This window comes from Tenrec ecaudatus, chromosome Y (assembly GCF_050624435.1).
Source record: "Tenrec ecaudatus isolate mTenEca1 chromosome Y, mTenEca1.hap1, whole genome shotgun sequence".
NCBI lineage: Eukaryota > Metazoa > Chordata > Mammalia > Afrosoricida > Tenrecidae > Tenrec > Tenrec ecaudatus.
The window spans coordinates 18,063,732-18,135,820 of NC_134549.1; the positions used below are offsets into that span (position 1 = coordinate 18,063,732).

General features: G+C 45.0%; 2 pseudogenes; both read right to left on the reverse strand.

The window, feature by feature from the left end:
• Nucleotides 1–17,293: 17,293 nt before the first annotated feature.
• LOC142435672 (melanoma antigen preferentially expressed in tumors pseudogene) lies at nt 17,294–18,769 on the reverse strand (annotated as a pseudogene).
• Nucleotides 18,770–25,713: 6,944 nt separating this feature from the next.
• Nucleotides 25,714–26,642, reverse strand: LOC142435673 (snurportin-1 pseudogene; annotated as a pseudogene).
• Nucleotides 26,643–72,089: the final 45,447 nt, after the last annotated feature.

The window sequence follows — 72,089 nt, forward strand, 5'->3', positions numbered from 1 at the left end:
TGACAACCAGGTCCCTCTCCCATATATGCTTCAGAACCATTTACGAGTACTGAGCTTTCATGTAAATAATTTGTTTCAACTCACACTGGCAGCGACTCAGAAGGCTCAGATTTCATACCTGACTCTTACCCTAGATATCCAGTGGCTGATGGATCCAAGCTGGACAAGTCAGATGACAGGCTTCTTCCTCAAAGGACGTTGAGACTGACAACTCCCAGAGAAGCAGGAAGGATGGCAAGATTCTGTCCCAAGTTCCAAAACCTTACAGGTCTGAAGACTGGGCTAGGAGAGAACAAAGATCATTAGCTTTCAGAGAGTCCTTTAAGTCATATAACCACCCCCATAAAGATGCTGTCTTCTGCCTCCCTGGTTGATCGCAGTAGTTCTCATCATGGAATTGATGGCATTTTTTGGAAATCTGATCAACCAGGTTGATGCCATCAGAACTGACCAACCCCTGAGAATCCAGACCCAGCCCTGTTTACACAAGCCCTCAGCCATCTCTGTGCACACTGTGCGTGAGTGAACATGGAAAACTTTGAAGAGTGTGTTAGTAGATTAGAGTGGATTTAGCAATTGTTTCCAGAAAAGGCTGAATCACCCAGATTCTCATATGTGCAGTATAGTGTTTCCTTTACATTTTCATCAGGGTAGCTAATTTCCCAAAGCGCAAACTTATACCCACTGACCCTCTTCTGACTTAGAGTAAACTTATGGAAGCGAGAAATGCCTCTTTGGGTTCCTAAGGATTGTCAATCATTGCAGGAGAGGCTGGGCTCATCCATCCTCACAGTTCAGATTTGAACCGCTGACCTGACAGTGAGCAACCCAAAGCCTAACAAAATATGCCACCGAGATTGCATCCCTCTCGAACACAATAGGGATTCGTGGACCCCACTGGGTGTCTATGCAGCATTGCTCTCTGGAGAAGAGTCCAGCACGTTCTCTCAGATTTCAAGTGAGATTATGAGAGAGGCGTCACCAGCTGTGTGTCTTAAAACCCCCAAGATGTGCTGTCTTATTGTTCAGTTGTATTGAATCCAAATCCAGGACCTCCGCTCATGGATATGTTCTCTCCCTGTGTGTTCTGGCCCAGTTCCTTGTCTTCTTGCAAAATATATGCCCTTGACTTGCCTAGGGATCACTGAATCTCTGAACTTCAGCCTTAATGAGCTCAGAGCTTCACCAAGCAAGGGCTGCAGGTCTACAGAGGCACCCAGATCCAAGTCACCTGTCTTGCTGCAGACAGATCCTGCTTCTCTCTGCCAACTTTTCTCCAATCCCTAGCTGGGTGAAAGGTTCTGAATTCACACCCCAGGAACCTCTGCTTATATCAATCTGGTAAAGATTAAGAAAGGATTAAGGATTGCTATCCTACACAGAATCCTTTCAACTTGGACCAGCTTCCTAAAGGATCCCATCATAGCAGATCAAATCAAAGATAACACAGTTTAACTTAATAAAGGAAATAAACTGAATCCAGTGTCATTTCATCCTATACCCCTCATGGCTATACTGTAGAACAGGTTACAACTGCTCTCTAGTCCACTCAAGGTTACATATCACAAGCTTGTACACTTATTAGCCCTCGTGTGAGCCGTCTTCTTAGGAAAACAAAAAAGTTACTCATACACTTGCTAGTCATTGAAACCTTATGTGGTAAAGCTGAAATAAAGTATCAAAACCTTACTGTCACTGTCCCTGTCCATGAATGGCAGCCACATAGAACAGAGTAAACTGCTCCTACGTTTTTCCAATGCTGTAATTGGAATTCTGAATGGGAGCAGAAAGCCCCATGTATCTCCCATATGTAAAGTACAGGCATCTCTTTTGCAATGAATGGGCATTCCCATTTAACCTCAGTGGGAAGAATGACCTACTTTGGTTAACGCTGCTCTCTGTCTTTATGGGAGCACACTGTCATCGGTGTGCACTGCAGAGTCTGGTGGTTTTGAAGCCTCCAACCCTTGATTGATGGAGGAATAAGCCCACACTGGAGTCCAGCTCCCAAACTGACATCCTTACATACCTGCCATGCTACGGAGCACCTCTACCCAACAAGTTGATAACATAATGGACCATTGCACAAAGACAAGATATTAAGACACATCAAGTCTCTGAATAGGTTCTGAAGTGTGAAGGGGATTGAGGGTGAGCAGGACACAATAATCTGTTTACCCTGCTTATATGGAGTAGAGGAAACACATCCATATATTCAAAAGACAATATCGAAACACTTACTTCATATAGGCCTCCAAGAGGGCAAAGATAGGAACCGCGTTTTCGAACCCCTAGTTACCTCCCCACTTCATTCCTCAGAAGCACTTAGAGAATTTTCTTCTTACTCTCTATTGCAATGCTCATTTCCAGAGGCTGACAAGCACACATTTCAGTCTTGGACTCTTACCGGTAATCAAGCAGATACAGTGGATGATGAATCCAAGATGGAAGGTCCAATGGCAGCCTTCTTCCTCAAGTGTGTTGAGATTGACAACTTCCAGAGAAGCAGGAACGATGAAACGATTCTCTCCCAGGTCCCCAAACCTTCAGGTCAGTGGAAGGGTCCAGGTCCAGAACAAAGCTACAGAGCTCTCACGGAGACCTTTTAAATCATGAGACCACACCCACACGGTAGCTCTCTTCCCCGTCATTGGCTGTTCACAGCAAGTCTCTGCTTGGAATTGATGGAATTTTATGAAATCCCATCAACAAGGATGATGCCATCGTAAAGAACCAACACCTTAGAATCAAGACCCGGCCCTGTTGACAGAAACTCTCAGCATCACACCTTCCCCACCGAGATTGAGACAACATAGAAAACTTTGAGGAGTGGGTTAGCTGCTGAGAGTGGATTAAGCAATTGGATTAAGCAGAAATGGCTCTAGAGCCCAGAATCTCACATTTGCGACAGGGTTTTATCCATGTGGATATCCATCTGTGTAATTAATTTCCCAAAGCACAACATTACTTGTATTCTGTGCCTCTTCCAACTAGGAATCAACTATGGGAAAGAACTAAAGTGCCTCTTTAGCTTCCTAATGACTGCCGATCTCTCCAGGAGTAGAGGCCTCATCAAGTCCCTCAGATTGGCTGAGAGGTTTGAACCAGTGACTTGGTGGCAAGCACCCCAGTGGATTACCAAACACGAGACCTCAATTGCATGTCCCTAGAGCACAGTAGGGATTATTAGGTCACACTGGCCGTGCTTCAAGGATTGACTTTTGGAAAGAGCCCTCTGCATTCTCGTTTCAAGTTCTCTGATGGGAGAAACATCACCAATTAGGGTTCTTAAAACGACCAACATTAATGGTCCCTCTGTTTAGGTAGCTGGAATCCAAATCTAGGGCATCACCTGCAGGAGAAGACTCTCCCTGTGTGCTCTGGGGTGTCTTCCTTTTCTCTTTGCAACATCTCTGTGCTGGACCTCCCTTGGCGAGCACTGTGTGTTTGGGTCTCAGACTTAACTAGGGCCTAAGAAGTTCGCCAGGCGGGAACCGCACGTCCAGAGAAGCTCCCTGGTCTAGGTCTCCTTTCTTCTGCTATTCAGTTAAACACTTATCAATAGTACTGTCCCGGCTTTCCTCTGGTTGCTCTATGCTTCATATGCTTTTGGGCAGCCTCTGGTTTTAAGTAGTTCCAGGTTTGGGTGTATGAGGTCAGAGGAAGCATGAGGTAGCATTTGATAGCTTTTGTTTTCTGACCCACCCGCTTCTCTCATTCCTTTAACTTTAGAATTAGTCCATTGACCTTGGGTGAGGTTATTGATATGTATATTACAGAAATAATGACTTATGTTTGCCCGTGTTGTGTGAGAGTGTGTAACTGTATTGTGTTAAGCTTCTTTGTTCTTCATGTATAACATTTTTGCGTGGGGTGTGGCTCTCCATGTGTGTGTTGTTGCTTGTTGGGAAATTCTGACTTCATACTTGTGTGTGGTTGTCACTGATATTTTTCTCACAGTATATCATTGAGTGCTTTTTGTGGTGGTGTTGTTGTATTTTGATTTCATTTCTTCTTGATTGTGAATTTTATTTCTCCCTCTTATTAGATCAATATGTTTTCCAGGAAACAGAATAATAATCCCATTACAGAGAAAAGTACCAATCACATATGAGGGGAAATACAAGAATTCCCAGACTAGAAGTGCAGTTCTTTGCCCCATGGCTTTGCTGGGTTGGAATGGGCTTGATGGCCAAGAGTGAGGTTGGGGACAGTGACCCATCTTTGTGTTGAGAGATCAGGCTTCCTCCATCACAATTAGCCTTTGTAATAATCACTTACGGAATAATCACTTACGGAATCCTGTCCGTAGTCCCCTCTACCTTTCCTTTCTCAGAACAGTCGTGATCCTCAGCAGTTTCTCATTAAAAACCCATGGTTCGCTGAGAGATCCCAATTAATTCACTGCAGCACATAGGATTTTAAGGGATTAAGGGTTTTGACTAAGATCTTTAATCATTTCACAGTGATAGAAGCAACACCAACCAGAAGTAATTGTCTTATTATGGTGTGTGAAGGCCAAATTCAGGGCATCTACCTGAGGAGAATGCTCTGTCTTCTTTTGGGTGTGGGACCGGTTCCCAGTATACTGATAGCATATGAGAGTGTGAACTGACTCTGAAATCTGACTGTATTTTAGCATCTGGCTTTACCTGTGTCTAGGTAGATCACTGGGAAGGGATTGCCAATCCAGAGTCACACCCTGATCCACACCCCTTTCCTGGCTGCAGACAGCTATGTATTCCATCAGCAGGGTGTTCTGTCCTTGAATCCCATGAGAGATGAAAGTTCTGTTTAGCCACACCTCAGAGAAACTCGCTTCCTTTCTATTTCCTTGGGGTTGTGAAGGGATGAGTGCTTGGATATGCCAGACACAGCTGCCTCAGGGAGCTCCTGACCTCTCCATCTTCTTTCTTTCTGCAGGGAGATCAGGCTTCTCTCTGCTCACTTGTCTAAAATCGCTTGGGAGTTGAAAGGATCAGGATCGACACCTCAGGAAACTCCCTTGACATCCACATGAAATAAATTGAGGAGGGACTAAGGAGTACTATCCCAACCTGATCCTTCTACTAAGGAATGTCATCACAGAGGATTCCATTATAACAGATCCATTCATGGAAGCCACGTTATATCACAAAACAATAACACAAACTAAACTCAGGTGCAAAGGCAATGAGGACAGAAAGATATAGGGAACAACAAGTCTCCCTGTGTCTCTATACCCTGCTTATGCTGAGTAGAGCAACTGAATGCACTCGGATGAACACATCCTGGAATGCATGCAGCTCCTGCAAAACTGAAAGACTGATGATCAAACTGTGATCTTCTGGTTTGCATCCCAAATGATAAACTATTGATACAGTGCAACATCCCATCACGTGCACCACCCCTCCATTGTTTCTGAGGGCGTAATTAGTGCCTGGAGCATGGAACTTGTTCGTCTTTGTGGAGCACCTTGTGGGAGTGCCCTGTAGAAACGTTCCAGGATCCCACTTTGTCTCATCAAAAATAAAATACACCAAACTCTGCGCAATTGCATCCCTTCCACCTCCTTGCCAACCTGCAGGAAACATTAAGACGGATCCCTAGTTTCCTCCTGGCTGAACATGACAGGTTCTCAACCTATGGGTCGCCACCCCTTTAGTGATTGAACGATCCTTTCAGAAGTGTCGCCTAAGACCATTGGAAAACACGTATTTCTGAAGGTCTTAGCAACAGAGACACTGCTCCTCTATTCATATGCAGATACGCCCACATACTACTGCCAGGTGAAGAGAGTTACCCATGCTACACCATGCTTCAAGACCAAATGTTATCTATTTGTAATTAGAAATAAATATTTCACATAGCATGATTACATATTGTTATGTGATTAATGGCTATCCTTTTTTTTTTAACAATTTATTGGGGCTGATACAATTCTTTTCACAGTTCATACATATACATACATCAATTGTATAAAGCACATCTGTACAGTCTTTGCCCTAATCATTTTTTTCTCTTTTCTTCTTTTACATTTTATTAGGGACTCCAACAACTCTTACCACAATCCATACATATACATACATCAATTGTATAAAGCACATCCATACATTCCCTGCCCCAATCATTCTCAAGGCATTTGCTCTCCACTTAAGCCCTTTGCATCAGGTCCTCTTTTTTTTTCCCCCTCCCTCCCCTTTCCCCCCTCCCTCATATGCCCTTGGTAATTTATACCTCGTTATTTTGTCATATCTTGCCCTATTCGGGGTCTCCCTTCCCCCCTTCTCTGCTGTCCCTCTCCCAGGGAAGAGGTTACATGTGGCTCCTTGTAATCAGTTCCCCCTTTCCAACCCACTCACCCTCCACTCTCCCAGCATCGTCCCTCACGCCCTTGGTCCTGAAGGTATCATCCACCCTGGATTCCCTGTACCTCCAACCCTCATATGTACCAGTGTACAGCCTCTGTCCTATCCAGCCCTGCAAGGTAGAATTCGGATCATGGTAGCTGGGGGGAGGAAGCATCCAGGATCTGGGGGAAAGCTGTGTTCTTCATCGATACTACCTCACACCCTAGTTAACCCATCTCCTCTCCTAAGCCCCTCTATGAGGGGATCTCCATTGGCCGACACTTGGGCCTTGGGTCTCCACTCTGCACTTCCCCCTTCATTTAATATAATATATATATACACATACATATATACATATACACATACATACACACACATATCTTTTTTTTTTTTGCATGATGCCTTATATCTGGTCCCTTGGGCACCTCGTGATCGCACTGGCCAGTGTGCTTCTTCCATGTGGGCTTATTTGTTTCTGAGCGAGATGGCCGCTTGTTCACCTTCAAGCCTTTAAGACCCCAGACACTATCTCTTTTGATAGCCGGGCACCATCAGCTTTCTTCACCACATTTGCTTGTGCACCCATTTGTCTTCAGCGATCCTATCATGGAGGTGTGCAGTCAATGATATGATTTTTTGTTCTTTGATGCCTGGTAACTGATCCCTTTGGGACCACTCGATCACACAGGCTGGTGTGTTCTTCCATGTGGACTTTGTTGCTTCTGAGCTAGATGGCCGCTTGTTTATCTTCAAGCCTTTAAGACCCCAGTCACTATCTCTTTTGATAGCCGGGCACCATCAGCTTTCTTCACCACATTTACTTGTTCACCCACTTTGGCTCCAGCCGTTGTGTCGGGAGAGTGAGCATCATAGAGTTCCAATTTAATAAAAGAAGGTATTCATGCATAGAGGGAGTGTTTGAGTAGAGGCCCAAGGTCCTTCCGCCACCTTAATACTTGACCTATAAATATCGACACAAAGATCTATTTCCCCAAGCTCCTATATATATTTGCATGTACATGTCTTTGTCTAGACCTCCATGAATGCCCTTTGACTCCTAGCTCTTTCCTCCAACTCCCTTGACTTTCCTCCTGCCCTACTACCATGCTTCATCGCCACCTGGGCTAGAGTATACCTCTTCTCTAAGCAACCTTACCCTTGATCATTTCCCATCAGGCCTGCCACTCCCCCTTCTCTACCCTTTTGGGTCCCATGTTTTTCCCTTGTCCCTGGGTTTGTTAACACCACTTCCTTACCCCCCCTACCCCCCACCCCAAGTCCCCCCGGAACTGTCGGTCCCGTTGTTTTTCCTCCAGATCGTTGATCCAGCCTGTCCTATTCAGACATACCTGTGGAGTCACTAACATGCACGAAAACAAGACAGAGGAACACAAAGCAACAGTATACAACCAGACAACAAAACAACCAAAACAAACCACTGAAAAAGAACAGAACAAAACAGTTCACAAGAGAAAAGCTTGTAGTTAGTTCAAGGATCGTTTGCTGGCCCTTAGGAGCGTTTTCCAGTCCAGTCTGTTGGGGCACCACGCCCTGGCCCCAAAGTCCACTTTCAGCATTCCCTGGGGACCTTGCCACTCCATTCCCTTGCTGTTCCGCTGCACTCCCCCAGTGATTTAATGGCTATCCTTTAATTATGTTCAATTTGTGAAATGAAATTCCTACGAGTCTGATATTTACATTATGATTCATACAGTAGCAAAATTACCATTATGATGTAGTAAGAAACATTATTTTATGGTTGGGGGTCATCCCAGTAGAAGGAACTGTATTAAAGGATCGCGACATTAGGAAGGTTTAGAACCAGTGCTATGCATCATAGGCTCCCGGGCTTATTGGTACCACTCCATGCCCCCTTCCCAGGAACACAGAAAGAATACGCACACTCTTGCTGACAAATGAAAACTTATTTCCTGTAGCTTATGATGCAGGTTAAAGTATCACAAAATCTTTCTCCCATTATACAAGGAATAATTGCAAACTATGTAAGGATTCATCAAGCATAAATTCATTCTTCCCTACTATCCCTTGGTAGAAAGATAAACTTAGGGGACTACCTGCAGGTCAGTGGTTCTCAGCCTTCCTGATGTTACGACCCTGTAATAGAGTTCCTCATGTTGTGGTGACCTGACCCTCCAACCATCAAATTATTTTCGTTGTTACTTCCTAAATGTAATTTGCTACTGTTCTGCATCATAATGTAAATATCTGATAGTCGGGATGTATTTTCATTGTTTCAAATTGAACAGAATTAAACACACTTAAAGCACAGTGATTAATCACAAACAATATGTAATTATGTATTGTGAAATATTTATGTCTTTTCCGAAGGTCTGAGGCCACCCCTGTGAAAGGATTGTTTGACCCCCACAGAGATTGCGCCCCACAGGTTGAGAACCGCTTCTGTAGGGGATGACTGTATCTGTCTGTTGGCATTGGATCAAAGTCTTTGTCACCATTCCACATTTGGTGTCCTGACATTTCACCTCCTGCTCCCTCAGGAAATGTGTTGAGTCCAAAATATTTCCAGAGAGTCTGAGACGTCTCACATGAACCATCAGGTCCAAATAAGAAGCAAACGAGTCCAGGCAGAGCAGTGACAGCTACAAAACACTACCACACCACGCACACAGTCTTGTTGCAACAGTTTGAAGAAATCCTCAAAAAGAGCAAGTTAAGGTCTGTAGGAAGCATCCAGCTGACCAAGGTGTTTACTAATGGGTGACTATTTAGTCCCCTGAGCCTCTGTGTCTCTGCAGACAAAAGTGTTACAAACTATTTGTGATTTTACTGCTATAAAGCATTGAGGGATAACTCAGTTAATTAGGATCCCTTTGAGGCTCTCTTGAATCTTGCATATCCCTGTGATTGTCTTTGAACCTAGTGCTTTTATTATTCTAAGGTTAAGAAACTGTGACTAGTTAAGTTACATTTGCATAGATAAGAGTTTAGGAATGTTTAAGTGCTTTGATGTTTGCTTTGTAACCAAGTCCCTGTGTAAGAAGAGTATATATACCAAGCTTCCAATATACTGGAGACTTCAGTCCATTGGATTGGAATCCTCCCTATCCCTTGCTTTAAAAATAACTCTTTCTTTTCCTTTAATCCACACGCCTCAGTTCAAACCCAGCTTGATGTGGGATAGCTGGTCTAATCCCCCGCAAAGGTCCAGCCCCAATAGAGTTCAGCTGCCTCCAACAGAGAAATGGTGTGCATCATCACCAATTAGGGATAGTGATGAGAAGAAGGGGCATTCCAAAACACTTCGTCGTTGCACGGTTACATGGATGAAAAATCGTTTGGGATCACAATAAGGAATTAGTGGATGATTTCTAATCAGCGCAGGTGTGCCAAAAGGACAGGCTTATCTATCTTGAAAGAAATGTGACCAGATTGCTGCTTACAGCCTTGGATGATGGGATTTCAATTGACATAATTTGGACAGGTTTTGGGGAGGGATCATTCCCTGGAGAAGCACAGGGAGACTAAAGAAGTCCCTTGACGTGATGGATTGATGGAGTGGCTGCAACAAGGGCCTGAAACTTACAGTCGTGAGGATGGAACAGGAGTGTGCAATCTTTCCTTCTGTCGTGCATGGGGTCCCTCTGCATCAGAGGTGACTCAGTGACACAGAACAACAGCGACGTCGGCCATCATTGAATTCACACTGTTCTCTGTGAGATAGCAGGACTGTTCGCATCCCTCCATGGTGATTACAGGGCAGTCATGGGGAGTGTAATTTACCTGTGATCAGCGCAAATGGGCTGTGTGCTTCCCCTGTCAGCTCTAGTCTACTACAAAGCAGGTGTGCACAACTGAAACTGTGATGTGATTCCATCATATAGCACAGGGTTATATTATTTACAATCAATGGATTGAATGGAAGTTGTGGAACGTCAATGGGCACTGATTTAGAAGCTTGCTTCTTCGGACGTAAAGCTTTAAGAACCCAGACATTGTTCTTTTGAGGTCCAGGCACCCACGAATTACTACGTTATACTATGCTATTGCACTTGTATCTTCAGAGATCTCTTCTCTTGAGGAAGTGGAGCATCAAGCAGGAAGATGTCCTAAAAGCTGACTGTTCTTAGAATGGGGCAAGAATTAAGTGCAAACTCACTCACCATTCATGCATCTAAATTTTATATATATATATATATATATATATATATATATATATATATATATATATATATATATATATATATATATATATATATATATATGATTCACCTTAGAAAAATCATTGTCATTTTACGTTACAGAACGTTATCAGTCATCCGCCTGGGCATCACTTCCATTACCTTAAAGACATTGTTGTCTTAGAGAGACTATATTTGGCAGTGTAGAACTGTCCCTGTGAGTCTCCAAGGGATCTACAGCATAGATATATTTAATTGTATATATACGGTAACATATATATAAAATATAACTTTATTGGTAGAGCTCTTACACCTCTTATAAGAATCCATACATCAATTGGATCAAGCACATTTGTACATATGTCACCACCAACATTTTCAAAACATTGTTACCGACTTGAGGCCGTGCTATCAACTCCTCTTTACTCCCCTCCTTCCCCAACTCTCCCACCCTCCAGAGTTAATGATAAATAATAAATGATTTAAATATCTTACACTGTCTGCTCTCTCCCTTCACCCATTTGTTTTTAGTTTGCTTCACTCGGGGGTGGGGCGGGGGTTCTACATCCATCCTTGTGATCGGTTGCCCATTCCCTCCACTTCTGCCCAGACCTCAACTCTACCCTCATGGTATCGCAACACCCATGATTGCTTCTGAAGTTTTATCAGTCCTGGATTCCTTGTGCTGAGAGCTCTCATCTCTCCCAGTGTCGTAGTAAGAGTACTCAGTCCCATATTTCTCTGGTGGAGAAAGGTGTGGATTTGAACTGTCAGCCTTCTAGATAACAGCCCACATATACGTCGTTACACCATTAGCGCTCTAAAATATATATCCTTACCTCACTACCAAACTACAGAATATCCTGTCCCGTCCAAGTAGACATAGAGAAATCCCCACCGTAAGTAGATGGGATATACACAAAAGATAAGACAGACAGCTGCTGCAAGAACCGTGAGTGCAGAAAAATACAGTCCAAATTTTATACCCCATTCATGCTGAGTACAGCAACCAAGTGCACTCTGATGAATGCACCCTGGAATGCACTCAGCCCATGCAACGTAGGAAGACATGTGTTCAAGCCGTAATCTCCTGGTTTGTATATCGATACAAGCACTGGCAACAGCCACCTCTTCCATCATAGGCGGCCACCCATCTCTGATATCTGAGGTCATAAATGTTGTTTGAAGCAGATAAATTCGTCTTTCCCTGTGGAGGACCTGGTCGGATAATTCCATAGATCTTGTGCTTATCTGCCCAGAACTTCCTTCACAGCACCACGTGCGATAAGGCACTATGCAACTATGCAATAGGACTCCCCAAATGGCATCAGGGAATAACTGAAGTATCCCTTAGGAGCACTGGGAGGGTAGAGGGTTGGAAAGGGGGAACTGATTACAAGGATCCACATGTGACCTCCTCCCTTAGGGATGGACAACAGAAAATGGGGTGAAGGGAGACGCCGGATATGGCAAGATATGAAAAAAATAATAATTTATAAACTACCAAGGGCTCATGAGGGAGGGGAGAGCGAGGTGGGAGGGGAAAAGGAGGACTTGATTCAAAGGGCTTGAGTGGAGAACAAATGCTTTGAAAATGATTAAGGCAAAGAATGTACAGATGTGCTTTATACAACTGATGCATGTATACGATGGATTGTGATAAGAGTTGTATGAGTCCCTAACAAAACGTTTAAAAATAATAAATAAATAAATACAACTGCAGTGTTTCTCTTCATTGCTAAAAAAATAAAGAAGGAAAGAGAACGAAAGAGAGGAAGAAACAAGAAACTGTGTCACATCCACACAATGGATCCTGCGCTTTCCTGAACACAGTGGATAAAAGGATGAAACCCCGCGAGACATGGGAGGACATGGAACCCGTTAGGCTGAGTGAAGTCAGTCCATCACAGAAGGATAGGTATTGTGCGAATTCACTAGTATAAAGAAAGAAACCAAGTAAACAAATCTTAGAGGCCGATTCCAAAACACGCTGGTAGAAAGTCTGCCTACGGTCCCTAATGCAGAGAGCACCGTCCTTATAAGAACTTCGTACCATCCAACTGGAAAGAGGCCTCACCTCAGCGGGGGTCACTCCTATGGGAAGGAGGAACAGGGTGAAGACCATCCACTTGATGCTGTACAGCATCGAGACAAGGCTGGGACAAAATCAGCAGGCCCTCCACAGGACTGAGAGGGGAAACTTACTGGGAAATCAGATTAAGACCAGGGCAGGGGAGCATGTACATATCAGAGGAGGCACTGACCAGTCTGCTGGTGGGTCCATGGGGAGGAGCATCCTCATAGGGGGAAGGTGTGCTAAACAGTAATTTATATGGAATTAAGGGAGGAATACACCCAGTTCTATGATCCTGAGTAGAAACGTTTGAGTAACTTTCTATGAAAAGCTCATTGATCCATGCCACGGACTAAGGACTATGATGCCCCCAGGTGCTGACCGTACAGGGAACATGGCTTCACAATAGAAGAACTCGGTGTGGAAGCCTGACTGAAGGTCGGGGAACATCTCAGTCAGAAGTTGCTGTGGCTTCTGACTTAGGACTGAGATTCCTTGATGGGAGTGCAAGCAAACAATGGCCACCCCACACGGTGGAAATGGTCGTCTTTGGACCTCGGGTGGGACCCCTGGCTTCTTGGGTGTCCAATCAAAGGGCCCCCAGAACATCCATATATTTACTACTCAGCGCTCTCCTTGCATTCTTCTGACAGGTATGAATCTGATCGACAAGGTGCCACCCTTGTAAAGAACGTTACAGAAAATGCAACCCTGACGCAATGAAAACAGAGCTCGATCATTTCAGCATCCAATGCATGCAATGAAACCACGCACAGCCTGTGGTTCGCACCTGCACTGTGCTCACATAAACTCTTCTCCACATTACCTCACTATCTAAGCCAATGGATCAATTAGTGCCTCTATCAGCAAAATTGCACTATACCCCAAGGGGATGAGGGTCAATGTTTTCATTTTGCTTTGTTTGTTCGTTTTACAGTGTGTGTTTCCTTTGTTTCTATTCTACAAACAAATCAAAACAAGACCCCCAGTAAACCGGTCTGGTTTATAATCAGTGGACAAGCTGAAAGAGTGGAAGCATCGAGATAATATCTGACGCAACGGTGTATCAGTGACAGAGGATGGAGAGGGTGAAGGGAATAGGGGATCAAGTAATGAATGTAGGAGGGGGGCATAGAGTGGATTGTGAGGATGCATATGCAACCCTTTTTAAAAGCAACCAAACTATGGAGGTGTATGATATGCGAAATAAAATCAATAAAACTATACAGGCAGGCGAGGTTTTGCAATGTCAGAATGGAAATTGTGTCAGATATGAATAGGTAGTGATGTGATACAGGCTACATTCTTCCACTGACGTCTTCTCAAATATTTGTTTGTTTTTAAAAATCATTTTATTGGGAGCTTACACAACTTACCCCATCAAATTACCTCATAACCACAGTGTGGGTGCCAACCTTTGCGTTGGTGTTTATTCCTACAATAGTGTTCTCATACAGTATTTGTGCTTTTGAGATTGACTGAGCACAAGACCAGAAGTTGTAAACGATGACTCACTTCGTGGGGTAAGTGGAGGCTGTGTCAGTCCCGAGGGGCAGTTGCTCCCTGTGGTGTAGGCTCCCTAGGTGTTGGAAGCACCCTGATTGTGGTGGCTCTGGCTTGTGCTATAGGGATTGAGATAGACAGATGTCTATCCAACAGAACAAAACTATATGTAGACCTGAGATTGAGCATGATGATTCTGTTTCATGTGACTAATGTTTAGCCTCCTCCTCCTACACTGCCTTTCACATGTTCCTTTATGTTCTTAAATGAATCCCTTGTCAACACATGCAGTCATGGAGAAGGGTTGAGGTGATGTGTCAGCATGTCTGTTCTAGCATGCTCACGGACTGGGCTGGTATAATGCACTGGTCTTGGTGGTGAGGTTGATATCACATGATGAAGTCCAGGTGGAGATGTACTGTGAGCCAGGGAACTCGGAGGTAATTTCCTCATGACCATGGTCTCCCCATGTTTAAGGATTCTATGAAACTCTATGACTTTGAACTGGATCTGGTCATGATCATCTTTGAAAAACATGGGATATATCTAAGGGCCCCAGAGCAGGGAATATACAGGCTACCAGATCTAAGAAAGGGAGCAGACACCATGGAGAACACAAAAGATGAGTGGAACCTGTTAAAAGAAAATATGTGTACATTAAAATATTTCCTCAAAAGATTAAAACAAGAATCCAGACACTGGGAAAATATATTTATTGATAAAATAATGGACAATAATGAAATCCCATGTAATAACCAAAACTGTATCTCAATTAATAAAAATAAAAATTTAAAAATAAAGAACAACAAATGTTTGAAGGGGTAGAGATAGTGGAACACTATCCATTGCTGGTGGGCATTTAAATATGTACAAACACATTTAGGAATCTGGTGATTACTAAAAGAGCTGGCAATAGAAATAGCATACAAAGCAGCAGTGCCATTTGGGGGCATACACCCCAAAAGATATAAGACCACTGAGGAACAGATGTATCTTGTCCTATGTTTGTTCCAGCAGTTAAAATCACAAAACCTAGGGATTAAAAGTCAATGTCAAAAAACCCAAAATTGTCATAACTGAACCAGTATGTCACAGCATGATCAATGGAGAAAAATTTTAAATTGTCAAGGATTCTTTTCTTGCTTGGATCCACAATCAATGGTATGGAAACAGTATTCAAAATATCAAAAGACATTTTATCCTAAGGAAATCTGTTGCACAACACCTTCTTGAGGTGCAGAACAGCAAGATAGTCCTTTGAGAATTAAGGTATTCCTGACCAAGCCATGGTATTCTCCATGGTCTTCTACACATATGGAAGTTAGACACTGAAGAAGGAAGACTATAGTAAAACCGGTGCACTAGAATTCTGGCGCTGGAGAAGATCATTAAAAGTGCCATGGACAGCTAAAATGACAAACCAAAGTGCCTTCATAAAAGTGTGGCCAGTGTGATCCTTAGATGCATGGAGCGCAAGACTTCTCCTGAACGTACTTTGAACATATTGTCAGGAAAACCAGTCCCTGCAGAAGGGCTTCCTGCTTGTCAGAGTGGAGGGTGGATAAAAAGAGGAAAGCCCTCATGGAGATAGATTGACACGGTGGCTGCATCAATGGGCTCAGGAATAGGGACAATTGTGAGGATGGAGACGACTGGTCCGTGTTGGTTCTGTTGTGAAGAGGGTTGCTACGGGTGGGGTGTGATCCTACAGTAACTCACACCGACATCAGTAGGTATGCTCAAGGTTTTTATTATCATGATCATTAAATATTTTGCGACTCTTATCACAATCCACACATCCATCCATTGTGTCAAGCACATTTGTGCATATGTTGCCAACATCATTTTCAAAACATTTTATTTCTACTTGAGCCGTTCATATCAGCTCCTTATTTTTCCCTCCCTCCTTTTTGAACCCTTTGTTATAAATTATTATTTTCATGTCTTATATCATCCGCTGTCCCCCTTCACCCACTTTTCTGTTGTTTCTCCCCCTGGGAGGGAGTTACAAGTCGATCCGAGTGATCGATTCCCTTTTCCTCCCCACACTTACACCTTACCCTCTTGGCATCCCGACTCTCATTATTGGTCCTACGTCTTTATCGATCCTGGATTCCCTGTGTTTCCAGCTCTGATCTTTATGAGTGTACATCCTCTGGTCTGGCTGGATTTCTAAGGTAGAAATGGGATCATGATAGTAAGGGGGAGTGGGCAGAAGCCTTAAAGGACTAGAGGAAAGTTGTATGTTTCATTCATACTGCACCCTGAGTGTCTCAACTTCTCCCCGACACACCTTCTGTAAAGGCATGTCCAATTGTCTACAGATGGGCTTGGGGATTCCACTCTGTGCTTCCTCCCCACCACCCGCTGCACCCCTATTGAAATTAGTATGATTTTGTTCTGGGTCTTAAATGCCTGTAACATAATCCCATTGACACCTCATGATCACACATGCTGGTGTCTTTCCATGTGGACATGTTTGCTTTTCAGCTAGATGGCTGACTGTGTATCTTCAAGCCTTTAAGTCTCCAAATGCTATATCTTTTGATAGACGTGCACCATCAGTTTTCTGCAACACATTTGCTTATGCACCCACTTTGTCTTCAGCGATCCTGTCGGGAAGGTGAGCATCACTGGGTGTTCTTAAGTTCGGCACTCTTGCAGCAGGAGAAATGAATAGAACGGGTGCATGGCTTTGGAACATGCGTTTATTTTCTACTATTGCAAGTGGTAGGAGACAGAAATGTGGGGCAGGGCTCTCGGCACTTGTTTTCTCCCTGGAAAGGAGTCAGCGGAAAGTCATGTCGCTTTTTAGCATCGGGGACACCTGCAGTCCTGAAGAACTCCATGTGCCTGGGCATCCACGTCGCCAAGGTCCTGCATATGCCCAGGGAAGGGGCCGTGGGTGACAGGGATGTATTTTGCTCCTGGCTTTGATTCGTGATGTGGGTGAGCACATCTGCTACCTGCTGCTGAATCTCCTTTTCCATCACTTTCAGAAGATGGATGTGAAGCAATTAAGGCTTGACTTCAGGAAGGCTGATCACGTTAGATGCATCCTCTGACCGATACCTCCAACCTCCTTCGTCATCATGGCAAACTCAAGCTCAAGCTCAAGAACTCAATCCAAACCGCTCTAATTTAGGAAAGACTAGTCTTTCCAAATACGACATTGGGATCCCGAGGGAGAAGTCAGGATTGAGAACAGATGGCAAAGGGTTGTGGCACTAGTTGTCCATACGGATGCAGATTGCATCGCACAGGGTGCGACAGTGCCTGTAAGCAAGGCGTATTTTTTGGGGTCCATGGAGCTGCAAGGTCAGCCTCAGCTGCTCCATCACCTCTGCAAGGGTATGCCAGGGCAGAGTTAACTTGGGGTCCATGTAGCAATTGAGGGGGACAGGAAGCTCTAGAAAGGCAAAGTTGCACCTTGGGAACATGTGAAACAGCAGGGTCTGTAGGACAGCCATGGACAACGGGTTTCCGCAGAGTTTCAAGGTTCTGAGCTGAGAGCAGTGACCCAGAGCAGGCTGCAAGTAATTGCAGTCCGAGTCCGTGATGCCACAGTCCGCCAAATCCAGGTGGACCAGGGTGGCTGAGACTCTGTTCAGCAGAGCAGGGAGGAACTCGTAATTGGAGCCAGGCCTGCGTACACCACTCAAGTCAAGGGATTTCAGGTGGCTGGTGCAGGGACATGAGGACAGGTATGTCAAGTCCTGGTCCATAAGCAAGGAACGGCGTATGTGCAGGGTCTCCAAGGGCGCCTGCAAGCATCTGAGCAGCTGGTGGAGGTGGTTACCAAAGAAGTTCACAGAGTGCAGCATGAGGGTGTGGAGCTGATGCAGCCTGAGGAGCTGAGTGGTGAATTCTTGAAGTAGCTTCTGCACCTCGTCCTCATCATTCTCCCCGGGGATGATGCAATACAGGGTGCATTCAGAGAGGAGGAGTGTATGCAGCTGGACCATCTGGGCCAGGTAAGGAGCGAACCAGTTGAGGCTTTGCAGGTCCCAACTACCAAGCAATCTAACCTCCTGGACAGAGTCTAGCTGCACTATGTTGAGGATCTCCCCAAGAATGGGAAGCGGGGCAACATTCCGAACAAGTTCGAGCTTCCTGCAGCACAGGTGTGGCAGGTCCTTCGTCTGCTTGACCCTTTCGATGAGGAAGGTGAGCATTTCATTTGGGATGTCTTCCTGAATGCACAGGTCAGTGAGCACCGTCATGCCAGCCAAGGCTGGATATTTCTCCACTGACCTACATTTGTCTTCTTTGAGGATCTGAGTCTTGGGATGGGTGGACTGTGGATCCTCTGATGACATTACAGAGGCTGTAGACTGCCCTCCAGCCCACACTTTCCAGAAGTTGGTCCCAGTGTTCATTTGTAAATCCAGCACTTTCAGTTTGCATCTCCTGTGCTTAACCTTCTGGGAAAGCAGTATAGCAAGGCCATCAAGGGCAGCCTTTAAGATTTCAGGGGGAGACTGACAATCTTCCATCAGAGCCCCCAGAGGGAGCTTGAGGAAGGGCCACACCCCAACCATGGCCTTCACTGTCTCTCTGTATTCTCCGACAACAGCTGCCACAAACAAGGGAGGGAAGAGCTCTGTGGGCAGCCACTCCAGAGAGGCAATGGCTGAGGCCTCATTCTGCAACACGCTCTGGATGGCCAGGTCCAGGAACCTGGGTGGGTTCCTGCTGCTCATGCTGATCAATCTGCTCCAAGAGCGATCCTGACCTGTGAATGAAGAGAAAGGGTCTGCTCAGTGTTCTGGGAGAGCCAATCTGGTTGTCCTAGCCCTCCACACTCTGGACTCCACTGTCATCCCCTTAGCCCCTCAGAGAGGAGCTCGCTGACCATGCTAATCTTTCCAGTAACTCACACTGGTAGAGGCTGGTCCACGTGGGCTTAGATTTCAAACTGGATTCTTCTTCTTCTTCTGACTCAAGTTGACCCAGAGGCTGTGGAATCCAAGATGGGCAGTCAGGAGTCTGATGGCAGACAGTGACCTCAGCAGCTGGGGAGGTGAATGAAGCAAAAATAAGTAGGAAATTTGGGGGACGCTACCTCAAGTTTCAAAGACTGAGAGTGAGATGAAAGGGCCCGACATTTCAGAGCTAGGGAACACTTATCCATGGGACTGGAGGTCTCATCCTTTCAGCTCAGGGGCTCTGACAACAGATGGTTTTGCCTCTCTGGATTCATCTGCATCGCTCATTCCCTAGATCATGAATGCAGAATATTCAAACATCACAACAGAGTGAAATCATCTGGAAATAGAAATTCCACTCTAATCTTACTTTCTGAGTAAGAAGCCGGATGTCCGCATTAACTTTTTAAAAATTTCTTTTAATGGAAGATAGATGTTTCTTTCCTTTTATTAAATACGTTTATTGGGGGCTCTTACATCTCTTATCGTAAGCCACACATGCATTCATTGTGTCAAGCACATTTGCAGGGATGCTAATATCATCGGTTTCAAAACATTTTCTTTATACTTGACCCTGTTTATATACAATGAGAGGGAAACCGATCCATGTACTTATATCTATATGTTAAGAATTAAGGTTGCAGATGGACATGGGGCCTAGATTCAAGTACTACCTCAACACAAGTCACTTGGTCCTAATTATCTGCATTCTGTGATGCTCACCTTCCTGATACCATAACGTAAGATGAAATGTGGGCATAAGCAAAGGTGGGGAAAGCAGCCTGTCTACGAAAAGATATAGCATTTGGGGTGTTAAGGGCTTAAAGTTAAATAAGCAGCCATCTAGCTGAAGTGGTTTTCTTGATTTGACTGTTATTGATAACTTATTGAAAATGAAATGTTCTGACTGAAGCCCTTACCTAAAAGACATTTTGTGGGAGTTCATTATCAGCAGGCAAAAGCAAAGCTGGGGCCATGAAGCTGAAGACTTGAATCAGATGCAGGAGAATGCAAATATAACCTCAGACACATTCCACTTGAATGTCAAGAGCATATCAACAACAGATGTGATCAAGTGAATACGATCGACAGAAAACTGAACCTGCTATAGCATGACATCAATAGTATCATGTATGAAAGAAAAATCCTTCACAAAACAGAAAAGAATGAATGACCTAGCTGGACGCAAAGGAGACTCTGAATCCTGACATTGGTAGAAGCATCGCTAAAGCCAATGGAAGAAACCATCAAGAGCTGAGCAGAACATGTAAAACAGAAGACAAATTACACTATTATAGTGAGATATGCTGCTCAATGTGAACATCACCAGTGATAATAGGAGGTCAAAGAGGTGGTAAGAGGAGGCCATTCCATGCATGTAACAGAGAAAGGAGTGGTGGGAAGGAGCTGAGACCCAGTTAAAGCTTTGTCTCACATAAAAGCAGGAAAAATAAAGGCAGAGCCAATTAAATACAGATTAGTTTGGGGTTTCCTCCTTTCGACAGAGAAACTAAACATAAATAGTCATTTCTGCAAAGATCTTTGTTAATAGCTTTGTAATAAAGAGGGGGCTTTTTTTATCCATCACATCATCATTGAGGAGGACAAAAGACTAAGCTTTCGCTCATTTACATGTCTTAGTCTACAGGAGACCTCCCTTAAGTCTACACTCTCATTCTTCCCCTGTGCTTCAGCATCATTTGCCTGTCTTTCCCAGAGCAATCTGTTCCACCTTGCTTCAAGGACACCGTGAGATTCCGAGCTACTGATCTTCCCCGTGTCCTTTCAAGTTCAACATGAGAATTTGGTGGTCAGAAAATGAGTGTTGGTTCTCAAGAAGGCAGTGGGACTATTCCCTGCATTAGGACAGACTCGGGAGCCTTCGCAGGCAGTGGTTATGCCTTGGGCTGCTGAGACCTGCATGGTCAGAAGTTTGAATCCACCAACAGCTTCCCAGGAAAAACACTGGGCTCTCTAGTCCCAAGAAGAATTGCCGCACCAGCATTTCTAAGGGGTTGCTGAGAGTCAGCAGTGACTCCATGGCAGTGTGCTTCAGTCTGAGAAGCTGTCAGAAAGTGCTCAACATGTAAGGTCAAACCCAGTGCAGACAGAGCTGAAGAACCTTCCTTAGAATTTTTTAAGCGCATGGAACTGAAGATGACCACAAGTGCTAGAAGCAAAACAAAACAAGACAGAACAGAACGAATCGAAAGTGCGAATTTCACAATTAAAAGTCTATGGTTCCCAATTTTGAAAGATGCTGTTTTTGTTAGGAGCATTTGTGTCATTCCAGATGCACAGAAATCCTATACCCTACGAAGAAAGCACTCTTCTGTCTTGTCCTCCCAAGCCACCACTGTGAAACAAACTACCACACAAATATTCGATGAAAAATGCAGGGGCCACAAAAACAAGATGAAGGAACACACAGAGTGGGTTTCCTAAAAGAAGGAGACATTCAACCATGACAAGAAGTAGCGTATGAAACAGGGATTCTAGGACAAGACCCTTTCCCACTGTCCATCCATGGATCTGGTCTCCCACGGAGAGGCCGCTGTGTTCTCCCATCTATTTACACCAGCCCTCCAAGATCTGCGTCCCTCCCCATCTGCTCCTCACAACCATTCAGGTAGTTTTCATGTAACTCTCATTCAACTCACAGTTGCAGACGCTGACAAGGCTCCAATTTCAGTCTTGGCAACGGTCCAGGTTGAGGTAGATCCGGTGCATGAAGAATCCAAGAAGGCAGGTCGAATGGCAGACTTCTTCGTCAAGAATGTTGAGCCTGAAAACTTCCAGAGAAGCCAGGAAAATGTTGGCAAGGTTCCGTCTCAAGTCCAGAAACCTTCAGGTCAAGGTGAAGGGGCCAGGTGCAGAACAAAGCTCCAGAGCTTTCAGAGAGTCCTTTTAAAGGATAAGACCACACCCACCAGGAAGCTATTGCTTCCCCCTCATTGGCTGTTGACAGTAGATCTCATCATGGAAGTGATGGCATTTCGTGAGATCTCATCAGCCAGGCTGATGCCATCAGAACAGACCAACTCCTGAGAATCCAGACCCAGCCCTGTTCACACAAGTCCTCGGCCATCAGCCCTTATGCACGGGGAGGGAGAGGACACAGAAGATGGTGAGGGTTGTGTTGGCGGGTGAGGGGGATTAAGTGGGTGTTTACAGAAATGGCTTTACTGTCCCATTTCTCCTACATGCAATACAGTTTTGTCATTATGGATGCTCCTCTTTGTAGCGCACTTCCTGAAGCACAAACTTTCTTCTACTGTAGCTCATCCGACTTATGAACAAACTTATGAAAAGGAGCAGAAATGCCTCCTTGGCTTCCTACTGACTGTCAATCTTTCCAGGAGTCGATGGCTTCATTAAAGCACATGGACTGGCTGACAGATTTGAACCAGTGACCTGGTGGTGTGCTGACCAATGTTTGAAGGACTGACCTCTGCAGAAGGATCCCACACACTGTCTTAAATCTCAAGTGCTCTCAGGATACAAGCATCAACCTAAGAGTTTCCATGACTGTAACTCTGTGTGGGAGTAGAAAGCCCCATCTTTCTCCCATATATAAAGTGTCTTGTCTGCTTTTGCCCCATGGGATGCTTTCCACTTTCTCTCAAGGGCTGTATGAGCTTTGTTGGTAAACAATGCTGCGTGTCTTTGAGGTGGAAGACTCTCATCTTTCTCCATTGTAGAAGCTAGTGGTTTTGGAAGCCTCCAACTATTGATTAATAGACAAGCACAGCCCACTACCTAGGCACAACTCCAAAACTGACATCCTTCCGTGCCCATTTCTGTTAGGTCGAGGGAACAGAGCCCAAAATTGAATGCACATTTTAAATAGTGTTGCTCCAGGAGAAGTAAATACCACAAGAGGATAGCTTTACAAAGAGACATTTATTTTATCTTAGGCAAAATATGTTAGTGTCAGAAGCTTAGACATGGATATGAAAGATTGGATGTTGATTGTCTTGTACTGGGATGGACTGGCAACTTTCAGCATCTGTGTGCATTCCATGGGGATTCCACGAGTGTTGGCATCCAGGTTCTTCTGAATCTATAAGGTTTCCCTGCAGGGACCCTGGGTTCCAAGGACATGCTCTGCTCCTGACTGTTGGCCTCTCTTTTCATGTCTTGTTAATGAGAGATGTGAAGCCAGCAAGGAATGACTGGGCTAAGGGCGTAAAGGTCAGATGCTTCCTGTAATCTTCAACCCCAATCACCACATTGTTAGAGCAAAGATAGCCTAATCCTCTTGAACCTAACTCCAAATAATATCATTTGCATAGTGAACATGAGGGTTTTCCAAGTGGTACAGTAAACCAGAAGCATAAGTGAGGATTAGTAAGGAAGGCAACCACATTAGCTTGCCACATGCATGATGATTTCATCCTAACTTCCCTTACTGGGAGAAAATCTTAAAGTGAGGAATCTGTAGGCCTGCAGGGTCGTCTTGAGATCCTCCATTGCCTCTAAAAGAGTATCCTAAGAGAGAACATTCCGTGTCCTCATAGCAATCCTGAGGCACAAGGAGCCCCAGAAGGGAGAACTTACACAAAACTTGTGTGCTTAAGCAGGTCCTGCAGGACAGCCATGGAGATTGGGTTTCCATCCAACTCTAAAGGTGGTGAGGTGGGAGTACTGGCACAGAGCAGGCTGCAAGGCAGTGAGCTCAGAGTCATCCGGCTGAGACCCTCTCTAGCAGACTTGGGAGGAATTCATGTCTTAAGGAATCCCTGAACAAACCACTCATATGCGGGGACCTTAGTTGGCTGGTTCGGGGACAAAAGCACAGGCGGTCAGACCAGAGTCCAGCGCAATGCAGTGCTTTTAAAGAGAGAAACTGCGAATGTGTAGGCCAACAACTGAGCAGCTGATAGACGTGGTCATTGAGGAAGAAGACTGCTTCCAGAACGAGGTGCTGGAGTAATGCAGACTGAGGATATGAGAGGCCAATTTTGCAAAACACTTGTCCACTTTGTCCATGGTACATGACACCAGGGGATCTGGACATATGTGGGACTTACTTGGGAAAGATGGGGTGTGCTCTGGTGACCCATCTGGGACAGGTAAGCAGTAAACCAGTTGCGCCTCTGCAGGTCCCATCTGCAGTGGATTCCCACCTCCTGCACAGAATCCATCTGTACCCCATTTAAGATCTCCTCAATAATCGGAAGCTGTGACAGATCTCCTTCAAATGCTAACACCCGACAGCAGAGGGGTGGCAGGGTCTTTCCACAGTTGACTCTTGTAATGATAATAGTGAGCAATTCATCTGGTACTGATTCAAGAAGGCAAATGCTTGTGAGCAAATACATAGAGGACAAACACTGAGGCTTCTCTCCTGCTACGGGATCCTTCCCTTTGAGAGTCACAGTCCTGGGCTGGGTTGTCACTGGACGCAATGGATTGGGTTTCAGACCACACTCTCCAAAACTTGGTGTCAGTGTTCAGGCATATATCCACAACTCAGAGTTCACATCCCCTGCGTGGAATCATCTGGGAAGCAGGATATCAAAATATCCTGTTGAGAATGCCAAGACTTCATGAGAGCCCCTAGCGAGAGCAGGATAAAAAGCCAAGACACTACCGTGGCCTTCGCTGCGTGTCTGTATCCACCGACCACAGCTGCATGACAGTGGTGGGAAGAGTTCATGAGTAGCGACCCCAGGACAGCCATGGCTGAGGCCTCATCCTGCCACACACTCTGTATGACCAGGTCCAGGAGCCTGGGTGGGTTCCTGCTGCTTATGCTGATCAATCTGCTCCAAGAGCAATCCTAACTTGTGAATGATACGAGACGTCTGCTCAGACTTCTGGGAGAGCTACACTGGTTGTCCTTGCCCTCCAAAACTGGATCATGGCACCCAGAGCTCCTCAGAAGGGAGCTTTCTGGCTTTGTTACTCCTCTTATCAACTCACAGTGGGAGAGGCTCTCAAGATCCATGTGAGGCTTACTTTTCAGTCTAGCTACTTCCTCTGCGTACGTTGGCCCTAAGGTTTTCGAACCCAATATGGGCAGGCCGATGATGGACCTCAGCAGCTGGTGAGGTGGATAAATCAAAGATCAGTAGGAAATATGGTCATTGCATATTGAATCAAACCATCCCAAGGCTAACTAACTCTACAGGAAAGGCAAACTCAAGAGGCATAATGGTGCGTTCATCAAACTGAACTTGGAGATCTGTATTGAACTACAACACTCTGGGTGATGGGGTATCTATGGGAGTACAAGAAAGTCTTGTCAATACAATGATCAGTAAAATTTTCTCACGAATCACTAATGAAGACGCTGAAGTAGTTTTCCAATCACTTCAGTATGAAATTGACCCAACATGTAGTCAAGCCACATAGATAATTATTGGTAATTGGAGTGAGAAATTAGGAAACAATGAGGTAGGGAAAACAGTTGGAAAATATGGTCTTGGTGATAGAAGGATTCGTGAAATCACAAGGTAAATTTTGCAAGTATACTTTAGACAAACATTGGTCACATTAAGGCAATCTTGTTGACTGATGAATAACCTGACTCCTTCCCCCCTTTCATGTCAGAGAGTCCCAGTAGTCATTTATTTTAAAATATGCTCCTATGTAATCAAAATTAAAACATTTTAATTAATATCATTGTTCCCTTTAATGTTTTAGCCATGATGGTACTATTTTTATTTTATTGACCAGGATGTTGTTATCAAAGCTATACCCTGCAACATTCACTAACTCCAAAGAATAACATTATTAATTTTCCTGGCTGATTTGCAGAAGCTGGTGCCTTGCGTACTCTTGCTGGGTGGTCTGCAGACCAGCGGCACCATGTAAGGCCATAGCCAGCCCACCAGGGGGATGCTGCCCGGGATGTAGTGGATCTTCTTGTGGTAGAAGAGGAGCCCGTCCACCTCAAAAGGGAAGCGTGTGGCCAGCACCTCACACAGCCTCTTGGGGTGCACTGGAAGTTCTGGGCCCCACAAACTAAAAAGGATTGAGCTTTGTTTGCTCTCCCAGGTGGCCTTCCTCGGCTAACTTCACATGCATCCAGTAGAACCAGAAATCAGTGGGGCAGTCATAAACGCGATGTCCCCGCTAACACAACAGGTCCAGAACGTAGTAGGTCTGCTGCACCTCGCTGTGAATGCAGTGCACAATGGTGTCCATGAGCTCTGCCTGCTGCCTCCGGGCAGGAGGGAAGGAAACCTGTCCACACAGTAACCGCTCTTGGTGTAGGTGCTGGTGCAACCCCTGGAGGCCATGATGAGCGCTCTTTTTCCAATGGGGCACAAGACCACAATCCACTCCTGCCCCAAGTCCGTGGGGACATCAATCAGCCACTCAGAGAGCATCAACTGATTGGCAAAGTGCTAGGGGAGTTTCTCGTCAATGTCAACATCCATGTCTTCGTCATCTTTCCTGTGTTCCTCCTCCTCACTCTGCACTCCAGTCCAGTCATCTTCAGCCAGCCTTCTGGCCTGGTTCACAGAGGCGAGTCGCTTGTATTTCTGCAGTTCAAATAACGACGGTGCAGCTCATCCTGCTCCAAGGAACTGCACTTGGGCTTGTACTGGGACAGGAGCGGGTGTGAGGCTGCACATCCGTTCAAATCTCGGGACACAGAGAATCTGCTAGCCAGGGCTGGACTCAGCTCTTCCATCATTCCATCAAACTTTTTGAACAAAATAAATGGCAGCTATGCACGACTGACTTCTGCCTGTGCAATCCACGGAAATCAAGTCCACTACAGAAGTTGGACAAGTGTTTCACTACAAAAGAGACCCTAACACCAAGATAAGTTAAGGACAAAGTGCCTTCGTTTATGAAGGACACAAAGATGCAGACACATTAGGGTCGCCATTCCCATGAAGTCTTCATACCATCAGACTAATCAAACACGGGATTTTACTTCACTAAGTCCTGGAATACAGGCAGCTGTACAAATTCATGAGTAATTGTAAGACCACTAATCACAATAAGAGGGGGATTATGGAAGCCATAGGAGGACCAAGATTGGGACACATAGTTTATGTTCTAAAGACTTTGGCACTTTCAAATGAAGCAATTGAGCAAGATGCTAGGGTAGGACTCCTGATTATGCAACCTACAGTCCTGTCCATCAAGGACATGCCCAGGGAGCCCTAAAACACTGCTTCTGCCTGGACCATCTTTAGAAGCATGCAAGTAATGCAATTTCCAATGCACCCTACCAGAGGGCAAGATGAACAACTTCATTGTTACATGATCTCAAGGCATTTCCAGAAGTGGTTTTTGATTTGGGGTTTTTGTTTTGTTTTTGACATTGGAAAGTTATGTGTAACATCCAAAAACTTAGTGCTGAGACATAAGCCCTAACTTAAGAGATTTTGGAGGAGGTCATTATGTGCAGTCAAAAATGAAGCTGGGGCCATGAAGATGAAGAAATGAATCAACTACGTGAGAGCACAAATATAACCTGAGATCCATCCCACATGAATGGCAAGGCCATCTCAAGAACAGATAGGATTGAGTGAACACTAACAGCAGGAAACTGGACCAGCTGTGTGATGACATCAATAACATCATGTATGAAGAAAGCAAAGTCCTCCACAAGACACAAAAGGTAGAATGACAAAAGTGGACATCTAAGAGACTCTGAATCCTGCCATTGGTAGAAATGTAACTAAAGCAAATGGAAGAAATGATAAAAGAATGCTGAACAGAACATTTCAAAGAGCAACTTCAGGAGAAAAATTAAAATATTAACATGAAACATGATGCCCAAGGGGGAATCCTTCAAGTTATAGTGGTGAGAACATCGAGAATGTCATTCGGTAGATGTGGCACAGAAAAGAGAAGTGGGAATAGGCTCACACCCCAGGAAAGCTTGGCCTGACTTTATCCAAAGAAACATAGTCAGACAGGCATTTTCTGCACAGCTTTCAGTTAATAGCTTTGTAATCAAGAGGGTCTTATTCATCCACCAGGTGAGAATTGACCACAGAAGACTAAGCTATCTCTGGTTTACATGTCTAGGACATGTTTGTCTACCCTCCTTAAATTTTCTGTTTTAAGGGTTTGTGGTGGGGGTGTGAGAGGGTTGAATAGTAAGGGTTCAACTTACTCTTCAGACACGAGAGTCTCAGCAGCAGTGCTGTGGGTCCACAAAAATGACGGCCACTAAAACGCCTTGATAATTTAGAAGAGTTGTTATTCAGTTGTCACCCGACATTGAGAATCTAAAAGAAATTCCAGGATTGAAGTCTTGAGTGGATATTTAAGTCCATCATTAAAAGCAAACACTCACTTAGAATCTGTCTATAATTATTAAGCAAGCACAAGGTTTGCACTAAAGTGCATTCTCTCAAACAAAGAGTAAAAGGAGCTTCTTGCCACTGTCAATGCAGATGAATGGAAACCACACAGGACAGAGTAAACCACCCCTGTGGGATTCCACGACTGTAATTCTGAATGGGAGAAGAAAGCCCCATCTTTCTCCCCTTTTTAAAATACAGGTATCACTGAATTGGCCATTCCATTTCACCTCAGTGGACGGGATCACCTACTTGGGGACCACTATTATATGTCTTTATGGGAGCAGGCTCTCATCACTCTGAACTGGAAACAGCGGTGGTTCTGAAGACTCCAACAGTTGATTAATAGATGAATAACTCCACACTGGAGCCCATCCCCCAAACTGACACCCTTCTTTACCTGCCACACTACAGAGAATCATGATCTCAGCAAGATGATACATTTAAAAAGAGGACCTGATGCAAAGGGCTTAAGTGGAGAGCAAATGCTTTGAGAATGATTGGGGCAGGGAATGTGCGGATGTGCTTTATACAATTTATGTGTATATATATGTATGGATTGTGATAAGAGTTGTATGAGCAGCTGATAAAATGTATTGTAAAAAGATGATACATTTAATGAACCATTGCACAAAAGCAAGCTATTAAGATGCATCAAGTCCCTGAATAGGTACTGAGTTGTGAAGGAGATAGAGGGTAAGCACAACCCCCTGATCTGTTTACCCTGATTAGACTGGGTAGAGCAAATATATTTATATGTTCATAATGCAATATTGAATGCACTCAAATCACATAGGCCTCAAAGAAAGACAAGTTTGGAATGCCACACCTCAACCTCTAGGACCTTCCCCACTTAGCACCTCAGAACTATTTAGAGAATTTTCCTGTGACTCCCTATTTCAAATCACCATTGGAAAGGTTAACAAGGCTCAGATTTTAATCTTGACTCTTATCTTTGATCAAGTATTTCCAGTGGGTGATGAATCCAAGATGGCAGGTCAAAGGACAAACTTTTCCCAAGGGTGTTGAGACCAACAATTTCCATAGATACAGAGATAATGTCAGGATTAGGTCTCAAGTCTCCAAACATTCAGGACAGAGGAAGGGTCCAGGCCCAGAACAAAGGAGAGAGCTTTCAGAGTCATTTTAACTCATAAAACCACACCCACAAGATAGCTAGCTTCCCCATCATTGGCTGTTCACAGTAGGTCTCAGCAGGGAAGTGATGGTATTTTTGGTCGTTTTATCCTCCAGGCTGATGCCATCCTAACAGAACACACCCTTTGCGTCCAGACCCAGCCCTGTTGAGATAAACGGTCAGCCATCAAACCTCACCCCCTGTGATTGATAGTACATAGAACATTTTGAGGAGATGTGTCAGCAGATGAGAGTGGATTAAGCAATTGGTTACAGAAATGGCTCTAGTCCACAGATTGTCACATATGCAAAATAATACCCTTATTGATATTCATTTGTGTAACTCATTTCCCATAGCACAAACACACTTGTACTGTGTCTCTTCCAACATAGAGCCAACTTATGGGAAAGAGTAAAAGTGCCTCCTTGGCTGCCTACAGACTGTTGATCTCTCCAGGGGTAGATGACCTCATCAAGCCCCACAGATTGCCAGGTAGGTTGGAATGAGTACCCTGGTGGCAATCATCCCAATGCTTTACCAAGCATGCCACATCAATTGCATTTATCTGGAGCACTGCAGGGATGATTGGATCACATTGGGCATGTTTAAAGCATGGACCTCTTGAGAAGAGCACAGTATATTCTCTTCTCAACGGCTCTTATGTAAGAAGCATTACCAATTAGGGTTTATAAAACAAGGAAACATCATTTTCTTACTGTTTAGGTAGGTGGAATCCAACTTCAGGACCTCACCTGGAAGATAAGGTTCTCTCCCCGTGGGTTCTGAGGTACCTTCCTTATATCCTTGCAACATCTGTGGGATGCTAGATCCTGGCCAGACTTTCTCTCCCATCTGCATCAGGAAGTGCTTCAAGTCTGGCTGCCTTCCAGCTAGTTGGGTTGCATCATTTGCATTTGGTAGGATGTGTGCTTGTTCTTCCAATCCTAAACTTCCACTCCAAACAGAGATGCTTACATACTTTCCACACTGATGAAATTCGTGACCTCAGCAAGTTGACACAGATCTTGTACCCTTGCACATAGGCAAGTTATAAAGACGTATCAAGGACCCTCAATGGGTATGGAGGTGTGAAAGATAGAGGGCAGTGGTTCTCAACCGTCCTAATGCGCGACCCTTTAATAGAGTTCCTCATGTTGAGGTGACCTGCCCAACCATAAGATTATTTCCCTTGCTACTTCATAACTGTCATTTTGCTATTGATATGAATTGGACGACCTCTAAAAAAGGATCCTTTGAGACCCCAAAGGGGTCAAGACACACAGGTTGAGAACCTATGTATTATAGAAGGTAAGCAATACACTCTAATTTTTGTATTGTTTCTATTGAGCAGAGCAAGTAAATACATAGGTGAATAATACAACATAGAACACATTCACTTCACCCAAAATGGAAACATGACCGTGTTGTGTTTCACAGGCCCATTATACAAGAACTAATTGCAATACATGTAAGGTTTTCACAAACATAAATCCATTCTTTACTAATATCCCTTGTAGAAGGCTAAACGTAGGGGACTCCCTGTAGGAAATGACTGTATCTCTTTGTCATCATTGTACATTTGGAGTCCTGGCTCTCCACCTCCTATGTGTTTAGCCCAAGATGTTTCCAGACAGTCTGAGACTTCTCACATGAACCACCTGGTCCAAACAGGAGGCAAATCAGTGCAGGCTGAGCAGTTCCAGCTGCAAAACACTGCCACACTGTGGACACAGTCTTGTTGCACCCGTTTGAAGATATCCTCAAAAAGAGCAAGTTAAGGACAAGCGTCAATAGACCCTGGCTGCCTCCAAGGCAGAAACTGTGCATGATAACAAAGTATGGATAGCCATGAGAAGGGGCATTCCCAATACTTCTCCTTTCTTCTGCTATTCAGTTAAACACTTATCAATGGTACTATCCCGGCTTTACTCTGGTTGCTCTATGCTTCATATGCTTTTGGGCAGCCTCTGGTTTTAAGTAGTTCCAGGTCTGGGTGTATGAGGTCAGAGGAAGCATGAGGTAGCATTTGATAGCTTTTGTTTTCTGACCCACCAGCTTCTCTCATTCTGTTAACTTTAGAATTAGTCCATTGACCTTGGGTGAGGTTATTCATATGTATATTCCAGAAATAATGACTCATGTTTGCACGTGTTGTGTGAGAGTGTGTAACTGTATTGTGTTAAGCTTCTTTGTTCTTCATGTATGACATTTTTGCGTGGGGTGTGGCTCTCCATGTGTGTGTTGGTGCTTGTTAGGAAATTCTGACTTCATACTTGTGTGTGGTTGTCACTGATATTTTTCTCACAGTATATCATGTTGTGCTTTTTGTGGCGGTGGTGTTGTATTTTGATTTCATTTCTTCTTGATTGTGAATTTTATTTCTCCCTCTTATTAGATCAATATGTGTTCCAGGAAACAGAATGATAATCTCTTTACAGAGAAAAGTACCAATCACATATGAGGGGAAATACAAGAATTCCCAGACTAGAAGTGCAGTTCTTTGCCCCATGGCTTTGCTGGGTTGGAATGGGCTTGATGGCCAAGAGTGAGGTTGGGGACAGTGACCCATCTTTGTGTTGAGAGATCAGGCTTCGTCCATCACAATTAGCCTTTGTAATAATCACTTACAACAGAATCCTGTCCGTAGTTCCCTCTACCTTTCCTTTCTCAGAACAGTCGTGATCCTCAGCAGTTTCTCATTAAAAACCCATGGTTTGCTGAGAGATCTCAATTAATTCACTGCAGCACATAGGATTTTAAGGGATTAAGGGTTTTGACGAGGATATTTAATCATTTAACAGTGATAGAAGCAACACCAACCAGAAGTAATTGTCTTATGATGTTGTGTGAAGCCCAAATTCAGGGCATCTACCTGAGAGAATGCTCTGTCTTCTTTTGGGTGTAGGACCGGTTCCCTGTATACTGATAGCATATGAGAGTGTGAACTGAATGTGAAATCTGACGGTATTTTAGCATCTGGCTTTACCTGGGTCTAGGTAGATCACTGGGAAGGTATTGCCAATCCAGAGTCACACCCTGATCCACACCCTTTCCTGGCTGCAGACAGCTATGTATTCTATCAGCAGGGTGTTCTGTCCTTGAATCCCATGAGAGATGAAAGTTCTGTTTAGCCACACCTCAGAGAAACTCGCTTCCTTTCTATTTCCTTGGGGTTGTGAAGGGATGAGTGCTTGGATATGCCAGACACAGCTGCCCCATGTAGCTCCTGACCTCCCATCTCCTTTCTTTCTGCAGGGAGATCAGGCTTCTCTCTGCTCACTTCTCTAAAATATCTTGGGAGATGAAAGGATCAGGATCGACACCTCAAGAAACTCCCCCGACATCCACGTGACATAAATTGAGGAGGGACTAAGGAGTACTATCCCACCCTGATCCTTCTACTAAGGAATGTCTTCACACAGGATTCCATTATAACAGATCCATTCATGGAAGCCACATTATTTCACAAAACAATAACACAAACCAAACTCAGGTGCAAAGGCAATGAGGACAGAAAGATATAGTGAACTACAAGTCTCCCCGTGTCTCTATACCCTGTTTATGTTGAGTAGAGCAACTGAATGCACTCGGATGAACACATCCTGGAATGCATGCAGCTCCTGCAAAACAGAAAGACTGGTATTCAAAATGTGATCTTCTGGTTTGCATCCCAAAAGATAAACTATTGATACAGTGCAGCATCCCATGATGTGCACCACCCCTCCATGGTTTCTGAGGGCGTAATTAGTGCCTGGAGCATGGAACATGTACTTCTCTGTGGAGCACCTGGTGGGAGTACCCTGTAGATCCGTTCCAGGATCCCACGTTGTCTCAGAAAAAATAAAATACACCAAACTCAGCGAGATTGCATCTGTTCCACCTCCTTGCCAGCCTGCAGGACACATCAAGATGGATCCCTAGTTGCCTCCCGGCTGAACTTGACCGGTTCTCAATCGATGAGTCGCGACCCCTTTAGTGGTTGAACGATCCTTTCACAGGGGTTCCCTAAGACTATTGGAAAACACATATTTCTGAAGGTCTTAGCAACAGAGACACCGCTCCTCTATTCGTCCCCTGGGTTGTCTGTCCACATGCACATACGCCCACATACTAGTGCCAGGTGTGAAGACAGTTACCCATGCTACACCATGCTTCAAGACCAAATGTCATCTATTTGTAATTAGAAGTAATTATTTCACATAGCATGATTACGTATTGTTTTGTGATTAATGGCTATCCTTTAATTATGTTCCATTTGTGAAATGAAATTTCTATGTGTCTGATGTTTACATTATGATTCATACACTAACAAAATTACCATTATGATGTAGTAAGAAACATTATTTTATGGTTGGGCGTCATCCCAGTAGAAGGAACTGTTTATATGATCGCGATATTTGGAAGGTTGAGAACCAATGCTATGCATCATAGGCTCCCGGGCTTATTGTTATCACTCCATGACCCCTTCCCAGGAACACAGAAAGAATATGCACACTCTTGCTGACAACTGAAAACTTATTTCCCGTAGCTTATGATGCAGGTTAAGGTATCACAAAATCTTTCTCCCATTATACAAAGAATAATTGCAAACTCTGTAAGGATTCAACAAACATAAATTCATTCTTCCCTACTATTCCTTGGTAGAAAGATAAACTTAGGGGACTGCCTGCAGGTCAGTGGTTCTCAACCTTCTTGATGCCATGACCCTTTAATAGAGTTCCTCGTGTTGTGGTGACACCAACCATCAAATTATTTTCATTGTTACTAACTTAATGTAATCCGCTACTGTTCTGCATCATAATGTGAATATCTGATAGTCGGGATGTATTTTCATTGTTACAAATTGAACACAATGAAGCAGAGTGATTAATCACAAACAATATGTAATTATGTACTGTGAAATATTTACGTGTTTTCCGATGGTCTGAGGCCACCCCTGTGAAAGGATTGTTTGACCCCCACAGGGGTCGCGCCCCACAGGTTGAGAACCACTTGTGTAGGGGATGACTGTATCTGTCTGTTGGCATTGGGGCAAAGTCTTTGTCATGATTCCACATTTGGCGTCCTGACATTCCGCCTCCTGTTCCCTCAGAATATGTGTTGAGTCCAAAATATTTACAGAGAGTCTGAGACTTCTCACATGAACAATCCGGTCCAAATAAGAAGCAAACGAGTTCAGGCTGAACTGTTGCCGCTGGACAACACCACCACACCGTGCACACAGTCTTGTTGCACCAGTTTGAAGAAATCCTCAAAAAGAGCAAGTTAAGGCCAAGCGTCAATAGACTCTGGCTGCCTCCAAACACAGAGACTGTGTGCATCGTGACCAATGAAGGATAGCGATGAGAAGAAGGGGCATTCCAAAACACTTCGTCATTGCACAGTTACGTTGGAGAAAAAAGTTTGGGAACACAACAAGGAAATAGTGGATGATTTCTAATCGTCACAGGTGTGCCAAAAGGACAAGCATATGTGTCTTGAAAGAAATGTGACCCGATTGCTGCTTACAGGCCTAGATGATGGGGCTCCAATTGACATACATTGGACCTGTTTTGGGGAGAGATCAGTCCCTGGAGAAGGACAGAGAGACTAAAGAAGTCCCTTGACGTGATGGAATGAAGGGGTGACTGCATCATTGGCCTCAAACTTACAAACAGTCATGAGGATGGAAACGGAGTGTGCAGGCTTTCCTTCTGTCACTCATAGGGTCCCAGTGCATCGGAGGTGACTCAATGACACAGAACAACAGCAACGTTGCAATCACTGATTTCACACTGTTCTCTGTGAGATAACGGGGCTGTGCACATCCCTCCACGGTGATCAGAGGGCAGGCATGGGAGCTTTAACCCACCTGTGATCAGCGCAAATGGGCTGTGTGATTCCGCTGTCAGCTCTAGTCTACAACAAAGCAGGTGTGCACAACTGAAACTGCGATGCGATTCCATCATTTAGCACAGGGCTATATTATTTACAACTACTGGATTGAACGGAAGGTGAGGAACGTCAATGGGCACTGACTTAGATGCTTGCTTGTTGGGACGTAAAACTTTAAGACCCCTGACATTGTTCTTTTGAGACCCAGGCACCCATGAGTTCCTTCCTTATACTTTGCTATTGCACTTATATCTTCAGAGATCTCTTCTCTTGAGGGTGTGGAGCATCAAGCAGGAAGTTGTCCTGAGAGCTGATTGTTCTTTCACTGGGGTGAGAATGAAGTGCAAACTCACTCACCACTCATGTATCTAAAATTTATATATGTCTCTGATTCACCTTAGAAAAATCATTGTCACTTTATGTCAGGGAACGTTATCAATCACCCTGCTGGGCATCACTTCCATTACCCTAAAGACATTGCTGTCTTAGAGAGACTATATTCGGCATCGTAGAAATGTCCCTTTGAGTCTCCAAGGAATCTACAGCCTAGCTATATTTGATTGTATATATATATGGTAATGCATACATATAGATAGAGTGTTAGATAGATAGATAGATAGATAGATAGATAGATAGATAGATAGATAGATAGATAGATAGAAAATTTTATTGGGAGAACTCTTATGCCTCTTATAAGAATCCATACATCAATTGTATCAAGCACTTTTGTACATGTGTCGCCGCCACCGTTTTCAAAACATTGTATCAGACTTGAGCGCCTGCTATCAGCTCCTCTTTTTTCCCAACTTTTCCCCTATCTCCAACCCTCGTGGGTCCATGATAAATTTAAAATTATTATTATTTTCACATCTTACACTGTCTGCTCTCTCCCCTCACCCATTTTTCAGTTGTTCACCTCCCACAGGGGTGGGGTGGGTTATACATCCATCCTTGTGATCGGCTGCCACTCTCCTTCACTTCTGCCCACACCTCACCCCTACCCTAATGGTATCGCTAGTCCCATGATTGTTCCTGAAGTTTTATCTGTCCAGGGTTCATTGTGCTGAGAGCTCTCATCTGTCCCAGTGCCTTCCTGGAAATAGTCAATCCCATATTTCCATGTGGGAGAAAATTGTGGTTTTGAACTGTCATCTTTCTGGATAACAGCCCAACACATAAGTTGTTACACCATTAGGGCTCTAAAATATATACAATTACATCACTACCAAACTACAGAAAATCCTATCCCATGCAAGCAGACAGAGAGAAAGCCCCACCACAAGTAGTTGAGATAAGGACAAAAGACAAGAGAGACAGCTGCTGCAGGAACCGTGAGTGCAGAAAGATACAGGGGTGATGAGCTCCGACGTCCTTATACCCTGTTGATGTTGAGTACAGCAACCAAGTGCACTCTGACGACTGCACCCTGTATGCACTCAGCCCATGCAACATAGGAAGACTTATGTTCAAGCTCTGAACTCCTGGTTTGTATATCGATACAAACACTGGCAACAGCCACCCTGTCCATCATAGGCAGTCATCCATCTCTGATATCTGAGGTCATAAATGTTGTTTGAAGCAGATAAATTCGTCCTTCCCTGTGGAGCACCTGGTGGGATTATTCTACAGATCTTGTGCTTATCTGCCCAGTACTTTCTTCAAAGCCCCACCTGGGATAAGGTGCTATGCAACGATGCAATAGGGTTCCCCAAATGACATCAGGAAATAACTGAAGTATCCCCTAGGAGCATTACTGAAACCAGGCGTCCTGGTACTTGGGAAGTTTGCCAAAGCCCAGCTTTGAACGGGATAATATTGGAGGAGATAAAGAGGGAGACCAGTACCCCCAAAAGTGGATGCCCATTTCTGCTCAGTGTGCAACCTCAAACCATGTCATGAATAATTAATGTTCAGTAAGCCTGAAAGAGAAATCAATGCCACAATGAATGGCTTTACGGAGAGATGTTTATTTGAACGCATTGTACAGAAATTTACACGTGTCTTTGAACAATGGGTTTCAGTTGGTTGGAAGGAAAGGGGCTGGTCTCTTCTCGACAAGGGAGGTTCCTGAATTTCTTGGAGAGTTTGCTAGGTCGTGGAATCCAGGTTGCACTGAATCGAGAAGGAGGCCAAGGCCAGACCTTCAATTCCAAAAACATGGTGCCGTCCTGCCATCCTTTATTGAGGGGGGTCAGCATCCAGTCTGCGGGAATCTTTCTTTCAATGCCTTCTACAAGTCAGGTGTGAAGCAAGTGAGGGTGGACTTGGGTGAGGGTGATATCTGATGCATCCTGAAATCTTCACATCTGAAGGCGACTTTATCACAGAGAAGATTCGTGATCCTCGTGTACCTCAAGAAGAAATCACTTAGGCATAGGGAACATGAACGCTTTACATATGGGGTAAGGCACCCACAGCTGGACGTTTTGGATTGACAAGATAGCATGAAGGAGATGATGGAATCAGCTGTCCATTTGGATGAGGATGGCATGCAATGATCTGTTAGTACCTCTGTGGTTACAGAATTCCACAGAATTGACCCCGTTGGGCATCAGGATCACCATCAAATTATCCATGACAGGGAGGAGAGCTTCCAAGTCCAGGTTTCCCTGGGGGCCCACGTAGCAATGCAGTGGGACAGGGAGCTCCAAGAACTTGCACAAAGGGGGGGTGTGCTGCAGCAGCTCCTGCAGAACATCCCAGGACACGGGGTTTCCACATAACATCAAGGTGACCAGCTGGGAGCAGCGGCCCAGTGCATTCTGCAAGGCCCTGAGGTCAGGGTCTTGGATCCCACAGCCAGCTAAGTTCAGGTGCATAAGGGTGGTGGAGACAATCTCTAGCAGACCCGGAAGGAATGCATAACTTGAGCTAGGCCTGAATACACCACAAAATACCAGGGTCCTTAGGCGGCTGGTACAGGGGCATAAAGACAGGTAAGTCAAGTCCTCGTCCAAAAGCACACAATCAGTCAGGCTGAGGGTCAGCAAGGGAGATGGCAAGCGTGTGAGCAGCCGGATGAGGCAGCCCCTGGGCAGGCAGGCAGATTCCAGGAAGAGGTGCTGGAGCTGATGCAGATTGAGGAGCTGAGAGGTGAATTGGGCAAGGAGTTGCTCCACGTTGCAGTCTTTGCCACAGTCCTTGCAACCCAAGATGACTCCAGAGAGAAAGAGGGTCTGCAGGTGACCCATCTGCGCCAAGTAAGGAGCAAACCAGTTGAGGCTGTGCAGGTCCCATTTGCCATGAATTTCCACCTCCTGGACACAGTCCAGCTGCACCACCTTCAGGATGTCCCCAAGAATGTGAAGTTGTGGGAGAGGTCCAAGAAACGCCACCTTCCTGCAGCACAGTGTTGGCAGGGCCTTCTTCTGCTTGACCCTTTCAATCAGGAAGGTGAGCAGTACCTCTGAGGTAGCTTCCTCAAACCACAGGTCTGTGAGCACCTCCACGGAGGTCAGGGGCTGGTGCTTCCCTCCTGATCTGGAATGGGGTCCTTTTTCCATCTGAATTCTGCGGGGTGTGTCTTCAGGCTCTTCTGATGACATCACAGAGTCAGTAGATGGGGCTCCAGCCCAGACATTCCAGAAGTTGGTGCCAGTGTGCAGCTGTAAATCCAACACTTTCAGTTTGCATCTCCTGTGCTGAGCATTCTGGGCAAGCAGGATGTCAAGGCCATCGAGTGCAGCCTTTAAGATGAGCTCTCGAAACACACAATCCTCCAACAGAGCCCCAAGTGGGAGCTGTGTGAAGGGCCAGTAGTGCACCATGGCCTTCACCACCTCACTGTGTCCCTTGGCAACGGCTGCCATGAACAAGGGAGGGAAGAACTGTGTGGGCAGCCACTCAAGAGCGGCAATGGCTGAGGCCTCATTCTGCAACACGCCCTGGATGGTCAGGTCTTGGAGCCTGAATGGGTTCCTGCTGCTCATGGTGATCAGTCTGCTCCAAGAGGATTCCTCACCTGTGGATGGGAAAACAGGTCTGCTCAGATCTCAAGGAGAGCCATTCTCTGGAACCCGCCATCCGACAACCGTGTCCTTCTCCCATGTTAGCCTCAGAATCATTTTCAAATAGAGGGCTTTCATGTTAATGATACATATTTCACGCACAGTGGCAGGGACTGAGAAGGCTCAGATTTCATTCCTGACTCTTACCCTTGATAGCTAGTGGCTAACGAATCCAAGCTGGGCAACTCAGATGACAGGCTTCTTCTTCAAAGGACGTTGAGACTGACAACTCCCAGAGAAGCAGGAGGGATGGCAAGATTCTGTCTCAAGTTCCCAAACCTTCAGGTCAGAAGACTGGCCTAGGAGAGAACAAAGATCATTAGCTTTCAGAGAGTCCTTTTAAATCATATGACCACCCCCACAAAGACGCTATCTTCACCCTCATGGGTTGATCGCAGTAGGGCTCAGCATGGAATTTTGACTTTGGAAATCTGCTCAACCAGGTTGATGCCATCAGAACTGACCAACCCCTGAGAATCCAGCCCCAACCCTGTTGACACAAGCCCTCAGCCATCTCTGTGCACACTGTGCGTGAGAGAACATGGAAAACTTTGGAGTGTTAGTAGATTAGAGTGGATTTAGCAATTGTTTCCAGAAAAGGCTGCATCACCAAAATTCTCATATGTGCAGTATAGTTTTTCCTTTGCATTTTCATGTGGGTAGCTCATTTCCCAAAGCAAAACCTTAAACCCACTGACTCTCTTCTGACTTTGAGAAACCTTATGGAAGCGAAATGCCTCTTTGGGTTCCTACGGATTGTCAATCATTCCAAGAGAGCCTGGGCTCATCTATCACCACAGATCAGAATTGAACTGCTGACCTCACGGGGGGGGGGGGGGGGGAGAAACCAAAGCCTAAAAAATATGCAACCGAGATTGCATCCCTCTCGAACACAGTAGGGATTCGTGGACCCCACTGGGTGTCTATGCAGCATTGCTCTCTGGAGAAGAGTGCAGCACGTTCTCTCAGATTTCAAGGGAGATTATGAGAGAAGCGTCACCACCTGGGGGTCTTAAAACCCCCAAGATGTGCTGTCTTATTGTTCATTTGTATACAATCCAAATCCAGGACCTCAGCTCATGGATAGGTTCCTCTCCCTGTGTGTTCTGGCCCAGTTCCTTGTCTTCTTGCAAAATGTCTAGGCTTGACTTGCCTAGGGATCACTGCGTCTCTGAACATCAGCCTTAATGAGCTCAGGAGCTTCACCAAGCAGGGGCTGCAGGTCTACAGAGGCACCCAGATCCAAGTCACCTGTCTTGCTGCAGACAGATCCTGCTTCTCTCTGCCAACTTTTCTCCAATCCCTAGCTGGGTGAATGGTTCTGAATTCACACCTCAGGAACCTCTGCTTATATCAATCTGGTAAAGATTAAGAAAGGATTAAGGAGTGCTATCCTACACAGAATCCTTTCAACTTGGACCAGCTTCCTAAAGGATCCCATCATACCAGATCCAATCAAAGCTACCACAGTTTAATGTAATAAAGGAAATAAACTGAATCCAGTGTCATTTCATGCTATACCCCCTCATGGCTATACTGTAGAACAGGTTACAACTGCTCTCTAGTCCACTCAAGGTTACACATCACAAGCTTGTACATTTCTTGGCCCTCGTGTGAGCCGTCTTCTTAGGAAAACAGAAAAGTTACTCATACACTTTCTGGTCATTGAAACCTTTTGTGGGAAAGCTGAAATAAAGTATCAAAACCTTACTGTCACTGTCCCTGTCCATGAATGGTAGCCACATAGAACAGAGTAAACTGCCCCTACGTGTTTCCAATGCTATAATTAATTAGAACAGAAAGCCCCATATATAAAGTACAGGCATCTCTTTTGCAATGAATGGGCATTCCCATTTAACCTCAGTGGGCAGAATGACCTACTTTGTTTAACGCTGCTGTGTGTCTTTATGGGAGCACACTGACTTCGGTGTGAACTGCAGATTCTGGTGGTTTTGAAGCCTCCAACCCTTGATTGATGGAGGAATAAGCCCACACTGGAGCCCAGCTCCCAAACTGACATCCTTACATACCTGCCACGCTACGGAGCACATGGACCCAGCAAGTTGATACACATAATGGACCATTGCACAAAGACAAGATATTAAGACACATCAAGTCCCTGAATAGATTCTGAGGTGTGAAGGGGATTGAGGGTGAGCAGGACACCTTAATCTGTTTACCCTGCTTATATGGAGTAGAGGAAACACATCCATATGTTCAAAACACAATATAGAAACACTCACTTCACGTAGGTCTCCAAGAGGGCCAAGATGGGTACCCCGTGTACAAACGCCTAGTTCCCTCCCGACTTCATTCCTCAGAACCACTTAGAGAATTTTCTGCTTTCTCCCTATTTCAACTTTCAGTTCCAGAGGCTGGCAAAGCTCACATTTCAGTCTTGGACTCTTACCGGTAATCAAGCAGATACAGTGGATGATGAATCCAAGATGGCAGGTCCAATGGCAGCCTTCTTCCTCAAGTGTGTTGAGACTGACAACTTCCAGAGAAGCAGGAACGATGAAACGATTCTGTCCCAAGTCCCCAAACCTTCAGGTCAGTGGAAGGGTCCAGGTCCAGAACAAAGCTACAGAGCTCTCAGGGAGACCTTTTAAATCATGAGGCCACACCCACAAGGTAGCTCTCTTCCCCGTCATTGGCTGTTCACAGTAAGTCTCAGCTTGGAATTGATGGCATTTTATGAAATCCCATCAACAGGGATGATGCCATTGTAAAGAACCAGGCCCTGAGAATCTGGTCGCAGCCTTGTTAATACAAACTCTCAGCCATCACACCTTCCACACTGTTTTTGAGACAACATAGTAAACTGTGAGGAGTGGGTTAGCTGCTGAGAGTGGATTAAGCAATTGGTTACGAAAAGCCTCTAGCGCCCAGAATCTCACATTTGCCACAGGGTTTTATCCATGTGGATATCCATGTGTGTAATTTATTTCCCAAGGTACAACATTACTTGAATTCTGTGCCTCTTCCAACCTACAGCCAAATATGGGAAAGAATTGAAGTGCCTCTTTAGCTTCCTAATGACTGTCGATCTCTCCAGGAGTAGAGGCCTCATCAAGTCCCTCAGATTGACTGAGAGCTTTGAACCAGTGACTTGGTGGTAAGCACCCCAGTGGATTACCAAACACGAGACCTCAATTGCATGTCCGTAGAGCACAGTAGGGATTATTAGGTCACACTGGCCGTGCTTCAAGGATTGACTTCTGAAAGAGCCCTCTGCATTCTCGTCTCAAGTGCTCTGATGGAAGAAACATCACCAATTAGGGTTCTTAAAACGACAACGTTAATGGTCCCTCTGTTTAGGTAGCTGGGATCCAAATTTAGGGCATCACCTGCAGGAGAAGACTCTCCCTGTGTGCTCTGGGGTGTCTTCCTTTTCTCTTTACAACATCTCTGCTCCGGACCTCCCTTGGCGAGCACTGTGTGTTTGGGTCTCAGCCTTAACTTGGGCCAAGGAGGTTCACCAGGCAGGAACCGCACGTCCAGAGAAGCTCCCTGGTCTAGGTCTCCTTTCTTCTGCTATTCAGTTAAACACTTATCAATAGTACGGTCCTGGCTTTCCTTTGGTTGCTCTATGCTTCATATGGTTTTGGGCGGCCTCTAGTTTTAAGTAGTTTCAGGTCTGTGTGTATGAGGTCTGAGGAAGCATGAGGTAGCATTTAATAGATTATATTATCTGACTCATCTGCTTCTCTCATTCTGTTAACTTTAGAATTAGTCCATTGACCTTGGGTGAGGTTATTGATATGTATATTCCAGAAATTTTGCCTTATGTTTGCACATGTTGTGTGAGAGTGTGTAAGTGTATTGTGTTAAGCTTCCTTGTTCTTCATGTATAACATTTTTGCGTGGGGTGTGGCTCTCCATGTGTGTGTTGGTGCTTGTGAGGAAATGCTGGCTTCAGACTTCTGTGTGGTTGTCACTGATATTTTTCTCACAGTATATCTTTGAGTGCTTTTTGTGGTGGTGGTGTTGTATTTTGATTTCATTTCTTCTTGATTGTGAATTTTATTTCTCCCTCTTATTAGATCAATATGTTTTCCAGGAAACAGAATGATACTCTCATTACAGAGAAAAGTACCCATCACATATGAGGGGAAATACAAGAATTCCCAGACTAGAAGTGCAGTTCTTTGCCCCATGGCTGTGCTGGGTTGGAATGGGCTTGACGGCCAAGAGTGAGGTTGGGGACAGTGACCCATCTTTGTGTTGAGAGATCAGGCTTCGTCCATCACAATTAGCCTTTGTAATAATCACTTACAACGAAATCCTGTCCGTAGTTCCCTCTACCTTTCCTTTCTCAGAACAGTCGTGATACTCAGCAGTTTCTCATTAAAAACCCATGGTTTGCTGAGAGATCTCAATTAGTTCACTGCAGCACATAGGATTTTAAGGGATTAAGGGGTTTGAGTAGGATCCTTAATCATTTCACAATGATAGAACCACCACCACCCTGAAGTAATTGTCTTATTATGGTGTGTGAAGCCCAAATTCAGGGCATCTACCTGAGGAGAATGCGCTGTCTTCTTTTGGGTGTAGGACCGGTTCTCAGTATACTGATAGCATATGAGAGTGTGAACTGACTCTGAAATCTGACTGTATTTTAGCATCTGGCTTTACCTGGGTCTAGGTAGATCACTGGGAAGGGATTGCCAATCCAGAGTCACACCCCGATCCACACCCCTTTCATGGCTGCAGACAGCTATGTATTCCATCAGCAGGGTGTGCTGTTCTTGAATCCCATGAGAGATGAAAGTTTAGTTTAGCCACACCTCAGAGAAACTCGCTTCCTTTCTATTTCCTTGGGGTTGTGAAGGGATGAGTGCTTGGATATGCCAGACACAGCTGCTCCATGGAGCTCCTGACCTCCTCATCTCCTTTCTTTCTGCAGGGAGATCAGGCTTCTCTCTGCTCACTTCTCTAAAATCACTTGGGAGTTAGAAGTTTCAGGATTGACATCTCAAGAAACTCCCCCGACATCCACGTGACATAAATTGAGGAGATGCTAAGGAGTACTATCCCAACCTGATCCTTCTACTAAGGAATGTCTTCACACAGGATTCCATTATAACAGATCTATTCATGGAAGCCACATTATTTCACAAAACAATAACACAAACCAAACTCAGGTGCAAAGGCAATGAGGACAGAAAGATATAGGGAACGACAAGTCTCCCCGTGTCTCTATACCCTGTTTATGCTGAGTAGAGCAACTGAATGCACTAGGATGAACACATCCTGGAATGCATGCGGCTCCTGCAAAACAGAAAGGCTGATATTCAAACCGTGATCTTCTGGTTTGGATCCCAATAGATAAACCATTGATACAGTGCAGCATCCCATGATGTGCACCACCCCTCCATGGTTTCTGAGGGCGTAATTAGTGCCTGGAGCATGGAACATGTACTTCTCTGTGGAGCACCTGTTGGAAGTACCGTGTAGATCCGTTCCAGGATCCCACGTTGTCTCATAAAAAATAAAATACACCAAACTCAGCGAGATTGCATCTGTTCCACCTCCTTGCCTACCTGCAGGACACATCAAGACGGATCCCTAGTTGCCTCCTGGGTGAACTTGACCAGTTCTCAATCTATGCGTCGCGACCCCTTTAGTGGTTGAACGATCCTTTCAGAGGGGTTCCTTAAGACTATTTGAAAACACATATTTCTGAAGGTCTTAGCAACAGAGACACCGCTCCTCTATTCATCCCCTGGGTTTTCTGTCCACATGCACATACGCCCACATACTAGTGCCTGGTGTGAAGACAGTTACCCATGCTACAACATGTTTCAAGCCCAAATGTCATCTATTTGTAATTAGAAATAAATATTTACATAGCATGATTACATATTGTTTTGTGATTAATGGCTATCCTTTAATTATGTTCCATTTGTGAAATGAAATTCCTATGTGTCTGATGTTTACATTATGATTCATACAGTAGCAAAATTACCATTATGATGTAGTAAGAAACATTATTTTGTGGTTGGGCGTCATCCCAGTAGAAGGAACTGTTTTATATGATCGCGATATTTGGAAGGTTGAGAACCCGTGCTATGCATCATAGGCTCCCGGGCTTATTGTTATCACTCCATGACCCATTCCCAGGAACACAGAAAGAATATGCACACTCTTGCTGACAACTGAAAGCTTATTTCCCGTAGCTTATGATGCAGGTTAAAGTATCACAAAATCTTTCTCCCATTATACAAGGAATAATTGCAAACTCTGTAAGGATTCAACAAACATAAATTCATTCTTTCCTACTATCCCTTGGTAGAAAGATAAACTTAGGGGACTGCCTGCAGGTCAGTGGTTCTCAACCTTCTTGATGCCATGACCCTTTAATAGAGTTCCTCGTGTTGTGGTGACACCAACCATCAAATTATTTTCATTGTTACTTCCTAAATGTAATCCGCTACTGTTCTGCATCATAATGTGAATATCTGATAGTCGGGATGTATTTTCATTGTTACAAATTGAACACAATGAAGCAGAGTGATTAATCACAAACAATATGTAATTATGTACTGTGAAATATTTACGTGTTTTCCGATGGTCTGAGGCCACCCCTGTGAAAGGATTGTTTGACCCCCACAGTGGTCGCACCCCACAGGTTGAGAACCGCTTCTGTAGGGGATGACATTATCTGTCTGTAGGCATTGGGGCAAAGTCTTTGTCATGATTCCACATTTGGAGTCCTGACATTTCACCTCCTGCTCCCTCAGAATATGTGTTGAGTCCAAAATATTTCCAGAGAGTCTGAGACTTCTCACATGAACAATCCGGTCCAAATAAGAAGCAAACGAGTTCAGGCTGAACTGTTGCAGCTGCAAAACACCACCACACCGTGCACACAGTCTTGGTGCACCGGTTTGAAGAAATCCTCAAAAAGAGCAAGTTAAGGCCAAGCGTCAATAGACTCTGGCTGCCTCCAAACACAGAGACTGTGTGCATCGTGACCAATGAAGGATAGCGATGAGAAGAAGGGGCATTCCAAAACACTTCGTCATTGCACAGTTACGTTGGAGAAAAAAGTTTGGGAACACGACAAGGAAATAGTGGATGATTTCTAATCGTCACAGGTGTGCCAAAAGGACAAGCATATGTGTCTTGAAAGAAATGTGACCCGATTGCTGCTTACAGGCCTAGATGATGGGGCTCCAATTGACATACATTGGACCTGTTTTGGGGAGAGATCAGTCCCTGGAGAAGGACAGAGAGACTAAAGAAGTCCCTTGACGTGATGGAATGAAGGGGTGACTGCATCATTGGCCTCAAACTTACAAACAGTCATGAGGATGGAAACGGAGTGTGCAGGCTTTCCTTCTGTCACTCATAGGGTCCCAGTGCATCGGAGGTGACTCAATGACACAGAACAACAGCAACGTTGCAATCACTGATTTCACACTGTTCTCTGTGAGATAACGGGGCTGTGCACATCCCTCCACGGTGATCAGAGGGCAGGCATGGGAGCTTTAACCCACCTGTGATCAGCGCAAATGGGCTGTGTGATTCCGCTGTCAGCTCTAGTCTACAACAAAGCAGGTGTGCACAACTGAAACTGCGATGCGATTCCATCATTTAGCACAGGGCTATATTATTTACAACTACTGGATTGAACGGAAGGTGTGGAACATCAATGGGCACTGACTTAGATGCTTGCTTGTTGGGACGTAAAACTTTAAGACCCCTGACATTGTTCTTTTGAGACCCAGGCACCCATGAGTTCCTTCCTTATACTTTGCTATTGCACTTATATCTTCAGAGATCTCTTCTCTTGAGGGTGTGGAGCATCAAGCAGGAAGTTGTCCTGAGAGCTGATTGTTCTTCCACTGGGGTGAGAATGAAGTGCAAACTCACTCACCATTCATGTATCTAAAATTTATATATGTCTCTGATTCACCTTAGAAAAATCATTGTCACTTTATGTCAGGGAACGTTATCAATCACCCTGCTGGGCATCACTTCCATTACCCTAAAGACATTGCTGTCTTAGAGAGACTATATTCGGCATCGTAGAAATGTCCCTTTGAGTCTCCAAGGAATCTACAGCCTAGCTATATTTGATTGTATATATACGGTAATGCATACATATAGATAGAGAGTTAGATAGATAGATAGATAGATAGATAGATAGATAGATAGATAGATAGATAGATAGATAGATAGATAATTTTATTGGGAGAACTCTTATGCCTCTTATAAGAATCCATACATCAATTGTATCAAGCACATGTGTACATGTGTCGCCGCCACCGTTTTCAAAACATTGTATCAGACTTGAGCGCCTGCTATCAGCTCCTCTTTTTTCCCAACTTTCCCCCTATCTCCAACCCTCGTGGGTCCATGATAAATTTAAAATTATTATTATTTTCACATCTTACACTGTCTGCTCTCTCCCTTCACCCATTTTTCAGTTGTTCACCTCCCACAGGGGTGGGGTGGGTTATACATCCATCCTTGTGATCGGCTGCCACTCTCCTTCACTTCTGCCCACACCTCACCCCTACCCTAATGGTATCGCTAGTCCCATGATTGTTCCTGAAGTTTTATCTGTCCAGGGTTCATTGTGCTGAGAGCTCTCATCTGTCCCAGTGCCTTCCTGAAAATAGTCAATCCCATATTTTCATGTGGGAGAAAATTGTGGTTTTGAACTGTCAACTTTCTGGATAACGGCCCAACACATAAGTTGTTACACCATTAGGGCTCTAAAATATATACAATTAAATCACTACCAAACTACAGAAAATCCTATCCCATCCAAGCAGACAGAGAGAAAGCCCCACCACAAGTAGTTGAGATAAGCACAAAAGACAAGAGAGACAGCTGCTGCAGGAACCGTGAGTGCAGAAAGATACAGGGGTGATGAGCTCCGACGTCCTTATACCCTGTTGATGTTGAGTACAGCAACCAAGTGCACTCTGACGACTGCACCCTGTATGCACTCAGCCCATGCAACATAGGAAGACATATGTTCAAGCTCTGAACTCCTGGTTTGCATATCGATACAAACACTGGCAACAGCCCACCCTGTCCATCATAGGCAGTCATCCATCTCTGATATCTGAGGTCATCAATGTTGTTTGAAGCAGATAAATTCGTCCTTCCCTGTGTAGCACCTGGTGTGATTATTCTATAGATCTTGTGCTTATCTGCCCAGTACTTTCTTCAAAGCCCCACCTGGGATAAGGTGCTATGCAACGATGCAATAGGGTTCCCCAAATGACATCAGGAAATAACTGAAGTATCCCCTAGGAGCATTACTGAAACCGGGCGTCCTGGTACTTGGGAAGTTTGCCAAAGCCCAGCTTTGAACGGGGTAATATTGGAGGAGATAAAAAGGGAGACCAGTACCCCCAAATGTGGATGCCCACTTCTGCTCAGTGTGCAACCTCAAACCATGTCATGAATAATTAATGTTCAGTAAACCTGAAAGAGAAATCAATGCCACAATGAATGGCTTTACGGAGAGATGTTTATTTGAACGCAGTGTACAGAAATTTACACGTGTCTTTGAACAATGGGTTTCAGTGTGTTGGAAGGAAAGAGGCTGGTCTCTTCTCGACAAGGGATGTTCCTGAATTTCTTGGAGAGTTTGCTAGGTCGTGGAATCCAGGTTGCACTGAATCGAGAAGGAGGCCAAGGCCAGACCTTCAATTCCAAAAACATGGTGCCGTCCTGTCATCCTTTATTGAGGGGGTTCAGCATCCAGTCTGCTGGAATCTTTCTTTCAATGCCTTCTACAAGGCAGGTGTGAAGCAAGTGAGGGTGGACTTGGGTGAGGGTGATATCTGATGCATCCTGAAATCTTCACATCTGAAGGCGACTTTATCACAGAGAAGATTCATGATCCTCGTGTACCTCAAGAAGAAATCACTTAGGCATAGGGAACATGAACGCTTTACATATGGGGTAAGGCACCCACAGCTGGACGTTTTGGACTGACAAGATAGCATGAAGGAGATGATGGAATCAGCTGTCCATTTGGATGAGGATGGCATGCAATGATCTGTTAGTACCTCTGTGGTTACAGAATTCTACAGAATTGACCCCGTTGGGCATCAGGATCACCATCAAATTATACATGACAGGGAGGAGAGCTTCCAAGTCCAGCTTTCCTTGGGGGCCCACGTAGCAATGCAGTGGGACAGGGAGCTCCAAGAACTTGCACAAAGGGGGGGTGTGCTGCAGCAGCTCCTGCAGAACATCCCAGGACACGGGGTTTCCACATAACATCAAGGTGACCAGCTGGGAGCAGCGGCCCAGTGCATTCTGCAAGGCCCTGAGGTCAGGGTCCTGGATCCCACAGCCAGCTAAGTTCAGGTGCATAAGGGTGGTGGAGACAATCTCTAGCAGACCCGGAAGGAATGCATAACTTGATCTAGGCCTGAATACACCACAAAATACCAGGGTCCTTAGGCGGCTGGTACAGGGGCATAAAGACAGGTAAGTCAAGTCCTCGTCCAAAAGCACACAATCAGTCAGGCTGAGGGTCAGCAAGGGAGATGGCAAGCGTGTGAGCAGCCGGATGAGGCAGCCCCTGGGCAGGCAGGCAGAGTCCAGGAATAGGTGCTGGAGCTGATGCAGATTGAGGAGCTGAGAGGTGAATTGGGCAAGGAGTTGCTCCATGTTGCAGTCTTTGCCGAAGTCCTTGCAACCCAAGATGACTCCAGAGAGAAAGAGGGTCTGCAGGTGACACATCCGCGCCAAGTAAGGAGCAAACCAGTTAAGGCTGTGCAGGTCCCATTTGCCATGAATTTCCACCTCCTGGACAGAGTCCAGCTGCACCATCTTCAGGATGTCCCCAAGAATGTGAAGTTGTGGGAGAGGTCCAAGAAACGCCACCTTCCTGCAGCAGAGCGTTGGCAGGGCCTTCTTCTGCTTGACCCTTTCAATCAGGAAGGTGAGCAGTACCTCTGAGGTAGCTTCCTCAAACCACAGGTCTGTGAGCACCTCCACGGAGGTCAGGGGCTGGTGCTTCCCTCCTGATCTGGAATGGGGTCCTTTTTCCATCTGAATTCTGCGGGGTGTGTCCTCAGGCTCTTCTGATGACATCACAGAGTCATTAGATGGGGCTCCAGCCCAGACATTCCAGAAGTTGGTGCCAGTGTGCAGCTGTAAATCCAACACTTTCAGTTTGCATCTCCTGTGCTGAGCATTCTGGGCAAGCAGGATGTCAAGGCCATCGAGTGCAGCCTTTAAGATGAGCTCTCGAAACACACAATCCTCCAACAGAGCCCCAAGTGGGAGCTTTGTGAAGGGCCAGTAGTGCACCATGGCCTTCACCACCTCACTGTGTCCCTTGGCAACGGCTGACATGAACAAGGGAGGGAAGAACTGTGTGGGCAGCCACTCAAGAGCGGCAATGGCTGAGGCCTCATTCTGCAACACGCCCTGGATGGCCATGTCCTGGAGCCTGGGTGGGTTCCTGCTGCTCATGATGATCAGTCTGCTCCAAGAGGAATCCTCACCTGTGGATGGGAAAACAGGTCTGCTCAGATCTCAAGGAGAGCCACTCTGTGGACCCCGCCATCCAACAATCTTATCATTCTCCCATGTTCGCCTCAGAACCATTTACAAGTAGAGGGCTTTCATGTTAATGATACATATTTCACGCACAGTGGCAGGGACTGAGAAGGCTCAGATTTCATTCCTGACTCTTACCCTTGATAGCCAGTGGCTGACGAATCCAAGCTGGGCAACTCAGATGACAGGCTTCTTCTTCAAAGGACGTTGAGACTGACAACTCCCAGAGAAGCAGGAGGGATGGCAAGATTCTGTCTCAAGTTCCCAAACCTTCAGGTCAGAAGACTGGCCTAAGAGAGAACAAAGATCATTAGCTTTCAGAGAGTCCTTTTAAATCATACGACCACCCCCACAAAGACGCTATCTTCACCCTCATGGGTTGATCGCAGTAGGGCTCAGCATGGAATTTTGGCTTTTTGAAATCTGCTCAACCAGGCTGATGCCATCAGAACTGACCAACCCCTGAGAATCCAGCCCCAGCCCTGTTGACACAAGCCCTCAGCCATCTCTGTGCACACTGTGAGTGAGAGAACTTGGAAAACTTTGAGAAGCGTGTTAGTAGATTAGAGTGGATTTAGCAATTGTTTCCAGAAAAGGCTGCATCACCAAAATTCTCATATGTGCAGTATAGTTTTTCCTTTGCATTTTCATGTGGGTAGCTCATTTCCCAAAGCAAAACCTTACACCCACTGACTCTCTTCTGACTTTGAGAAACCTTATGGAAGTGAAATGCCTCTTTGGGTTTCTAAGGACTGTCAATCATTGTAAGAGAGCCTGGGCTCATGTATCATCACAGATCAGATTTGAACTGCTCACCTGACGGGGGGCAACCCAAAGCCTAACAAAATATGCCACCGAGATTGCATCCCTCTCAAACACAGTAGGGATTCGTGGACCCCACTGGGTGTCTATGCAGCATTGCTCTCTGGAGAAGAGTGCAGCACGTTCTCTCAGATTTCAAGGGAGATTATGAGAGAAGCGTCACCAACTGGGGGTCTTAAAACCCCCAAGATGTGCTGTCTTATTGTTCATTTGTATACAATCCGAATCCAGGACCTCAGCTCATGGATAGGTTTCTCTCCCTGTGTGTTCTGGCCCAGTTCCTTGTCTTCTTGCAAAATGTCTAGGCTTGACTTGCCTAGGGATCACTGCGTCTCTGAACATCAGCCTTAATGAGCTCAGGAGCTTCACCAAGCAGGGGCTGCAGGTCTACAGAGGCACCCAGATCCAAGTCACCTGTCTTGCTGCAGACAGATCCTGCTTCTCTCTGCCAACTTTTCTCCAATCCCTAGCTGGGTGAAAGGTTCTGAATTCACACCTCAGGAATCTCTGCTTATATCAATCTGGTAAAGATTAAGAAAGGATTAAGGATTGTTATCCCACACAGAATCCTTTCAACTTGGACCAGCTTCCTAAAGGATCCCATCATAGCAGATCCAATCAAAGATACCACAGTTTAATGTAATAAAGGAAATAAATTGAATCCAGTGTCATTTCATGCTATACCCCCTCATGGCTATACTGTAGAACATGTTACAACTGCTCTCTAGTCCACTCAAGGTTACACATCACAAGCTTGTACTTTTCTTGGCCCTCGTGTGAGACGTCTTCTTAGGAAAACAGAAAAGTTACTCATACACTTTCTGGTCATTGAAACCTTTTGTGGTAAAGCTGAAATAAAGTATCAAAACCTTACTGTCACTGTCCCTGTCCATGAATGGCAGCCACATAGAACAGAGTAAACTGCTCCTACGTGTTTCCAATGCTATAATTCTTAATTAGAACAGAAAGCTCCATGTATCTCCCATATATACAGTACAGGCATCTCTTTTGCAATGAATCCGCATTCCCATTTAACCTCAGTGGGCAGAATGACCTGCTTTGGTTAACGCTGCTGTATGTCTTTCTGGGAGCACACTGACTTCGGTGTGAACTGCAGATTCTGGTGGTTTTGAAGCCTCCAACTCTTGATTGATGGAGGAATAAGCCCACACTGGAGCCCAGCTCCCAAACTGACATCCTTACATAGCTGCCACGCTACGGAGCACCTCTACCCAGCAAGATGAGAACATAATGGACCATTGCACAAAGACAAGATATTAAGACACATCAAGTCCCTGAATAGGTTCTGAAGTGTGAAGGGGATTGATGGTGAGCAGGACACCTTAATCTGTTTACCCTTCTTATATGGAGTAGAGGAAACACACCCATATATTCAAAACACAATATCAAATGCACTTACTTCATATAGGCCTCCAGAGGGCAAAGCTAGGAACCCCGTTATCGACCCCTAGTTCCCTCACCACTTCACTCCTCAGAACCACTTAGAGAATTTTCTTCTTACTCCCTTCTTCAGCTCTCAGTTCCAGAGGCTGACAAGGCTCACATTTCATTCTTGGACTCTTACCCGTAATCAAGCAGATCCCGTGGAAGATGAATCCAAGATGGCAGGTCAATGGCAGCCAAATTCTTCAAGTATGTTGAGACTCACAACGTCCTGAGAACCAGGAAGGATGACAGGATTCTGTCCTAAGTCCCCAAACCTTCAGGTCAGAGGAAGGGTCCAGGTCCAGAACAAAGCTACAGAGCTCTCACGGAGACCTTTTAAATCATGAGGCCACACCCACAAGGTAGCTCTCTTCCCCGTCATTGGCTGTTCACAGTAAGTCTCAGCTTAGAATTGATGGCATTTTATGAAATCCCATCAACAAGGATGATGCCATTGTAAAGAACCAGGCCCTGAGAATCTGGTCGTGGCCTTGTTAATACAAACTCTCAGCCATCACACCTTCCGCACTGTTTTTGAGACAACATAGTAAACTTTGAGGAGTGGGTTAGCTGCTGAGAGTGGATTAAGCAATTGGTTGCCGAAAAGCCTCTAGCGCCCAGAATCTCACATTTGCCATAGGGTTTTATCCATGTGGATATCCATCCGTGTAATTTATTTCCCAAGGTACAACATTACTTGAATTCTGTGCCTCTTCCAACCTACAGCCAAATATGGGAAAGAATTGAAGTGCCTCTTTAGCTTCCTAATGACTGTCGATCTCTCCAGGAGTAGAGGCCTCATCAAGTCCCTCAGATTGGCTGACAGCTTTGAACCAGTGACTTGGTGGTAAGCACCCCAGTGGATTACCAAACATGCGACCTCAATTGCGTCTCCCTAGAGCACAGTAGGGATTATTAGGTCGCACTGGACATGCTTGAAGGATTGACTTTTGGAAAGAGCCCTCTGCATTCTCTTCTCAAGTGCTCTGATGGGAGAAACATCACCAATTAGGGTTCTTAAAACGACCAACGTTAATGGTCCCTCTGTTTAGGTAGCTGGAATCCAAATCTAGGGCATCACCTGCAGGAGAAGACTCTCCCTGTGTGCTCTGGGGTGTCTTCCTTTTCTGTTTGCAACATCTCTGCGCTGGACCTCCCTTGGCGAGCACTGTGTGTTTGGGTCTCAGACTTAACTAGGGCCTAAGAAGTTCGCCAGGCGGGAACCGCAGGTCCGGAGAAGCTCCCTGGTCTAGGTCTCCTTTCTTCTGCTATTCAGTTAAACACTTATCAATAGTACTATCCTGGCTTTCCTCTGGTTGCTCTATGCTTCATATGCTTTGGGCGGCCTCTGGTTTTAATAGTTCCAGGTCTGGGTGTATGAGGTCAGAGGAAGCATGAGGTAGCATTTGATAGCTTTTGTTTTCTGACCCACCCGCTTCTCTCATTCTGTTAACTTTAGAATTAGTCCATTGACCTTGGGTGAGGTTATTGATATGTATATTCCAGAAATTTTGCCTTATGTTTGCACATGTTGTGTGAGAGTCTGTAAGTGTATTGTGTTAAGCTTCCTTGTTTCATGTATAACATTTTTGCGTGGGGTGTGGCTCTCCGTGTGTGTGTGTGTGTGTGTGTGTTGGTGCTTGTGAGGAAATGCTGGCTTCAGACTTGTGTGTGGTTGTCACTGATATTTTTCTCACAGTATATCATTGAGTGCTTTTTGTGGTGGTGGTGTTGTATTTTGATTTCATTTCTTCTTGATTGTGAATTTTATTTCTCCCTCTTATTAGATCAATATGTGTTCCTGGAAACAGAATGATAATCTCATTACAGAGAAAAGTACCAATCACATATGAGGGGAAATACAAGATTTCCCAGACTAGAAGTGCAGTTCTTTGCCCCATGGCTTTGCTGGGTTGGAATGGGCTTGACGGCCAAGAGTGAGGTTGGGGACGGTGACCCATCTTTGTGTTGAGAGATCAGGCTTCGTCCAGCACAATTAGCCTTTGTAATAATCACAACGGAATCCTGTCCGTAGTTCCCTCTACCTTTCCTTTCTCAGAACAGTCGTGATCCTCAGCAGTTTCTCATTAAAAACCCATGGTTCGCTGAGAGATCCCAATTAATTCACTGCAGCACATAGGATTTTAAGGGATTAAGGGTTTTGACGAGGATCCTTAATCATTTCACAGTGATAGAAGCAACACGAACCAGAAATAATTGTCTTATTGTGGTGTGTGAAGCCCAAATTCAGGGCATCTACCTGAGGAGAATGCTCTGTCTTCTTTTGGGTGTGGGACCGGTTCCCAGTATACTGATAGCATATGAGAGTGTGAACTGACTGTGAAATCTGACTGTATTTTAGCATCTGGCTTTACCTGGGTCTAGGTAGATCACTGGGAAGGGATTGCCAATCCAGAGTCACACCCCGATCCACACCCCTTTCCTGGCTGCAGACAGCTATGTATTCCATCAGCAGGGTGTGCTGTCCTTGAATCCCATGAGAGATGAAAGTTCTGTTTAGCCACACCTCAGAGAAACTCGCTTCCTTTCTATTTCCTTGGGGTTGTGAAGGGATGAGTGCTTGGATATGCCAGACACAGCTGCCCCATGGAGCTCCTGACCTCCCATCTCCTTCCTTTCTGCAGGGAGATCAGGCTTCTCTCTGTTCACTTCTCTAAAATCACTTGGGAGTTAGAAGGATCAGGATCGACACCTCAAGAAACTCCCCCGACATCCACGTGACATAAATTGAGGAGATGCTAAGGAGTACTATCCCACCCTGCTCCTTCCACTAAGGAATGTCTTCACACAGGATTCCATTATAACAGATCTATTTATGGAAGCAACATTATTTCACAAACCAATAACTCAAGCCAAACTCAGGTGCAAAGGCAATGAGGACAGAAAGATATAGGGAACGACAAGTCTCCCCGTGTCTCTATACCCTGTTTATGCTGAGTAGAGCAACTGAATGCACTCGGATGAACACATCCTGGAACGCATGCAGCTCCTGCAAAACAGAAAGGCTGATGTTCAAACCGTGATCTTCTGGTTTGGATCCCAATAGATAAACCATTGATACAGTGAGCATCCCATGATGTGCACCACCCCTCCATGGTTTCTGGGGGCGTAATTAGTGCCTGGAGCATGGAACATGTACTTCTCTGTGGAGCACCTGGTGGGAGTACCCTGTAGATCAGTTCCAGGATCCCACGTTGTCTCATAAAAAATAAAATACACCAAACTCAGCGTGATTGCATCTGTTCCACCTCCTTGCCAACCTGCAGGACACATCAAACCGGATCCCTAAGTGCCTCCCTGCTGAACTTCACCGATTCTCAATCGATGAGTCGCGACCCATTAAGTGTTTGAACGATCCTTTCACAGGGGTTCCCTACGACTATTGGAAAATACATATTTCTGAAGGTCTTAGCAACAGAGACACCGCTCCTTTATTCGTCCCCTGGGTTGTCTGTCCACATGCAGATATGCCCACATACTAGTGCCAGGTGTGAAGACAGTTACCCATGCTACACCATGCTTCAAGACCAAATGTCATCTATTTGTAATTAGAAATAAATATTTCACATAGCGTGATTACATATTGTTTTGTGATTAATGGCTATCCTTTAATTATGTTCCATTTGTGAAATGAAATTCCTATGTGTCTGATGTTTACATTATGATTCATACAGTAGCAAAATTACCATTATGATGTAGTAAGAAACATTATTTTATGGTTGGACGTCATCCCAGTAGAAGGAACTGTATTATATGATCGCGACATTTGGAAGGTTGAGAACCCGTGCTATGCATCATAGGCTCCCGGGCTTATTGTTATCACTCCATGACCCCTTCCCAGGAACACAGAAAGAATATGCACACTCTTGCTGACAACTGAAAGCTTATTTCCCGTAGCTTATGATGCAGGTTAAAGTATCACAAAATCTTTCTCCCATTATACAAGGAATAATTGCAAACTCTGTAAGGATTCAACAAACATAAATTCATTCTTTCCTACTATCCCTTGGTAGAAAGATAAACTTAGGGGACTGCCTGCAGGTCAGTGGTTCTCAACCTTCTTGATGCCATGACCCTTTAATAGAGTTCCTCGTGTTGTGGTGACACCAACCATCAAATTATTTTCATTGTTACTTCCTAAATGTAATCCGCTACTGTTCTGCATCATAATGTGAATATCTGATAGTCGGGATGTATTTTCATTGTTACAAATTGAACACAATGAAGCAGAGTGATTAATCACAAACAATATGTAATTATGTACTGTGAAATATTTACGTTTTCCGATGGTCTGAGGCCACCCCTGTGAAAGGATTGTTTGACCCCCACAGGGGTCGCGCCCCACAGGTTGAGAACCACTTGTGTAGGGGATGACTGTATCTGTCTGTTGGCATTGGGGCAAAGTCTTTGTCATGATTCCACATTTGGTGTCCTGACATTCCGCCTCCTGTTCCCTCAGAATATGTGTTGAGTCCAAAATATTTACAGAGAGTCTGAGACTTCTCACATGAACAATCCGGTCCAAATAAGAAGCAAACGAGTTCAGGCTGAATTGTTGCAGCTGCAAAACACCACCAAACCGTGCACACAGTCTTGTTGCACCAGTTTGAAGAAATCCTCAAAAAGAGCAAGTTAAGGCCAAGCGTCAATAGACTCTGGCTGCCTCCAAACACAGAGACTGTGTGCATCGTGACCAATGAAGGATAGCGATGAGAAGAAGGGGCATTCCAAAACACTTCGTCATTGCACAGTTACGTTGGAGAAAAAAGTTTGGGAACACAACAAGGAAATAGTGGATGATTTCTAATCGTCACAGGTGTGCCAAAAGGACAAGCATATGTGTCTTGAAAGAAATGTGACCCGATTGCTGCTTACAGGCCTAGATGATGGGGCTCCAATTGACATACATTGGACCTGTTTTGGGGAGAGATCAGTCCCTGGAGAAGGACAGAGAGACTAAAGAAGTCCCTTGACGTGATGGAATGAAGGGGTGACTGCATCATTGGCCTCAAACTTACAAACAGTCATGAGGATGGAAACGGAGTGTGCAGGCTTTCCTTCTGTCACTCATAGGGTCCCAGTGCATCGGAGGTGACTCAATGACACAGAACAACAGCAACGTTGCAATCACTGATTTCACACTGTTCTCTGTGAGATAACGGGGCTGTGCACATCCCTCCACGGTGATCAGAGGGCAGGCATGGGAGCTTTAACCCACCTGTGATCAGCGCAAATGGGCTGTGTGATTCCGCTGTCAGCTCTAGTCTACAACAAAGCAGGTGTGCACAACTGAAACTGCGATGCGATTCCATCATTTAGCACAGGGCTATATTATTTACAACTACTGGATTGAACGGAAGGTGTGGAATGTCAATGGGCACTGACTTAGATGCTTGCTTGTTGGGACGTAAAACTTTAAGACCCCTGACATTGTTCTTTTGAGACCCAGGCACCCATGAGTTCCTTCCTTATACTTTGCTATTGCACTTATATCTTCAGAGATCTCTTCTCTGGAGGGTGTGGAGCATCAAGCAGGAAGTTGTCCTGAGAGCTGATTGTTCTTCCACTGGGGTGAGAATGAAGTGCAAACTCACTCACCACTCATGTATCTAAAATTTATATATGTCTCTGATTCACCTTAGAAAAATCATTGTCACTTTATGTCAGGGAACGTTATCAATCACCCTGCTGGGCATCACTTCCATTACCCTAAAGACATTGCTGTCTTAGAGAGACTATATTCGGCATCGTAGAAATGTCCCTTTGAGTCTCCAAGGAATCTACAGCCTAGCTATATTTGATTGTATATATATGGTAATGCATACATATAGATAGAGAGTTAGATAGATAGATAGATAGATAGATAGATAGATAGATAGATAGATAGATAGATAGATAGATAGAAAATTTTATTGGGAGAACTCTTATGCCTCTTATAAGAATCCATACATCAATTGTATCAAGCACTTTTGTACATGTGTCGCCGCCACCGTTTTCAAAACATTGTATCAGACTTGAGCGCCTGCTATCAGCTCCTCTTTTTTCCCAACTTTTCCCCTATCTCCAACCCTCGTGGGTCCATGATAAATTTAAAATTATTATTACTTTCAAATCTTACACTGTCTGCTCTCTCCCTTCACCCATTTTTCACTTGTTCACCTCCCACAGGGGTGAGGTGGGTTATACATCCATCCTTGTGATCGGCTGCCACTCTCCTTCACTTCTGCCCACACCTCACCCCTACCCTAATGGTATCGCTAGTCCCATGATTGTTCCTAAAGTTTTATCTGTCCAGGGTTCATTGTGCTGAGAGCTCTCATCTGTCCCAGTGCCTTCCTGGAAATAGTCAATCCCATATTTCCATGTGGGAGAAAATTGTGGTTTTGAACTGTCATCTTTCTGGATAACAGCCCAACACATAAGTTGTTACACCATTAGGGCTCTAAAATATATACAATTACATCACTACCAAACTACAGAAAATCCTATCCCATCCAAGCAGACAGAGAGAAAGCCCCACCAGAAGTAGTTGAGATAAGGACAAAAGACAAGAGAGACAGCTGCTGCAGGAACCGTGAGTGCAGAAAGATACAGGGGTGATGAGCTCCGACGTCCTTATACCCTGTTGATGTTGAGTACAGCAACCAAGTGCACTCTGACGACTGCACCCTGTATGCACTCAGCCCATGCAACATAGGAAGACTTATGTTCAAGCTCTGAACTCCTGGTTTGTATATCGATACAAACACTGGCAACAGCCCACCCTGTCCATCATAGGCAGTCATCCATCTCTGATATCTGAGGTCATAAATGTTGTTTGAAGCAGATAAATTCGTCCTTCCCTGTGGAGCACCTGGTGGGATTATTCTACAGATCTTGTGCTTATCTGCCCAGTACTTTCTTCAAAGCCCCACCTGGGATAAGGTGCTATGCAACGATGCAATAGGGTTCCCCAAATGACATCAGGAAATAACTGAAGTATCCCCTAGGAGCATTACTGAAACCAGGCGTCCTGGTACTTGGGAAGTTTGCCAAAGCCCAGCTTTGAACGGGATAATATTGGAGGAGATAAAGAGGGAGACCAGTACCCCCAAAAGTGGATGCCCATTTCTGCTCAGTGTGCAACCTCAAACCATGTCATGAATAATTAATGTTCAGTAAGCCTGAAAGAGAAATCAATGCCACAATGAATGGCTTTACGGAGAGATGTTTATTTGAACGCATTGTACAGAAATTTACACGTGTCTTTGAACAATGGGTTTCAGTTGGTTGGAAGGAAAGGGGCTGGTCTCTTCTCGACAAGGGAGGTTCCTGAATTTCTTGGAGAGTTTGCTAGGTCGTGGAATCCAGGTTGCACTGAATCGAGAAGGAGGCCAAGGCCAGACCTTCAATTCCAAAAACATGGTGCCGTCCTGCCATCCTTTATTGAGGGGGGTCAGCATCCAGTCTGCGGGAATCTTTCTTTCAATGCCTTCTACAAGTCAGGTGTGAAGCAAGTGAGGGTGGACTTGGGTGAGGGTGATATCTGATGCATCCTGAAATCTTCACATCTGAAGGCGACTTTATCACAGAGAAGATTCGTGATCCTCGTGTACCTCAAGAAGAAATCACTTAGGCATAGGGAACATGAACGCTTTACATATGGGGTAAGGCACCCACAGCTGGACATTTTGGATTGACAAGATAGCATGAAGGAGATGATGGAATCAGCTGTCCATGTGGATGAGGATGGCATGCAATGATCTGTTAGTACCTCTGTGGTTACAGAATTCCACAGAATTGACCCCGTTGGGCATCAGGATCACCATCAAATTATCCATGACAGGGAGGAGAGCTTCCAAGTCCAGCTTTCCTTGGGGGCCCACGTAGCAATGCAGTGGGACAGGGAGCTCCAAGAACTTGCACAAAGGGGGGGTGTGCTGCAGCAGCTCCTGCAGAACATCCCAGGACACGGGGTTTCCACATAACATCAAGGTGACCAGCTGGGAGCAGCGGCCCAGTGCATTCTGCAAGGCCCTGAGGTCAGGGTCTTGGATCCCACAGCCAGCTAAGTTCAGGTGCATAAGGGTGGTGGAGACAATCTCTAGCAGACCCGGAAGGAATGCATAACTTGAGCTAGGCCTGAATACACCACACAATACCAGGGTCCTTAGGCGGCTGGTACAGGGGCATAAAGACAGGTAAGTCAAGTCCTCGTCCAAAAGCACACAATCAGTCAGGCTGAGGGTCAGCAAGGGAGATGGCAAGCGTGTGAGCAGCCGGATGAGGCAGCCCCTGGGCAGGCAGGCAGAGTCCAGGAAGAGGTGCTGGAGCTGATGCAGATTGAGGAGCTGAGAGGTGAATTGGGCAAGGAGTTGCTCCATGTTGCAGTCTTTGCCGAAGTCCTTGCAACCCAAGATGACTCCAGAGAGAAAGAGGGTCTGCAGTTGACCCATCTGCGCCAAGTAAGGAGCAAACCAGTTGAGGCTGTGCAGGTCCCATTTGCCATGAATTTCCACCTCGTGGACACAGTCCAGCTGCACCATCTTCAGGATTTCCCCAAGAATGTGAAGTTGTAGGAGAGGTCCAAGAAACGCCACCTTCCTGCAGCACAGCATTGGCAGGGCCTTCTTCTGCTTGACCCTTTCAATCAGGAAGGTGAGCAGTACATCTGAGGTAGCTTCCTCAAACCACAGGTCTGTGAGCATCTCCACGGAGGTCAGGGGCTGGTGCTTCCCTCCTGATCTGGAATGGGGTCCTTTTTCCATCTGAATTCTGTGGGGTGTGTCTTCAGGCTCTTCTGATGACATCACAGAGTCAGTAGATGGGGCTCCAGCCCATTCATTCCAGAAGTTGGTGCCAGTGTGCAGCTGTAAATCCAACACTTTCAGTTTGCATCTCCTGTGCTGAGCATTCTGGGCACGCAGGATGTCAAGGCCATCGAGTGCAGCCTTTAAGATGAGCTCTCGAAACACACAATCCTCCAACAGAGCCCCAAGTGGGAGCTTTGTGAAGGGCCAGTAGTGCACCATGGCCTTCACCACCTCACTGTGTCCCTTGGCAACGGCTGCCATGAACAAGGGAGGGAAGAACTGTGTGGGCAGCCACTCAAGAGCGGCAATGGCTGAGGCCTCATTCTGCAACACGCCCTGGATGGCCATGTCCTGGAGCCTGGGTGGGTTCCTGCTGCTCATGATGATCAGTCTGCTCCAAGAGGAATCCTCACCTGTGGATGGGAAAACAGGTCTGCTCAGATCTCAAGGAGAGCCACTCTGTGGACCCCGCCATCCGACAATCTTATCATTCTCCCATGTTCGCCTCAGAACCATTTACAAGTAGAGGGCTTTCATGTTAATGATACATATTTCACGCACAGTGGCAGGGACTGAGAAGACTCAGATTTCATTCCTGACTCTTACCCTTGAGAGACAGTGGCTGACGAATCCAAGCTGGGCAACTCAGATGACAGGCTTCTTCTTCAAAAGACGTTGAGACTGACAACTCCCAGAGAAGCAGGAGGGATGGCAAGATTCTGTCTCAAGTTCCCAAACCTTCAGGTCAGAAGACTGGCTTAGGAGAGAACAAAGATCATTAGCTTTCAGAGAGTCCTTTTAAATCATAGGACCACCCCCCACAAAGACGCTATCTTCACCCTCATGGGTTGATCGCAGTAGGGCTCAGCATGGAATTTTGGCTTTTTGAAATCTGCTCAACCAGGCTGATGCCATCAGAACTGACCAACCCCTGAGAATCCAGCCCCAGCCCTGTTGACACAAGCCCTCAGCCATCTCTGTGCACACTGTGCGTAGGGGAACATGGAAATCTTTGAGAAGTGTGTTAGTAGATTAGAGTGGATTTAGCAATTGTTTCCAGAAAAGGCTGCATCACCAAAATTCTCATATGTGCAGTATAGTTTTTCCTTTGCATTTTCATGTGGGTAGCTCATTTCCCAAAGCAAAACCTTACACCCACTGACTCTCTTCTGACTTTGAGAAACCTTATGGAAGCGAAATGCCTCTTTGGGTTCCTAAGGACTGGCAATCATTGCAAGAGAGCCTGGACTCATCCATCATCACCGATCAGATTTGAGCTGCTGATCTGACGGTGAGCAACCCAAAGCCCAACAAAATATGCCACCGAGATTGCATCCCTCTCGAACACAGTAGGGATTCGTGGACCCCACTGGGTGTCTATGCAGCATTGCTCTCTGGAGAAGAGTCCAGCACGTTCTCTTAGATTTCAAAGGAGATTATGAGAGTAGCGTCACCAACTGGGGGTCTTAAAACCCCCAAGATGAGCTGTCTTATTGTTCATTTGTATACAATCCGAATCCAGGACCTCAGCTCATGGATAGGTTTCTCTCCCTGTGTGTTCTGGCCCAGTTCCTTGTCTTCTTGCAAAATGTCTAGGCTTGACTTGCCTAGGGATCACTGCGTCTCTGAACATCAGCCTTAATGAGCTCAGAAGCTTCACCAAGCAGGGGCTGCAGGTCTACAGAGGCACCCAGATCCAAGTCACCTGTCTTGCTGCAGACAGATCCTGCTTCTCTCTGCCAACTTTTCTCCAATCCCTAGCTGGATCAAAGGTTCTGAATTCACACCTCAGGAACCTCTGCTTATATCAATCTGGTAAAGATTAAGAAAGGATTAAGGATTGCTATCCTACACAGAATCTTTTGACCCTGGACCAGCTTCCTACAGGATTCCATCATATCAGATCCTTTTAAAGATAACACAGTTTAACATAATAAAGGAAAGAAACTGAATCCAGTGTCATTTCATGCTATACCCCCTCATGGCTATACTGTAGAACAGGTTACAACTGCTATCTAGTCCACTCAAGGTTACATATCACAAACTTGTACATTTCTTGGCCGTCGTGTGAGCCCTCTCCTTAGGGAAACAGTAAACTTACTCATACACTTGCTGGTCATTGAAACCTTATGTGGTAAAGCTGCAATAAAGTATCAAAACCTTACTGTCACTGTCCCTGTCCATGAATGGCAACCACATAGAACAGAGTAAACTGCTCCTATGTGTTTCCATGCTGTAATTCTGAATGGGAGCAGAAAGCCTCATGTATCTCCCAAAATAAAGTACAGGCATCACTTTTGCAATGAATGTGCATACCCATTTAACCTCAGTGGGAAGAATGACCTACTTTGTTTAACGCTGCTGTGTGTCTTTATGGGAGCACACTGTCTTCGGTGTGAACTGCAGAGTCTGGTGGTTTTGAAGCCTCCAACCCTTGATTGATGGAGGAATAAGCCCACACTGGAGCCCAACTCCCAAACTGACATCCTTACATACCTGCCACACTACGGAGCATATGGACCCAGCAAGTTGATACACATAATGGACCATTGCACAAAGACAAGATATTAAGACACATCAAGTCCCTGAATAGATTCTGAGGTGTGAAGGGGATTGATGGTGAGCAGGACACCTTAATCTGTTTACCCTGCTTATATGGAGTAGAGGAAACACATCCATATGTTCAAAACACAATATAGAAACACTCACTTCACGCAGGTCTCCAAGAGGGCCAAGATGGGTATGCCGTGTACAAACGCCTAGTTCCCTCCCGACTTCATTCCACAGAACCATTTAGAGAATTTTCTGCTTACTCCCTATTTCAACTTTCAGTTCCAGAGGCTGGCAAAGATCACATTTCAGTCTTGGACTCTTACCGGTAATCAAGCAGATACAGTGGATGATGAATCCAAGATGGAAGGTCCAATGGCAGCCTTCTTCCTCAAGTGTGTTGAGACTGACAACTTCCAGAGAAGCAGGAACGATGAAACGATTCTCTCCCAAGTCCCCAAACCTTCAGGTGAGTGGAAGGGTCCAGGTCCAGAACAAAGCTACAGAGCTCTCACGGAGACCTTTTAAATCATGAGGCCACACCCACAGGTAGCTCTCTTCCCCCTCATTGGCTGTTCACAGTAAGTCTCAGCTTGGAATTGATGGCATTTTATGAAATCCCATCAACAAGGATGATGCCATCGTAAAGAACCAATACCTTAGAATCAAGACCTGGCCCCACTGAGATTGAGACAACATAGAAAACTGTGAGGAGTGGGTTAGCTGCTGAGAGTGGATTAAGCAATAGGTTACCGACATGGCTCTAGAGCCCAGAATCTCACATGTGTGACAGGGTTTTGTCCTTATGGATATTCATCTATGTAATTAATTTCCCAAGGCACAACATTACTTGAATTCTGTGCGTCTTCCAACTAGGAGTCAACTATGGGAAAGAATTGAAGTGCCTCTTTAGCTTCCTAATGACTGTCGATCTCTCCAGGAGTAGAGGCCTCATCAAGTCCCTCAGATTGACTGAGAGCTTTGAACCAGTGACTTGGTGGTAAGCACCCCAGTGGATTACCAAACATGCGACCTCAATTGCGTGTCCCTAGAGCACATTAGGGATTATTAGATCACACTGTCCCTGCATCAAGGATTGACTTTTGGAAAGAGCCCTCTGCATTCTCTTCTCAAGTGCTCTGATGGGAGAAACATCACCAATTAGGGTTCTTAAAACGACCAACGTTAATGGTCCCTCTGTTTAGGTAGCTGGAATCCAAATCTAGGGCATCACCTGCAGGAGAAGACTCTCCCTGTGTGCTCTGGGGTGTCTTCCTTTTCTGTTTGCAACATCTCTGCGCTGGACCCCCCTTGGCGAGCACTGTGTGTTTGGGTCTCAGACTTAACTAGGGCCTAAGAAGTTCGCCAGGCGGGAACCGCACGTCCAGAGAAGCTCCCTGGTCTAGGTCTCCTTTCTTCTGCTATTCAGTTAAACACTTATCAATAGTACTATCCCGGCTTTCCTCTGGTTGCTCTATGCTTCATATGCTTTGGGCGGCCTCTGGTTTTAATAGTTCCAGGTCTGGCTGTATGAGGTCAGAGGAAGCATGAGGTAGCATTTGATAGCTTTTGTTTTCTGACCCACCCGCTTCTCTCATTCTGTTAACTTTAGAATTAGTCCATTGACCTTGGGTGAGGTTATTGATATGTATATTCCAGAAATAATGACTTATGTTTGCACGTGTTGTGTGAGAGTGTGTAACTGTATTGTGTTACGCTTCTTTGTTCTTCATGTATGACATTTTTGCGTGGGGTGTGGCTCTCCATGTGTGTGTTGGTGCTTGTTAGGAAATTATGACTTCATACTTGTGTGTGGTTGTCACTGATATTTTTCTCACAGTATATCATGTTGTGCTTTTTGTAGTGGTGGTGTTGTATTTTGATTTCATTTCTTCTTGATTGTGAATTTTATTTCTCCCTCTTATTAGATCAATATGTGTTCCAGGAAACAGAATGATAATCTCTTTACAGAGAAAAGTACCAATCACATATGAGGGGAAATACAAGAATTCCCAGACTAGAAGTGCAGTTCTTTGCCCCATGGCTTTGCTGGGTTGGAATGGGTTTGATGGCCAAGAGTGAGGTTGGGGACAGTGACCCATCTTTGTGTTGAGAGATCAGGCTTCGTCCATCACAATTAGCCTTTGTAATAATCACTTACAACGGAATCCTGTCCGTAGTCCCCTCTACCTTTCCTTTCTCAGAACAGTCGTGATCCTCAGCAGTTTCTCATTAAAAACCCATGGTTCGCTGAGAGATCCCAATTAGTTCACTGCAGCACATAGGATTTTAAGGGATTAAGGGTTTTGATGAGGATCCTTAATCATTTCACAGTGATAGAAGCAACACCAACCAGAAGTAATTGTCTTATTATGGTGTGTGAAGCCCAAATTCAGGGCATCTACCTGAGGAGAATGCTCTGTCTTCTTTTGGGTGTAGGACCGGTTCCCAGTATACTGATAGCATATGAGAGTGTGAACTGACTCTGAAATCTGACTGTATTTTAGCATCTGGCTTTACCTGGGCCTAGGTAGATCACTGGGAAGGGATTGCCAATCCAGAGTCACACCCCGATCCACACCCCTTTCCTGGCTGCAGACAGCTATGTATTCTATCAGCAGGGTGTTCTGTCCTTGAATCCCATGAGAGATGAAAGTTCTGTTTAGCCACACCTCAGAGAAACTCGCTTCCTTTCTATTTCCTTGGGGTTGTGAAGGGATGAGTGCTTGGATATGCCAGACACAGCTGCCCCATGCAGATCCTGACCTCCCCATCTCCTTTCGTTCTGCAGGGAGATCAGGCTTCTCTCTGCTCACTTCTCTAAAATCACTTGGGAGTTAGAAGGATCAGGATCTACAGCTCAAGAAACTCCCCCGACATCCACGTGACATAAATTGAGGAGGGATTAAGGATTACTATCCCACCCTGATCCTTCTACTAAGGAATGTCTTCACACAGGATTCCATTATAACAGATCCATTCATGGAAGCCACATTATTTCACAAAACAATAACACAAACCAAACTCAGGAGCAAAGGCAATGAGGACAGAAAGATATAGGGAACGACAAGTCTCCCCGTGTCTCTATACCCTGTTTATGCTGAGTAGAGCAACTGAATGCACTCGGATGAACACATCCTGGAACGCATGCAGCTCCTGCAAAACAGAAAGGCTGATGTTCAAACCGTGATCTTCTGGTTTGGATCCCAATAGATAAACTATTGATACAGTGCAGCATCCCATGATGTACACGACCCTTCCATGGTTTCTGAGGGCGTAATTAGTGCCTGGAGCATGGAACATGTACTTCTCTGTGGAGCACCTGGTGGGAGTACCCTGTAGATCCGTTCCAGGATCCCACGTTGTCTCATAAAAAATAAAATACACCAAACTCTACGCAATTGCATCCCTTCCACCTCCTTGCCATCCTGCAGGAAACATTAAGACGGATCCCTCGTTTCCTCCTGGCTGAACATGACAGGTTCTCAACCTATGGGTCGCCACCCCTTTAGTGATTGAACGATCCTTTCAGAAGTGTCCCCTAAGACCATTGGAAAACAAGTATTTCTGAAGGTCTTAGCAACAGAGACACTGCTCCTCTATTCATATGCAGATACGCCCACATACTACTGCCAGGTGTGAAGAGAGTTACCCATGCTACACCATGTTTCAAGACCAAATGTCATCTATTTGTAATTAGAAATAAATATTTCACATAGCATGATTACATATTGTTATGTGATTAATGGCTATCCTTTAATTATGTTCAATTTGTGAAATGAAATTCCTACGTGTCTGATGTTTACATTATGATTCATACAGTAGCAAAATTACCATTATGATGTAGTAAGAAACATTATTTTGTGGTTGGGGGTCATCCCAGTAGAAGGAACTGTATTAAAGGATCGTGACATTTGGAAGGTTGAGAACCAGTGCTATGCATCATAGGCTCCCGGGCTTATTGGTATCACTCCATGCCCCCTTCCCAGGAACACAGAAAGAATATGCACACTATTGCTGACAAATGAAAACTTATTTCCTGTATTTTATGATGCACGTTAAAGTATCACAAAATCTTTCTCCCTTTATACAAGGAATAATTCCAAACTATGTAAGGATTCATCAAGCATAAATTCATTCTTCCCTACTATCCCTTGGTAGAAAGATAAACTTAGGGGACTACCTGCAGGTCAGTGGTTCTCAAACTTCCTGATGTTACGACCCTTTAATAGAGTTCCTCATGTTGTTGTGACCCCAACCATCAAATTATTTTCGTTGTTACTTCCTAAATGTAATTTGCTACTGTTCTGCATCATAATATAAATATCTGATAGTCGGGATGTATTTTCATTGTTTCAAATTGAACAGAATTAAACACAATTAAAGCACAGTATTAATCACAAACAATATGTAATTATATATTGTGAAATATTTACGTGTTTTCCGATGGTCTGAGGCCACCCCTGTGAAAGGATTTCTTGACCCCCCACAGAGATTGCGCCCCACAGGTTGGGAACCACTTCTGTAGGGGATGACTGTATCTGTCTGTTGGGATTGGATCAAAGTCTTTGTCACCATTTCACATTTGGTGTCCTGACATTTCACTTCCTGCTCCCTCAGGAAATTTGTTGAATCCAAAATATTTCCAGAGAGTCTGAGACGTCTCACATGAAACGTCTGGTCCAAATAAGAAGCAAACGAGTTCAGGCAGAACAGTGGCAGCTGCAAAACACCACTACACCGTGCTCACAGACTTGTTGCACCAGTTAGAAGAAATCCGCAAAAAGAGGAAGTTAAGGTCTGTAGGAAGCATCCAGCTGACCAAGGTGTTTACTAATGGGTGACTATTTAGTACCCTGAGTCTCTCTGTCTCTGCAGACAAAAACATTGCAAACTGACTATTTGTGACTTTGCTGCTAAAAAGCAATGAGGGATAACTCAGTTAATTAGGATCTCTTTGAGGCTCTCTTGAATCTTGCATATCCCTGTGATTGTCTTTGAACCTAGTGCTTTTATTATTCTAAGGTTAAGAAACTGTGACTAGTTGAGTTACATTTGCATAGATAAGAGTTTAGGAATGTTTAAGTGCTTTGATGTTTGCTTTGTAACCAAGTCCCTGTGTAAGAAGAGTATATATACCAAGCTTCCAATATACTGTAGACTTCAGTCCATTGGATTGGAATCCTCCCTGTCCCATGCTTTGTACATAGCTCTTTCTTTTCCTTTCATCCACATGCCTCACTTCAAACCCAGCTTGATGCGGGACAGCTGGTCTAATCCCCCGCAAAGGTCCAGTCCCAACAGAGTTCAGCTGCCTCCAACACAAAAGGTGTGCATCATCACCAATTAGGGTAGCGATGAGAAGATGGGGCATTCCAAAACACTTCGTCCTTGCACGGTTACATGGATGAAAAATCGTTTGGGATCACAATAAGGAATTAGTGGATGATTTCTAATCAGCGCAGGTGTGCCAAAAGGACAGGCTTATCTATCTTGAAAGAAATGTGACCAGATTGCTGCTTACAGCCTTGGATGATGGGATTTCAATTGACATACTTTGGACAGGTTTTGGGGAGGGATCATTCCCTGGAGAAGCACAGGGAGACTAAAGAAGTCCCTTGATGTGATGGATTGATGGAGTGGCTGCAACAAGGGCCTGAAACTTACAGTCGTGAGGATGGAACATGAGTGTGCAGTCTGTCCTTCTGTCGTGCATGGGGTCCCTGCGCATCAGATGTGACTCTGACACAGAACAACAGCGACGTCGGCCATCATTGAATTCACACTGTTCTCTGTGAGATAACAGGGCTGTTCGCATCCCTCCATGGTGATTACAGGGCAGTCATGTGGAGTGTAATCCACCTGTGATGAACGCAAATGGGCTGTGTGCTTCCCCCTGTCAGCTCTAGTCTACTACAAAGCAGGTGTGCACAACTGAAGCTGCGATGCGATACCATCATTTAGAACAGGGTTATATTATTTACAATCACTGGATTGAACGGAAGGTGTGGAACGTCAATGGGCACTGATTTAGATGCTTGCTTCTTGGGACTTAAAGCTTTAAGAATGCTGACATTGTTCTTTTGAGGGCCAGGCACCTACGAGTTACTACGTTATACTTTGCTATTGCATGTGTTTCTTCAGAGATCTCTTCTCTTGAGGAAATGCAGCATCAAGCAGGAAGTTATCCTGAGAGCTGATTGTTCTTACATTGGGGCGAGAATTAAGTGCAAACTCACTCAACTTTCATGCATCTAAAATTTATATATGTCTCTGATTCACCTTAGAAAATATTAGTGTCATTTTATGTTAGAGAACGTTATCAGTCATCCTCCTGGGCATCACCCATTACTTCAAAGACTTTGCTGTGTTAGAGCGATTATACTCGTCAGCATAGAACTGCCCCTGTGAGTCTCCAAGGGATCTACAGCATAGATATATTTAATTGTATGTATACGGTAACATAATTTTATATATATATATATAATATAACTTTATTGGTAGAGCTGTTACACCTCTTATAAGAATCCATACATCAGTTGTATCAAGCACATTTGTACATATGTCACCACCATAATTTTCAAAACATTGTTTCCTACTTGCGCCCGTGCTATCAGCTCCTCTTTACTCCCCTCCTTCCCCCACTCTCCCACCCTCGTGAGTTAGTGATATATTATAAATTATTTTCATACCTTACACTGTCTGCTCTCTCCCTTCACCCATTTTTCTGTTGTTCGTATCACTCGGGGGTGGGGTGGGTACTACATCTATCCTTGTGATCGGTTGCCCATCTCCTCCACTTCTGCCCACACCTCACACCTGCCCTCATGGTATCGCAACACCCATAATTGCTTCTGAAGTTTTATCTGTCCTGCATTCCTTGTGTTGAGAGCTCTCATCTGTCCCAGTGTCTTAACAAGAGTACTCAGTCCCATATTTCTCTGGTGGAGAAAGTTGTGGACTTGAATTGTCAGCCTTCTAGATAACAGCCCACACACAAGTCGTTACACCATTAGCATTCTAAAATATATATACTTACCTCACTACCAAAAAAAGTTTTAAATTGTCCACAATTCTTCTCTTGCCTGGATCCACAATCAATGGTATGGAAACAGTATTCAAAATATCAAAAGACATTTTATCCTAAGGAAATCTGTTGCACAACACCTTGAGGTGCAGAACAGCAAAGATAGTCCTTTGAGAATTAAGGTATTCCTGACCAAGCCATGGTATTCTCCATGGTCTTCTACACATATGGAAGTTAGACACTGAAGAAGGAAGACCATAGTAAAACCGCTGCACTAGAATTCTGGCGCTGGAGAAGATCATTAAAGGCACCGTGGACAGCTAAAATGACAAACCAAAGTGCCTTCATAAAAGTGTGGCCAGTGTGATCCTTAGATGCATGGAGCGCAAGACTTCTCCTGAACGTACTTTGAACATATTGTCAGGAAAACCAGTCCCTGCAGAAGGGCTTCCTGCTTGTCAGAGTGGAGGGCGGATAAAAAGAGGAAAGCCCTCATGGAGATAGAGTGACACGGTGGCTGCATCAATGGGCTCAGGAATAGGGACAATTGTGAGGATGGAGACGACTGGTCCGTGTTGGTTCTGTTGTGA